The 72089-nt window shown below is 35.3% G+C and overlaps 4 protein-coding genes across 4 annotated transcripts in view; 3 read left to right on the plus strand and 1 right to left on the minus strand.

Annotated features, from left to right (window-relative positions):
- npc1l1 (NPC1-like 1) overlaps positions 1–6701 on the plus strand; it is a 15834-nt gene extending 9133 nt beyond the window's left edge. Inside the window, exons 12-19 of the mRNA XM_042762596.1 lie at positions 757–884; positions 1000–1132; positions 1215–1273; positions 2372–2522; positions 3715–3946; positions 4052–4165; positions 4265–4427; positions 5492–6701. Coding sequence (XP_042618530.1) covers positions 757–884; positions 1000–1132; positions 1215–1273; positions 2372–2522; positions 3715–3946; positions 4052–4165; positions 4265–4427; positions 5492–5706 — 1195 coding nt within the window. The 3' untranslated portion in view covers positions 5707–6701. The remainder of the gene's footprint in view (positions 1–756; positions 885–999; positions 1133–1214; positions 1274–2371; positions 2523–3714; positions 3947–4051; positions 4166–4264; positions 4428–5491) is intronic.
- An 8581-nt stretch (positions 6702–15282) lies between these two features.
- On the minus strand, positions 15283–21083 carry LOC109100786 (hexokinase-4-like). The gene is made up of 10 exons (XM_019114219.2): positions 20926–21083; positions 20578–20740; positions 19774–19928; positions 19569–19688; positions 19286–19381; positions 19062–19161; positions 18685–18868; positions 16883–17038; positions 16134–16367; positions 15283–15971 (listed from the first exon to the last, which is right to left on the minus strand). Exons 1-10 carry the CDS (start codon positions 20998–21000, stop codon positions 15824–15826), a joined length of 1431 nt encoding a protein of 476 aa, XP_018969764.1. The 5' UTR covers positions 21001–21083; the 3' UTR covers positions 15283–15823.
- Positions 21084–30025: 8942 nt separating this feature from the next.
- On the plus strand, positions 30026–34259 carry myl7 (myosin, light chain 7, regulatory). The gene is made up of 7 exons (XM_042762597.1): positions 30026–30166; positions 30455–30556; positions 32756–32831; positions 32930–33034; positions 33128–33206; positions 33291–33339; positions 33560–34259. Exons 1-7 carry the CDS (start codon positions 30164–30166, stop codon positions 33662–33664), a joined length of 519 nt encoding a protein of 172 aa, XP_042618531.1. The 5' UTR covers positions 30026–30163; the 3' UTR covers positions 33665–34259.
- A 1500-nt stretch (positions 34260–35759) lies between these two features.
- On the plus strand, positions 35760–45339 carry tbc1d10aa (TBC1 domain family, member 10Aa). Its single transcript, XM_042762598.1, has 9 exons — positions 35760–36632; positions 40021–40120; positions 41556–41663; positions 41878–41984; positions 42087–42201; positions 42318–42383; positions 42956–43145; positions 43226–43380; positions 43931–45339. Exons 1-9 carry the CDS (start codon positions 36451–36453, stop codon positions 44720–44722), a joined length of 1815 nt encoding a protein of 604 aa, XP_042618532.1. The 5' UTR covers positions 35760–36450; the 3' UTR covers positions 44723–45339.
- The last annotated feature ends 26750 nt before the right edge of the window (positions 45340–72089 follow it).

The following is a 72089-nucleotide window of genomic DNA, read 5'->3' on the forward strand; positions in this document are numbered from 1 at the left end:
GGCCCTGCTGGCATTATGAACGCTTTGATTTATACATGAAGATGGGTCGTCATTGGGTCTTTCAGCACAACTGGTAATATTGGGGCGAGCTAAAGAAGAGAGTGCATAAGAGAGGACCCAGGACACTGGATGATCTAAATTGTGCAAAGAATAATGGTCAAAGATCCCTCTCTCTGTCTATTTTTTCTATTGCCAATAATTGAAATGTAAGTTTTTTTTTTCTAAATATATTGCTGTGATGGCAAATTTTAAATTTTCAGTAGCCTTTAGACTCAGTGTCACATTATTCAGTGTCACATGATTCTTCAGTAATGCTAACTTGGCGCTCAAGAATAATTTCTTATTATTATCAAAGTTGGAAGCAGTTGTGCTGCTTAATATTTTGTGAAAATTGGATACTTTTTTTCAGGATTCTTTGATGAATATAAAGTTCAAAAGAACAGCATACAATTTAAATTAAAAATCTTTAGTGTCACTATCAATCAAATCAATAATTCCACTACCAATCAGTTTAACTGAGTAAAAGAATCAATTGACTTCAAAAAAAAAACTATTAAATACTTTTAGAAAAAAAAAATACTATTGAATGGAAGTGCATGTTTATGTTGTGAGAATACTTTGCTTGAAGATGAGACTTCATTTGATATTTTGTTTAAAAAATAAAATTCATACATTTTTTTTTTTTTTTTTTTTTAAGTGAGACTTACTTTTCTTTTAAGCTGCTTATCAAAACTAAAATCTTGCTGATTGCTCTAGATCTTACTTGGCTATCCCAGCATCCTCCTGGGTGGATGACTATATTGATTGGCTGAACCCTGGATCCAAATGTTGTCGCATCTATACAGCTGGCCCAAACAAAGGTGAATTCTGTCCTGCCAATGAGAGTAAGTATTTCTATATAATTTAGCAGTTAACATAAAGCCTTGTTGTTTATTATGTGTGTGTTTCAATGCAATATTCTTAAAGAACTAAGTAGAATTTTATTTTATTTTTTGACAGCGGGTCTTTTCATGTGTACCAAGAAGTGTATGAGTATACCCCAAAATGGGGTTCTGAGACCTAGTGTTGAAGAATTTAACAGATTTCTGCCAGACTTTCTTAGCAACAGACCTGACCTACAGTGTCCAAAGGGGTAAGAAAAACAACCACCTGAAAGACTGAACAGAATGAATGTTTAGAATAAAACATGTTCATGATTATGGTTTCATTTCCAGTGGTTTGGGAGCTTATGATAAAGCTGTGGTTAGAGACAAGGAAACTGGGGAAATAATAGGTGAGATGCATGAATGAACTGTCTGTGTAACAATTTGCATTCACCTTCTATAGCAGTGGTTCTCAACCAGTAGCCTAATTTTAATTATATGATTTCTACACCTGGAAATGGTCTATGAAAAATTCCTTGGGCATTTTTTATAATGAATATACATTTTTCTAGTTATGCCAAGCATAATTTTTGTTTTTTAAAGATTCCGGTAACACTTTACAATAAGGTTCCGTTAGTTAATGTTAGTTAATGTATTAACTAACATGAACAAACAATGAACAATACATTTATTAATCAATCTTTGTTAATGTTAGTTCATGAAAATACATTTGTTTATTGTTTCTGTTAATTCACTGTGCATTAACTAATGTTAACAAGCACAACTTTTAACTTTAAAAATGCATTAGTAAATGTTGAAATTAACATGAACTAAGATTAATAAATGCTGTAGAAGTATTGTTCATTCTTAGTTCATGTTAACTAAAGTAGTTAATAACTAGTGAGCCTTATTGTAAAGTGTTACCAATATTCCTTATCCTTAATTCTCCAGAAAATTATGAATAGCTGGAAAAGTCTAAAGCCTTTAAATATTGTTGTGAATAACAGGGAAACTTGTAGTCAAAACGATTGAAAATCACTGTTCTATAGAACTGTTTAGTCATGATGTCAATTTGTAAGCTATTTTGCACTGGTTTCCATCATAAATTTAAAAACAGTAGTTTCTGGTTTATGAGTAAAGTATGTTGTTAATATTACTGTATGAAACGTTAATGTTTTGTTCTATAACATCAGTAAAACACTGTCATATCACAACTCTTGAAACTAAAAAATTAGCTATGTTGCTAAAAAGCTGCTAAGCTATAACGACTTGAACAGTTGTTGTCAAGCAAGTAAACTCACATCCTTGTGGTAGTTGTAGTCCTTATTTAATGACTTGTTCACAATGTTTGAGGTATGATTGTAATTTATGTTAAAGAATAAAACATGGCAAAGCCACAGACCCTAGTTTACTCATAAACTTGCTAAAATGCTAACTGTCTTCCAGGTTTTGAGCCCTACACACAGTTTTAAGTGTTTGATTCATTACGGCATCTCTTGGTTTTTCAGCGTCTCGGTTTATGGCCTATCACACTCCTCTGGTCAACTCGCAGGAGTTCACGGCAGCGCTAGAGAAGGCCAGAGAGCTGGCACATAATATCACCATGACCATGAGGAACGTGACAGGCACCTCTCAAGACTTTGAGGTCTTCCCTTACACGTAGGTGTCCACTTCTAAACCTCCCTTATCTAATTATGTACATTTATCATTCTTACCTTTGCTGCTTCTTCTTCCAGGTAAGATAAGAAGCGATAATCAGTTCATGTAATACTATTGAATGATAACGTGTCCTTGAATAAATGCTGAATAAAAGTGTCCTTGAATTCATAAATTGCAAAACAGCATCACGGATCCTAGAGCTACCTCATATTTTTCTTTGAACTACAGGATGGAAAATATTTTTTGTATAGGGATATCACGCACCTATTTTAAAGGTGGCACCAGTGAAAAAGAAGTGTGCTTAATTCAACTGAATGTGCACTTTGTAGTGTACTTAAAATCTAAAAAGTATATTTTTTTAATAAACTTGCAAAAAATATATTAAACAAGTAGTAAGTACTGTTTTGTATTTTTATAAGTACATACATGTTATTGAGAGGTCACTTTCATCACTGTCTGTTAACTACACTTTGTCAGATTCAAAGTTTTACTTTAAAATTTTAAATCATCTGTTTTTGATAATCTAAGTGTTGACTTACATGCTAAGCATTGTTAAGTACCTGATTTAATTTGAAATAGTGTTATTTACTCTTCATTTAAGTAAAATACATTTCAAATGTATTAAATTGCAACGCAATTACAGATGTGTAATTACAAATAATTACAAATAGCAGTAGAAACAAATTATATTTTAGTTTAGTCAGTCCTTTGGGCAGTCGGTTTAACCATACATTTCAAATAGAAATAATTATTGAAATTCCATCAACAGACCTGCACTTAAGTCCTACTTAACGCCGTCAAAAAGCACTCTTAAGTGCAACCATTAGTGTTTAACATGAATTTAAAACTATCATACATTTTTTAACGTTAATTGCAAATACACAGGAATTGGGTGGCTCAAAAAAACATTACACTGAGGCGCCTCACCTAAGTTATCCTTTTGAAGTATATTATATAAGTATCATAAGTATGTTTTGTATTTTTATTTTATACAGTTAATCAAAATTATGCAAAAGTATACTTATTTTTCACTTATTTTTTTCAAGATAATATATATAGCCAAAGAAACACTATAATAATAATTCTTTATACAAGTAAAAGTACATGCGCAATAAATGAATATGTTAGATTAGAAAGAGGACCGAGGGTCAAAAATCTCTGAGTGCTGATTCTACGATCTTTTATTTCGCAGTGTGACGTATGTGTATTACGAACAGTATCTGACCATCGTGAACGAGGGTTTGTTCAACATCGGCGTGTGTCTGCTACCGACATTCGTTGTGTGTTGTATCCTGCTCGGCATGGACTTCAGATCAGGCTTTCTGAACCTGCTCACCATAGTGATGATCACTGTGGATACAGTTGGTGTCATGACGTTGTGGGGCATTGACTTCAACGCTGTGTCGCTTATCAACCTTGTGACGGTGAGTTGATCAGAAAAACACCGAATGGTCTGCATGTTTGCAGCTCATAAAAGTAGTCAGGAACGATCTATAACATTCTCATCTCACTGTGGGTTTGTTTTTCAGGCCGTTGGTATATCAGTAGAGTTTGTGTCTCATTTAACACGCTCATTTGCGCTGAGTATTCGACCCACGAAGGTGGAAAGGGCAAAGGAAGCCACAGCTAACATGGGCAGTGCGGTGAGTACCACAACAAACATGTTGAAACTTCCTCAGTTATGCATTAGTTTGTATGTCCAGTTGTTGTGTTGTTTCATGAATGTGTGTTTTCTTTCCCAGGTGTTTGCTGGCGTTGCGATGACCAATCTACCTGGAATAGTGGTGTTGGCATTAGCTAAAGCACAGCTCATCCAGATCTTCTTCTTCAGACTCAATCTGGTCATCACTCTGCTTGGCATGGCCCACGGCCTCATATTTCTACCCGTGCTGCTCAGTTTCTTCGGTATGTTGCATTATTATTAAGACATGCAGTCTTTATGCACATGGTGCTCAATCCCAAAGAGTTTAAGTTCAAAGAGACTAGTTAAAACTCTAACAAAGTATTGTAATTGCACTGGTTTTGCAGTGTGCAACGTACATTTTGAACAAGTAAGCACATTTGTATCCCTAAATGCAAATACAATATTGTCAGTCAGCCAAAATGTAATAGATTTTTACACAAAAACCACACACACAAACTAAACTAATGACCAAAAATGTGTATTGCATTTCAAATCTGAAAACACAGACAATGAGAAATATATAGGAAACATCCAGTAAGAACAGATAAGGAAGAGGGAGGCATCAGACATGTCAGAACAAGAGTTCCATCCACGAAGGAAGAAAAAAAAACCTGATGCAATTTGTTTTTACAGTCCAATAAACTGAGAAGGAAATGTTATTTTAATTGGCATTACCACAATCCACTTGATGAAATAAATGCAACATAATGAGGCAACAATGTAGCATTCTACCATTTGGATAGTTACACAATTTGAAGTGTTATTTAGAAATACAGTAAGAGAGAGTTGTTTAATATTAGTGCATTGTATTGCCAAATAATCAGTTATTTTAGTATTATTTATATACTATGGTAGTATTTAATTAAAATGTTGAATTAGTGTTTATTTGTATATTTTCATTTTAACTGTAGTTTAAATAATCCAGTAATTTTATGTGATTGCTATTTTTATTATTTTTTTATTTATATTTTATATTATTCATTTATAGTTTTTTGTAATTTTAGTACCTTAACTTCAACTTATTTTATTTTAGTATGTTCAGGTTTTTCATCTAATATTTATATTTTACTCTATTTCAGCTTTATTTCAATTACTTTTATTAATTTTATTCAATTACAACAAACGATTGTTAATTTTAGTTAACAATAAAAGACTACGTGGCAAGCACTAGTATTCCATTCCAAACACTTGAACCACACTTGAACTAACCAAATTAAATCTGGTGTATTTAAAAAAGGGTTTGATTAAAGAAAACTTATAAAAATCATCTGTCTGTGTTGCTCAGGTCCTGGTGTGAACAACGCAGTTCTGCTGCAGATTCAAGAGAAGAAAGCTAAAGAGATGGAACTCACCAGCAAAGCTACATATGACAACATTAGCTTCAAAAGCCATGAAAAGTCAAATGGTGAAATCTCTGTAGAGCCATCACATCCAGTAAAGGCTGACATTGTCTCCAAGACCACCCAAGAACCCAGCGAATTTGAAATTGATGTTTTGTAGCTCTTACAAACTACTCTCCCTCTTTCTTCCAATTCATATACCTCTACTATTACAGCGAATTGATAGTATAAGAGATTCCTCCGAATGAAGGGATCACCTGTTACATACACTACTGCGTGTGAGTCCTTAGGGAAAGAACAACAACAACAACAACAAATTGCAGGCTCAGAATTTTAAGCAGAATCTCATCTTGCTATATCAGCTCTATGCCTTTTTATATGGACACAGTAGTGTTGTGTAACTGCTATAAAACAGTTGATTTCCTTCTGAAGACACTCATACTCAGCTTGTCAGTCCTTCACCATCTTGCTCAGGTCACACCTGAGACAAAGTGATAATGGATACAAATGAGGAGCTCAATTCCACCGTTGTAGAAATAAGGAAATTGGTCCAATAGTTTAGCATTATTGTATGTTTTATTGTGTAATATTTGTAAAGTTATATTTAATTTTGTTATGTTTCATATTGTCATTTTTGCATGCAAGTAATTGTCTTGAAGACAGAAAGCAAACAATGCAACTCAAATAACACTCCAGTATAAAGAGCATCTGCTCTTGTTTTAAGCATTACTGTAATAATATTAAATGCACTGTGTGTATTTCTACATTCTGTATAAATGTTAAATAGTATTATCTCAATAGTTCAATATCTCAACTTTCCATTCAAAGTTTACAGTTTACTGTTAAAGGAACCATAAAGCACTTTTACAACAGTTTATTGGCTGTATGGATGTAGGCAAACTAATACTAATTTCAGAGGCTATCAAGGAACCTTTTTTTTAAAGGATATTTTTACAGGATAAATATTTAAAAATGTAAACACTGTAAAAAAAAATACAGTCAAAATAAACTATACTGAAATGTAATATTGCCTTCTCATATGAATATTCAATTATCTTGCAAGTATTCAAATATTTAAGCCTTTCACTAAAACAGCTTTCAGCGTAATTGTACAAAATCATCTGACAGTAAATAAAGTTCACATTTATTGGCAAATATTGTTCATAGCATTCTATATTAAACATTTGTGCAATGATAAACAGGTTTTATTCAGCCACGCTACAGAGTCTAAATTACACTGCATGGATTAGAAGGAATTTAACACATTCTAATCCAAAATAAAAGGAAAATCAAATCCTAACAATGGAAAGCACTGAAATTAATGACACACAGGAAAAATAAAATATACAACACTACATCGATTGTGCAAACAAAGCACCTGCCATATAAATGTGCAATTCTTACGTTCACACACAAACACGCACGTACCCAAAGACTTTAACCCAGAAATCTGCTGCTCTCTGGCCAATACTGCTGCATAAGGGAAGTCTGTCTCACTCACACATGCACTCATTCACTGGTGCAGAGTTCACAATGGTCAAAGGGGATGTTTGGAGAAAAACAAGGGCCTAGTCTCTTAAAATGTATTATATCTTTCATGAATTAATTGGAATAGCTATCAGCAATAGAATAAACGCCCCAAACACATAAGTCTATAAAGATAAACCTCTAAAGACTGTATATCATGGCTGATTCTGGTTTCATCAAGAAAAAAAAAAAAGAAAAAAAAAAAACATTGAGTCATCTGCCATCTGGTGGACATTTGTTTTGTTGTGACCAAGTAAACTATTCATACACACTTCAAGAGTACATTTGGGCTTGCTATTCCCTATATATACACATAATAATTCTGTTTAATGACTAAATTTACATTTTTAGAACCATTTTCTAAAATGTAACCCTCTGGTCTGACTGAATAACATGTACTGATCTGTCAAAAGGACCAATCCAGAGCCTAATGGGTGACTTTTGAAACACAGCCGATATTAATCTGTTGATGACCATGTAGAACTGAAGCATCCAGTTCCCTCCAGCATGAAATATTGTCTCAAACTGTGTGTTAAGACCTAAACACAGTTCATGAGGGTGCTTCACAGTACTGTAACTCAGAATCTCTGCTAGACAGGCGGACGTCCCGTCCAGAGGTCAGCATGTAAGAGACCTGTGTTCACGAGCCTTCAGTCTTACTCTTTTTTTCCTCCTAACAGAGATAGTGGGGGGGAGGGGTTGAAAAATATGAATGTCTTAAAATCATAGAATTTGATTGTCCCTGATTTTTAATTGGCACAACAGTTTTTGAATGAATATCATATTCTTTGTTTGTTTTAAATATGGTCTGATAATTTTAAACCCCACAACATGCAAAACACAAACAAAACAAAACAAAAAAAACAAAAAGCTAAACACAGCATTGCATTTGCACCTTGTGAAAGGTTTGTTTGGTCCATACATTTGTGATTGTGTAACCATGTATTTCCAAAGAAAATTAATATGCATGCAGATTTTTAAAATATCAATATTAACAACTTGAAAATGTTGAAAATTAAGATTTTCAGAATATTTTTGAATTAGACTTTTTCCCCCTTTTTGAATGAGAGCAGTTTTTGAATAAATATGTATATAATCGTAATTATTGATGTTTATTTGTTTTAAAAGTAGTCTCATTCTTTTGGACCCAATATGAAACAAAACAAACAAATAAACAAAAAATAAATAAATAAATAAATAAAACAAAACCAAAATAAAAAGCACAAAGAAAGACAAAACAAATGAAAACAACACAAAACACAACAAAACAAATAGCACAAAGCAAAAAATAAAACAAAATAAAAAGCGCAAAGTAAAACAAAGAACAAAATGCAAAAAAACAAAACAACATTGTACTCGCACTTTGTGAAAGTCTGGTTTAGTTCATACCTTCTTGGTTGCGTAACCATACATTTCCAAAGAGCAGCATAGAGGGCTAACAGGAAGCCTATGAACACTGCTGCAGCAATCGCACCTGCAAACACACATACGTACACTTGTTACTCTGCTGTTTGTACACATTTGTACACAGAGGCACATAATCTGTATCCTCTACCCAGAGATGAGATCAGTAACACTAGAGCATGACAGGCTGCAGTTTCATTGTCTGCACTTCAAAATCACTGGTATTTCCAGTGAAAACTGCAGCTTAGACACTTTAGTACTGTTAGTAAACATCTCTTATTTAGGAAACATCACAGCTGCTTTATATACTGATCTCAGGCATGTGAAAGGTCAAAGGTCCCACTAAATGGGAAAGAACAGTCAGTTTGTTTTTCATTAGTGTTTTTCATTAAGGAGACCGACGCTGAGAATCAGGACTTATATAGACATAAACAGTGTGTGTTTAAAGAGATATATGGTGTAGTGAAGAAACGGGGAGGTGGAAAATTCCAGTGATGACTTGGAAACCTGTTTGAGCCCGTGAGTGGAGAGGCTGAAACAAGGAAAATCAACCCTGAACTATGATTTAACACTCAACATTTACTTTCTCTTCCACACCCTGGTTTTTACATTAGTTCTTTTAAACAAATAAAATCTGATTTAGAGCATGAACAGGAGAAATTATGCAAACTATATCAGCTAAACTCTAATTACAGATCAAGTATTTATGTACACAATAAATAAATAAAAATATAAAAAACTATGACACTGAAAAGAGTTACTCTGGGTGAGATCTCTTTCTCTCTATATACTATCTACATTTTTGTGCTTAAGGAGGTAATAAAAAAAAACTATATCCTTCTAATATTATATACACATACAGTAGATATAGAATAAATTTAAAAATGTGATATTTCTGAGAAAAGCTCTAGCAGCATTTGTTTGCAGATTAGTTTTTTTTTTTTTTTTTTTTTTTTTTTTTTAATGCAATGAAATGTAGATATTGTAAGATTCCCTTTGTGTGGTCAATAAATTCTCATAAATATTTAGCAATTTAGCAATGATCAGTTTATCTTCTGACAGTTCAACAGCATCCTTTCTCAAAGACACACACACCCTCGAATACTCCTCAGTTCAACCAGATTTTTCTTGAAATGTATATTTTTTGAGAATTCATTGAGTTTGATATTTTTACACAAAATAACCCCTTGATGTTTGCTCCTGGCAAAAGGTCAAACAAGTTGCGAAATCAAATGATTAATTTCACACTTGATTTCAGCTCTTCTCAGAACATGAAGAGAAAAAGACAAACATCATCCACAGGAGAAAGAGCACTAAGAGGGGGGAGGTCACAGATTAATCATGTTTCCAAAGGTTTTGTTTTGACAGGACTGTATGTATATGTATATATATATATATATATATATATATATATATATATATATATATATATATATAAACAGGACTATATAGTATATAATAAAAGAGGAAGGGCTGGTCACATCACGGTATTCAGGGTAGATCTGTATGAGCTGTCCGCAAACAAACATATTTTTCTGTTGTAATGTGTGGTTTATCTCAGAGCTGTCAGATTTGGTTCATGGCATAAAACTCATTAAGTATTTTTGTAAATGCCTAAGGAGAAAATGAACTGAGAAATGTGCACTGCTCAAAAGTTTGGGGTCAGTAAGATTTTTTTAATTTTTTTAATGTTGGCAAAGAAGCTCACCAAGGCTGCATTTTTTTTAAAGTCAAAAATACTGGAAAACGCTAATACTGTGAAATATTATTACAATGCAAAATAACTTTTCTATTTTGATATGTTTTTAAATGTAATAATCTATTGTAAACATCATGTGACCATCAAATGAGAGAGTGAGATTGTACCTGGGATGATTCCACTCTCTCTGTTCATGGCGGTCTCAGCAACAGGGGGTGGACTGGTAGTTGCTGAGCCTTTAGAGACAATGAAGATTATGTTAAAACATTCATGTACAAACTAGCATTAACCTGATGTAATTAAGGCTGTTTGATGTACTACCATTTATATCAGAGTTGGAGGGGAGCCATGAAGACACTGGGGAAACTATCTGGAGAGAGAAAACAACAGGCTATTCAATAAAAAAAAAGAATAGTTCACCCAAAAATGGAAATTACTCTATGATTTAAACACCCACAGTATATGACTTTCTTCTTTCAGATGAATACAATCAGAGTTATATAAAAGCTTTCAAGCTTTATAATGGCAGTGAATAGTGGTTGAGATTCTGAAACCCAAAAAAGTGCATCCATCCATCATACAAAAGTGCTCCACATGGCTCCAGGTGTTAATAAAAGCCTTCTAAAGTGAAGCAATGCATTTTTGTAAGAAAGATATCCATATTTACAATGTTATAAACCATAATCTCTAGCCATGTGGAGCACTTTTTATTATGGATAGACACACTTTTTTTGGGCTTCAAAATCTCAACACCCATTCACTGCCATTATAAAGTTTGGAAGAGGCAAATTTTTTTTATGTAACTCTGATTGTATTCGTCTGAGAGAAGAAAGTCATATACACCACTCTTATGGAACAATGATTGGTGGGGAAGGGTTAAATAAATAAGCACAGGGTGACGTTACATAAAAAAGTAAGTCGTTTCCGAAGCATGGCTACATTTTGATGAAAGAATGCAAAGACAACAATGATTTTTAATCTTTACACTGACACCAATCTGTGTGGATGCAGCATCACATCAGAGCAAGTTTACCTGTCCATAGGTATATTTCTCACCTATGATTAATCTATTATGTAAAAGAAATGTCTGGTTATGGAGATAAAGTGAGTATAGTATTCGTATAGTCATGTGATTCCAACACGGCAGCTCCTATGACGGGCAACCTGCCCCATGTAGAATTAATCAGCTTTGAAGTATTCATCAAATGTAAGTGTATATAATTTTTAATATATCTGTCAAATATAGCATTCAATTCTACAGAGGTAAAACTTTGGAAAAGTTACTTGTACCTCTGTAGAACCTATCCTATCCAAGCACTGATTTGTGACATTTAGAGAGGGGAGCATGTCCCAGGACTGTTGTTTGACAAAGATAAGAAACTATGCCATGACTGAAAGTTTCCAAAACATGATACAAGAAATGAAACCAAAACGAGAAGAAGAAGAAGAAGAGGGTGAGGGGTGGGGGGCAAGCGAGATTTACTGTTTCCCAAAAAGTCTTACTCCTCAAACATTTGATCTTTGCTGTAAATGCAGTCCCAAGTCTCTCAAAATGTAACTTTACTTTACTGAATACTAGGGGGAAAAAACACAAAGTGTAATTCTTACACAACCTAACTTGATTAACCTGATTAACCTAATGTCAACATTTGCAATAAAACTTTTTTCCTCATCTTAAAAAGGTCCTATCTTGTAAACAGGTGGATCATTTATAACAGATGCACTGCAGGAGAGTTCAGTATTGCATTGCATTGTTTCTCGTGTGTTTGCTTTGTACCTGTGTGAGATTATGCTCCTGTGGTTCTTCATGGACAGAGCTGTTGTTGTGTCTCACCTCCGTCCACATGTTTCAGCGCGTGTTTGTGTTTCTTTCCGTGACCATCACAAGCCGCCCAAAGTAAAGAGAGCAGAACTGCGAATGAGGCTCAAACAAAACTGTAAAATCCCCCTTAGTTTGCTTTTAAAGTGGGCGAGGTAAACTTGTGGGCGGGGCAACAATCCGGCATCCGCCTCTACAGAACCATTTAATCAGAGTATAATAATCTTGTTTCTCAGTTGCACAAAAAGTTGTTCATAATTTGTCTTGATAGGCGAGAATAGAACAGGCTAATTAAGTAAACCAAGAAAGAAAGCAAGAAAGAAAGAAAGAAAGAAAGAAAGAAAGAAAGAAAGAAAGCAAGAAAGAAAGAAAGAAACTGATTCCCACTTATTTCGTGGAGGGTAGAATTTTTTTGGAATATCTATTTCAATTTTGGTCTGTATGTCACATATGAAGCTGTTTTATGCTGTTATATATGTGGCACATGAGTCATGTAGATTGCTTTTCCTGTGCAACAACAAACAGCACTGCATTAAGAGACTATAACATAAAAGGAATAAGACAGAAAAAATACAGTAACACCTCAATCAGTAAGAAAAATATCATCATAAGCCTTAAGAAACTTGTTATTCTTATTGTTATCAGTGAGTTTAAAAGATTTAACAATAATCGAAATCTCAGCAAGATATCAAATCTAGGTAGAAAAAAAAATGTTTTTGTGAATAAAAAATTTACAATTCAAAACAAAAAAGGAAAAATTAACAAGATCGATAGCACATGGTCTTTGACAGAAAAATATAGAAATATACCTTTCAGCGAAAAGTTTAAACTATATTTAATGAAAGACGACAAATAAAAACAAACCGACACAATAAATGAAGTAAGTTTCCTCCTCAGCTTTGCAGAATACACATAAGTCAGACATAAACCAAACAAAAAACAAACAAATTAGAGAGATAAATAATAATAATAATAATAATAATAATAATAATAATAATAATAATAATAATAATAATAATAATAATACAAATAATGACAGGCTTCTCATTTTTGCGTGGAATATCCCATTAGCACAATAAATGCAATGTGCTACGTGTGAAACGGTATTTATTGTGCTACACTGCCATCTTGTTGCACGAACACTTCGGTGCATATTAACTGAGTAGTACTGCATTTAAAACTTGCTCTTTAATAACAGAACTTTTTAATATTATTAACATTAAATACTACTGTTATTTACAAAATATTGATATATTTAAATAGGCTAATTTATGATTAATTGCAATGCCAGTAAAATAATCATTATTGATGTACAGAGTTGTATTACATTTTTTTGTTTACTGTAATGCGAGAATGAAACAAGTGCTGAACTTTAACTTAAATTTGTGTATATTATTTTTTCATAGTAATTAGATAGAGATCAAACAATAATTAACCCCCAGTATTATGATTATGGACCTCCTGTTAAAGAATCCTGTCTACGATTTTTTTTTTTTTTTATTCTGCAATTTGATACAAAAACTATTAAGAGAGATATCAAGCAAATGATTATGCCACACTGTCTACCATCATGCAAAGGTTTTTTTTTTTTTTTTTTTTTTTTTTTTTAGTTGCATCAATTTACTTCTTAATAACAGTTCTGTTTTTGATGGTCTGACATCAGAGAAAAGCAGAAATGGAAGAGTGAGAAACGGCTCTTGACCACAGGCTTTCGCTCTCAGTGACGTATATACAGCAATATTATGTAAGGCCAAAATGACTGGTTCTCCCTGCTGAAGACTGTAATTAGCATTGCTAAATGTAGAATAGTCAGCCTCTTCTTGTATGTCTTGGGCAACAAGCATGTAAACATGGAAGCTTTTTTCCCCCAGTCATTTAGAGGTTAAACAATGCATTATAAAAACGGAAGAAGGGGTTAAGCCTCTCAAAATGTACAGAGTAATGTTTGATCAGTATGTTGGTAAGTATATAGACTAGAGAAATATTTCTGAACAAGTGGATAAGATAAAATGTGGAACAACTAGTTTGACCAGTGAAGCTTGACCAGGCGTCCATCAATCACATCAATTGTTTGTGTCCCTTCTCTTGCTAATGAAGTGTAAAGAAATAGTGTTTTTAGCTGATATATGGTCACACTCTCAAAAAAAAATCTGTCACTGGGGCGGAGCCCTAAGTTACAAAAGCTAAAAGGTACATCTTTCTACCTTATTTACCCCTAAAAGCTACATATTAGTACCCTAAAGATACATTATAGTACTTTAAAATTACATATTAGTACCTAAAGTCTACATATGATTACCTGTTGAAATGTACCATCCTAGTGACAGTTTTGTACCTTTTTTCTGAGAGTGTGGCCTATAACACAGTTCTGCCTTTTCAGCAGTGCATGACCACCTAGGATAATAAAAAAATTAAGTTACTTAGCTTCACTTTTAAACCGCTACATAATCTCCACATGTATTCTACAAAAAATAAGTCAATAAATATTTCCAACAACAAAAACTCCCAATGAATAATTAAGATATTCAAACTTCTGTTTGGAACATCCGACATCAGCCTTATGAAGATTTTCGAACTATTGTTTGGTTAGAGCCACATCCGTTATGAGCAACTGCCTACTGTGACCACAAAAACAAACCCACTCTCTTGTACTGTACATGCAGATGACTTGAATATATCCAGAAGTTTGCATACCTCATTATTTCACTGCAGAAACAATAAAACAATTCATAGTTTATCTATATTTTGGCTCATTTGATCTTAGCGTCAGAGAAGCAGCAGCAGGTGGCAGTAACACATCACGTCTCCTGTCATCCACCTGAATGCCGTTATAAAGTTCTGCTCCAAAACAGGATGCAAGACTTCATTGTGTTTAATCATAAACATATATGTATATGTAATAGAATGTTTATGACATTTTGTTTGACATCAGTTTTAATCTAATCATCCAGCAGAATCTATGACTATTGAAATTTAATCAGCTAGTCCACAACAATTTCCATGTAGGAGGATGCAGAAGTACATTTTATTTAATTTCATTTTAAATCTAAGGCTCCTCATCATATTTCTTCTTTTATTTTATCATTTTAATATTTTATTGTGTTTATTTGAAATCAGTGGCTTCTTTATCTTTAGCCTTGTTGTACCGTATAAAGGGCTGGGCCAGAATGGATAATTAAATCCACTGTGATAAATGTTCTTTTCCCACTATTGATCTTAATGTTTGAGTGTAATGTTAATTTAAACTTTTATTATAGCAGACCTCTGAAAACAACATTTCAAGTCACTCAAATAGTACAGCAGCTTTATTTACAACAATGAATCACGTATACAAAGAATATTCAAATCCTGCATTAAATAATTTAACAGTTCTGATTACCACTGAATATAAACATAATTTAAAAGTCAATAAATAAAACAAGCAATAAACAGTGCACAATTACCTTGCTGAACCTGACCTGTTCATATATTTACTCCACATCTCTCCTAACCTCCAAACAGTCATGAAGGTGCAAGTATATGTAACACTACCTGAATGTGCTCAGGACAATAGCTAACAAGAAAAGATGTATGTTGTGTCTAAAAGCATATTTAACTGCAAACATCTGACTTAAATTAATACATATGTTAAATATTTCAGTGGGCTGTATGCATGTGGTTAATAGATGTTGCCAAACAACCCAGTAGCCGGCCACTTCACAAACGCAATGCAATGCTGAAAAGGAGAAAAGCACTTTCACCATATGGAGAGGCTTTGAGAGGCCGCTCGAACATTGCGGGTCAGCTGTGATTCACGAGATCCACCTGACGAAGCCGAATCGTGGTTTATCACGGTGTCAGCATGCAGGCAGCCATCTTGCACGCCACAGCAGAAATGAGAGCCGCGCCCCGACCGCTCCCTTCTTCTGATTGGATGAAGGTGATTTCGCAGTCAGGATTCATTTCCCACACAAGCTTATGGAACCGCTCCTTGAAACTGCATGGGAGAATTTGGAAAACACAATTTAATTGTGTTTATATCACTTTGTGTTATATCCTTTACTCATCTGTCAGCCTCCATCTCTGTTTCCTTTTAATTTCCCCCCTCATTTCTCTTTGTTTGCCTTCCCATAATCCATCTCACTCCTCTTGTACTTACTGAGGGTGTAGTTTGTAGACAGAGCCATCGACTCCCACAGTGATCTTCAGTTGCTCTTGACAGCGGCGTTCTCTCATTAGGTTGATGACGCCAGCGAGGCCGGCCCCGCACATGTGAGCGGCTCTCGTAGACACGCTCTTGCAGACCAGACGCACAATGTCACAGTCCAGCTCCGATGGCAAGATTCCCAGTGTGCTTAGGATGTTGTAGATCTGCTTTCTGTCCCCTGTGTCACTGAAATTAATCAAATAAATTGTGTATTAAGGTACAAGCATACGTTTGTATATCAATTATGATTCTCTTAACCTTGCAGAGATACATAGTAACATCTTTTCATCATCTTTAGCATTTCACTTGTGGAAAAGAAATATACTTTAGCATATTTGTAGTATTTATTACAGATATAATATACTTAGTGTACATTCAATGCAATTAAGTGCATGTCATGTGCATGTCAACAAACCTTTATCACAAAGGTTTTTGAAGCTTTTGATGTTCCTGTCTTGTGCACAATACAAATTTCTAAACATTGTTAAAATAATGACATAAGATGCTTAAAACAAGAACACCATTGGCCGATATTTACTTGTTTTTAATATAAACGCTTAAATTCGATATTCAGAAAGCAAAACGTAATATCTTGTGTCATTTTGCTTCTCAAGCTAATGTATCTTGATTTAAGAATGTTTAAACAAACAAACAAAAACAATCTACAGTAACTTTTCTCTTTTTAAAATCATCAGCCATACCTCTCAATCTGGGAGACAAAGCGAGTTTCAAAAGCTCCTCGTGTTTTCAGTAGGTCTGAGGCGTCGCCGTTAAACAGCAGGTTTTCATTCACTAGTTTCAGCAGCACAAGACGCACAAGCTCCCCCATATACTTCCCACCAATCAGCTTCTCATACCTAGAGTCATGAGAAAAGAATATGTAGATATTAGATCTTTCAAAGCTAAAACTGACACTGAGTCATCAATTTCAGCAGCACAAGGAAAGATTTTAATGCTAGTAAAAGCCTAAGGATAATCATGAAATACAAATGGCCTAAAGTGACGTGGACAGAGGAGCGGCCCATTGAGTATCTTCTAGCATACAGTACATTGTAAATACCCATTAAGCGAGCAGCTTTACTAATGACCTCCTTCCCTGGCCATTAATCCAGCCGTGTGTATTCCAGTACTGACGTGGCTACCGTCAGTATCTGCACATGTACAGAAAAACAACCCTTGTCACCTGGAGACCACATAAGAGCTCCAGGTTGCCATATAAACAAGCTCTTCTTAAACTTAGAAGCATGTATGTAAGGACATCTGCATTTCAGATTCAGACATTGATCACACTGCTGCTCCTAAAGTGTCTAATCTAGTTACATACGAGGAAATTGTGCATGTATCTTCACAGTTTTGTCAGATTTATGGCTAAGTATGTTTGCACTTACAAGGAGTTTGTTTTGGTGACAGAAGCTTCCAGTACAGAAAGACAAAAACAACACAGAGATAATATATATATATATATATATATATATATATATATATATATATATATATATATATATACACAAACAAAAATAGACAGAAATTGTATGTACAAGTGTGCTATCGATGGAATAGAATAGAATAAAATATAGGGATAGACTAAGATGGGTGGTATCAAATATATATAAGTGGTATTGCAAATAATTTTTTGCACAATGGGGAAAGCATTTAACTGTTTATGAGCTAATTGTTGTCATAACCTAGACTGTTGTCTTATATAAATATTATGTGTCAAATACTGTACTTTCATAGATGAGGTTTTAAAATAATGATCCTGCAAATGTTTTAGATCAAAATTATCCTAAAATATCAAAGAAAGATGCATAGCTCCATATTTTTGTGATGTCTTAAAATGTACTTTAAAGTAAAACTTTTAATTTGATATTATTACAAAATTCACTTTTTCAAAGTGAACTTACTGTAAGTCTGTAAGGCCTGAAGTGGCCTTTATTTCATTAATGTATTATCTGCAAGTACATTTTTTATCTTAAATGTACTTTTGAGATTTATAGTACACAGAGTGCATATTCAATACAATTAAGTGCACTGATCATACTACAAAATATCATTTGTCAAATATTTCTTTCATAGATGAGATACTGAAATAATATGTTCCAGTGATTGTTTTAGAAAGAAAATATCCTAAAATATCAAACTAAAATGCATATTTTTGTGAATACTACTTTAAAGTAGGTTTAAATTAAGCAAAATTAAAGTCCGAGATCACTAAAAAATGGTTTATTTTACATTTTAATAATGTAGTAAATGTTTTTTATGACATGTTATGTCATATTATGTTCTAAAGTGCATCTTGTACTTCAATATAAGCAAAAAATTATATATTTAAATATTTTAGAAATATTTCTTATTTTACCTCATAACCTTCCTTCCAAATTTTTTTAAAGCATACAATTTTTTTATTTTCAAATTTGAATATGATTTTGACCCCAGGATTATCAAAGTGTTCTCAGACTTCTAGACCAATTTTATTTATTTATTTATTTTTAAGCTCACTCACAGCTGATGTCCAGGGTTTAGTGATGTCTCATCAATAACTCGATCGTACTCCAGCCGGAAATCCTCCAGTTCACCATTGTCCCCAAACGCTCCCCACTCTGTGTTCACACACATCCTCCCCTCCTCTCCCTCCACCAGCTCCACCTTACGCATCTCCTCCATATAACACGCATTACAGCCGGTGCCTGAGAAACCATGAAAAATGAAAGAGGAAAAGAGAGACAACAAAAACATTAAACTAAAAGCTTCAGGCCTATTGCTTTATTGCCATGCTGTTTTTTCATGAATGGCTGTTAAAATATTCCATCTTCCTGTTATAAAGTTTATGTCCGTGGTCTAATTATATTTACATGGGTCTGTATGCGGTCACCCTCTTACCTACTATCATGCCAACTTCACAGCTGTGGTCTTCATAGTAGCAGGAGATCATGGTGGCTACTGTGTCATTCACCATGGCAACCACATCCATTTCAAAGTCCTAAACAAAGATTCATTCAATCACTTTTATAGGACAGCTGTTTCAACCTTTTATTATTAGTTTTTAATGTGTCTAATGCACTACTGGAAATATTTAGTATGAAAGCTAAGTCATGCATACTAACCCCTCTTCTTTTAATGGCGTCTCTCAGTAGACCCACAACATTATTTCCCTCAGCGCCAGAGGCCTTGAAGCCTTTAGTCCAGTTAAGCAGAATGCCCTGCAACAAATTAAACATAAAACAGTACGTCTGTTAATCTAAAACATTGAAAAAAGCACATCCATATTAAAGTGCATCTCACCTTCACTTTGTAATTAAATGAGTTTAAAATATGGCACACATCTGCCACAGCTTCAGTGTGATTAAACCTTAAGAGGCTCATGTTTATATGCATACGGTCACTGACCTTGTCCAAATCCTCATGACGGACTGGAAAAGAGAAGGTGAATCCCAGTGGAAGCTTCTTATGTTTCAGATTATGTTTGTCCAGGAAGTCAGATATGCAGCCGGCGATATAATCAAACAACTATATGTAGAGAAAATGGGGTACAATGAGTCTAAAATGTCAGAATTTATGTATGTACAGAGTGTTTGACCTTTTAATAGCTTACCATTTCAGCTGTGCCAGTCATGGTGTCTTCAGGAATGGAGTACATGTGATGCTTCGTCTCCACCTTCCAGCCGCGCTCTTCATCCTCACCCACTTTCACCAGCATCACTCGAAAATTTGTCCCTCCAAGATCCAGTGCCAAGAAATCACCAACCTCTGAGATGAGTCACATGAATAAGCATCCGTAATATCATGAGTCATAGGAGTCAACATCTGATTCCAGAAAAGAAAGCCCATTAGGACTTTTTGTCTATGTACTCATCGTTATTTACATAAAAACTATTATTGATTAAACTCTGCAACACACTGAAATATATTTACTTTATGTCATTTAAAGGAGCAGTCCACCATTCCATGTTATTCCAAAACTGTACAACTTTCTTTATTCTTTAGAACACAAAAGATATTTTGAAAAATGCATGCTTTCTGTCCTTACAGTGAAAGTCAATGGGGTCCAATATTGTTTAAGACTCCACTGACTTTCACTGTAATAGTTCAAACATTCTTCAAAGAGTGTATGTTCCACAGAAGAAAGTCAGTTATACAGTTTTGGAATGGCACAAATATATGCTTCTTAAAGAATATGTCTGATACCACATAAAACTGACAACATAAAATACAGTCCCAGACAAAAACATTTTTATTTTAATTATACATTTATTTGAAAAACAAAAGGTTATAAAATACAGCATATAAATTATACTCAACCAACCAAAAATATGAAACACAGGACTTTTGTTTTATGTGACTTCCCTTTATATTAACATGTAGTTTCCCAGCATGAGGATCAGAGCTGAACTCTTACCAGAGCCTTCAGGTGTGGAGCGGACATAAGTGGGCAGCATTTTGATGCTGGCTTCATTGTGTGTCTCCACTCGCAGTCCCCTCTCCATCTCTCTCCGCATTCTCCTCATCACTTCCTCTAGATCTTCTTTACTCAACAGAAATTCGGACAAAATTTGTTCCACCTGTAGAATATGCCAGAAAGATAAATATTCAAAAAAATTAATAATTTTAAAACAACAAAAATTATACATCAAAACACCTCATAACTAAGATCAAATCACACACTAGGTGGCAATTAATAAAAAAATTATTATGATTCATGTCAGTCTAAACATAGATACTCTAGTTTTATTACTTTGGGTCTTACCATGATAATTCTCTCCAGTACTGACTCAAAGTCACTCGGTATCCTCTGCGTACGAGCTAAAGTAAGACACGGCATCTTTGCAAGTCTTTTCACAACAAGTGTATGATTAGCGTTGATTTGCTCAAATTTGAATGTGTGTGAGGTGCATGGAGATGCTCAGCTGTTTTTATGCTCCAGTGAAGGAGGTGTGGAGGTGTGGTCAGAAAGATCATTGCCTTCTGTGTACACACACACACACCCCCACTCTTGATCAAACACACACACATATGCACATTTAATCTCACCCATCGCCTTGGAAACCTAGCTGTCAAGGCCACTCAGCATGATCACGCGCTTCACAGCAAACATGACCTGACCTTTGCCTCCATGGGAAATCCAAAGTGAGATTGAAACAATATAATCTCCATAATATAAATAAATATATATGTGACCCTGGATCACTTTGGATTCGAAACTGAGATTTATACATCATCTGAAAGCTGAATAAATAAGCGTTCCATTGATGTATGGTTTGTTATGATAGGGCCCTATTTGGTCGAGATACAACTATTTGAAAATCTGGAATCTGAGGGGGCAAAAAAATCTAAATATTGAGAAAATCGCCTAAATAGTGAGAAAAGTTGTCCAAATTAAGTTCTTAGCAATGCATATTACTAATCAAAAATTAAGTTTTAATATATTTACAATAAGAAATGTACAGAATATCTTCATTGAACATGATCTTTACTTAATATCCTAATGATTTTTGGCATAAAAGAAAAATCAATAATTTTGACCCATACAATGTATTATGATACATATAATATATCCCAGCGACTTAAGACCAGGGTCACATATGAAACAACAATGAACATATTATTCTGATGCAATACAATACAAAATGTAACCACATTGTACTGGGATCCACCTAAGCTAGCATGTGGCTTTCTTTAAATGTTTGTGCTTGGCACTAAAATTGTGATTGATATTATGTTATATTGTAAATTTTATATTATATTGATTTGTCTTATGTAATGTACTTTCTAGAATTAGAAAAATGGGATTTAGGTTAAATTCAAAAATAGCTACTGAACTTAAACCCTTGCTAAATATAGATGACTTAGTTTGCACAGGGCAAACATTTTTCCAGAAATAGGTCTGCAGGAATGTGATGTGAGGGAAAGTCTAAACATTGAAAGTTTATTGCACTCTGAAGAGTTACCTAAGTGGTCAGACAGGGTAAAAAATAAAATCAATAAATAAAAACCAGTAAGATTATGTTTAAGTCTGTTAAAAAAATAAATAAAAAAGATAAATGTGATTACACAAAGATCCTAAATTGCTCCAGAAGCATAAAAATAATATTTAATAATAATAATAATAATAATAAAGAAATTGACATTTGTCATCAATGGCAAGTTTATCTTGAACTTGATGGAAGTTCAAGAAAGAGAAAGATTTAACATAGTGAAAAGACAGAAATAATTGAATTGCAGTTTAGAAAATCTGAACTCTGCAGGCCTGTTAAATCATGTGCTAAAATGCTGATAACATGAAGGTTGTTGGGTGTTGATTTTGTGTACCAAATGGCCCAAATTTCTGGTTACACTTTTGTTTAGAGACCAATTCTGACTATTAACTATAGTTGCTTATTAGCATGCATATTACTAGCAGTTTGGCTGTTTATTAGTACTTATAAAGCACATGACCATATTTAAGATCCTTTAATTCGATCCCATACCTAAACTTAATAGCTACTATACCTTACTAACTATTAATAGCAACAATAAGCAGAAAATTAGGAGGGTTTTTTAAAGCAAAAGTTGTAGTTAATAGTGAGAATTAGTGTCACCAAATATCCACATGGTTTGGCTTCATATTGCATGGTGCCAATAGATGATATTATCATATTTGGGTTAGTTACATAAGTATTATTACGTAACAAATGTATACATTTAATTTCCTTATGAACACTTTCTATATACTGTATGTATGTATTTGATCATTTGTGTGTGTACAGTACTTGTAAGTAGATTGTATTATGTTTCATAATGCTTATAATCAGATTGCAGTTACTTTTTTATAAATTGCAGGATTATATATTATTCACACGTTTCAATTCTTTCTAATATTTCTTTTTTAATCTTTTAAACTTTCCTTCCTAATAAAGCCTGTCACTTATGTTTGTAAAGTGTTCTAGATTTATGCAATTGCACACACATTGCACAAACAATCAGTGCTAAACAGCATTTAACCCCTGGATTTGCCGAAATAATTTTACTTACAAGGAGTGTTTTCTCAGCAATGTCTTTGGAATTCATGGCTGCATTTCTCAAAAGCATTGTGAGCTAAGTTGATCATAGATCGTAGATTGGTTGCAATGGTTGTGTGATCTACTTAGGCTTACGATTCATTTGGGAAATGCAGCCCATGTCATTTGGTATTTTCATATAATGCAGGGATTCACAAACGTGTAAACCTGTTTGACCTTATATGACCTTATATGTAATCTAATAGTAATCAGAAAGTAGTCAGATTACAGTATATTACAAAAATGTGTAATGTAACACACAAAAGTAATCAGAAAGTAGTCAGATTACAGTATATTACAAAAATGTGTAATGTAACAGATTACGTACCTAACCACAATTTTGATCATGTAATTCAAAATCCCTAACAAAAAATAAAACACACACAGAGAGAGAGATTTTAATAAATGTGTGCTACATATCTAAACAATGCCTTTTTATGCATATGTGTATCAAGACCTTAAAATGTCACGTGTCCTCATGATCAGACATCCATTGAACTCCCACGCCGAGTTACGGTCACAATATACTAACATTGCGAAAGCTGCTTATCAGTGAAAACAGAACTTTATTTTTGGACACATTTATAATTTATTTTTGGATTTAAGTTGTTCAATTTCAGAACTGACTTTTAATCATACTTTCAAACACTGTAGAACTTCCCTACACTAGAATCTTTATCATACAAATAATATGAATTTGAAACATACCATTAAAAAACACTACACTTAAACACATGAAATGCAACTGATTGCAATGTAAGTGATCCATTGTTATTAAACACACATTGCACTAGCCTGCATTATTATAAGACCCATCCTCACTTTGAAGTAATCAAGACAGAAAGCTATCAGTATCATAATATTTTTACAGCTGTGGCTTCTGTATGTTGTATAGGCTTATCCCCAAAAAATGTATGTTACATTTTAATCATTTTATGAGAGGGTGTGATAACTCTAGCTAGAGTTTATCATTTATTATCAGCTTTTATAAACATGAAAACTGTTTATTGGTACAGATTCAATGCACTGTTATATCATAAAAAGGCAGGCCAAAGGACTTGGCAGGCCAACACATAATTGTGTAATCATGCCATCTCTAAATTGAAGATGCAGCCAAAGTGGCACAAATTGCACACATGGAGTTCGTCCAAGGTCATGAGCCGTAGATGACAGTCATAAGAGCAAACTTTCAACAAAGAAATCTGCTGTGGCGTGAGGGGGAGGACCAAAGAAAGCTTGTTCTGCAGATATTTGCAGGACATTGCAGTATGCTTTGATAAACGCTACATTCCTGGCAATGTCTTGGACAGAAACCAGGTGCAATTAAGTAGACAATAAAAAGATATCTGATTTAAGAATGTACTCTTGACAATGTGGACTACTTTGTAAATAATTAAATATCCAATTTATGATATAAAAATCAATAAATCTGTATATTTGAATATAGAAATGGTCTACACTTACTAGAAAAATATGATATACTTTTGATATAAGCAAGTGCATTATAGGTAAAGCTTCATAAACATCAATCACATGTCAATTTAAACAACACATGCTGACTGTACAAAAAAAGAGAGAATAAAAATATTTTTAAAAGATTGTTCTTTACCTTATCCATGATATGAAGGTCCATGATGTGTCTTCTTCATGGGTGCATCATTTTCAAGAAAAATCTGCATAAGGTGCAGTTTTTCCTTTGGTTCTTCCTGAACTACGGCTTAATGCAAATGGCTCAAATGAAATGTAAAAAATATACGTAAATTGTCAATCAACTTATCCAACCTTCTTCATGGTCAGCTGTGGATATTCCAATAGTCAGTCACACTGGATGGTCCTTTGTGTGGTCCATGTTCAATCATCCAAGTGTCCCAAAACCAAAATCCAAATATTTTTGTAGCCGGAATATGTTGTTCAGTATTTTCATTCCAGTTCACTCACAAAGTTACCAATTCCTTGTCCAGCGTAAGAAGTGTACTAACAAATGAAGCTTGACCAGCTTACCTTGCACCACTTAAGCTATCTTTTAAACTCTTAACTTAAATAAACAGGGTACTGTGATCCTTTGAAACGCTAATACTCTGTTGAGGAAAACAGGTTTCTTTCATAATTCTCTCCCTCCCTGACTCCCTGTAACTAAGGCAACAAAATGACTATTTTCTCCTATTTTTGTAGAAAAATACCCACACCTGTCTCCTTCTATACCAAATCGGACTGCTGGCCCTCCTTGTTGCTGTGGCAAACTCGTCACCTTGGATATCTGTGAAGACCACACACTACTGATATGGAAAATACTTTGCTTTCCCTTGGTTAAGTGCCCAAGGGGAAATTGCTAAATGAGGCAAAATTACTTAGGAAAACATTGGAGGAGTACGAGTCTTGTTTGGTGAAAATAAGTGACAGTCTGTATGTGTTCGTTTAACTCTAACCTTCATAGACAATAGGACAGTTCATATTGTAATATGGAATTACAGAGAAATTATTGTTGCTGTCGGTGCTATATCGGCCAGTGATTTTAAAAACAAAAAAAATATGGGATGTCATATTTAAATGTGCTATATGTAAGTTTTTGACTCTACTAAAGCATAAAAATACCATAATATGTTTGCAGATATTTAAGAAACATGCTAAGTTAGCATACTTGTTTATCTGAAAAACAATGCTACAGTCAGTTCTTCTCCTTTGAAAATGTGCGTCCCGGGCCGGAATGTCGATCTCTGTTTTGGTTTGTGAAACCCGCCCACTGCCAGTTTACCCAATTGTATTTCGGCACCCTGGTTAGCTAGTTGGCGGAAAACACAACGTATTTCATTTCATTCATCATCATGTGTGCTCGTTCTTGTTGGTGTCATCAATCTGGCAACCTGAGGAGGAGGGGTCGGGTGAAAAAACCCTTTCCCATATTTTGAATTTGGACTGTGATACCTAGTTCAACCACTCATTGTCAATCCTACATATCGCACACACATACAGCACAGTTATAGCTTAATTATGGGCCAAGTTTAAAAATGCTCATGTGACAATGCAAAGCCTCCTTGAGATCACCTTTTATAGCCATGAACAAATGATTCATAGTTCACTGCAGCAATTTCTTATCAAATCAACTTTTAAAGATTATACAGACACTAAAAGAAAGAATATCTTCCTTATAAAAGGCCTGGGCCCCGTGATGACTGTGCTGGTCCTGCCCTATATGCACCTTATGACAATCACTGCTTTGTACATTTATTTATCATAGCATTAATGCAAAGTTACATTAAGATTGCATTAAATGTGTAAATTAAGACTAAACTGTAAATGACAGTGCCTGTACTCTGACTGTACTGAATTAATACCAAATTCATGTAAACATCTTGTGTTTTAGTAGACCTTCATCTTTTTTGCATTATTGCTTTAATTGGTTGTTGGCAAATACTTTATCCAGAAAGCGAGCAACTATTGAAACAGTGTTAAATCAGTGTTGATGGGTCAATGCTAATTGTATTGAATTAATGTTATAAAGTGATATTAGTTCAATTATCACATTTGCACCCCAAGATAATGTTGAAACAATGTGGAAATCTCAACAATAAAATCAATGGTAATGTCACTGAATCAACATTACAAAATGATGTTGTTTCATCATCACATTTGTGGACTCATTTAATGAGTAATCATTTAAATGATTAAACGCTGAAATTACCGTAACCAATGGTAATGTTAAAGCAATGTTAAAATGTGATTTTAATTCAACATCACGTCTGTACCCTTAGGTAACATGTTAAAAAAAGTCGCTGAATCAACATTACACTGCAATGCTGATTCTAAATCATATTTGTTGTAACGTTGAAAACTAAAATTGCTAGTTAAAACAGCATTAACAATTCAAATAGACTTCAGTGTCAACATATTCCTGACCAAAGTGAAAACCACTTTCCAGTTGAGTCATTTTTATTATTTGAGAACAGTTTAAAATAATCAGTGATAAAATGAACTTTTTTAGTAAAAAAAAAAAAAAATGAAAGAAAGAAAAGAAAAATTAACTAAATAAATAAAGTGGAACAAACACAATTTCAGTAGTCTGATGTCACGACTGCTGCAAGGGGTTCAGTGGTTCAAGCTGTAAAAGGTTCAGCTGTGTACAGTCAGATACAGGAATGGTTAACAAAACGACAGAATTTTTCAGTTTGCTCAACACAAAATTAAAACTATGGATTTATCATCATTAATGAATAATTACCTGATAAAGCAGTAGTCAGGGAACAAGAGATAAGGCACGATTTAGCATCAAATCCCAGGTCATATGATCATGCTGCTGATTACAAATCAATGTATAATCAGACATGGGCTATGTATAAAGTCCTCACTTATGTCACTTGCACTTCTGCCAAATGTTGTTGGAACTTTGTTAATCAAGACATACCTAATACACTTCTGAGTATGCAGTAAGGTTTATTCAAACACTTTAATAACCTTTAAATGCATTTTATTACAGTCACTAATAATACAAATACCAAAACACACACACACATAAATAAAAACTGTAAAACCAAAGAACAGAGAAATAATAAGATAAAGTCGTATGTCAGGCAGTTAAACAAACATGTGTGTTTTTTTACTAATGGGGAAGAATAATTAGACTACTGAGTATACATGCAGAACGACAATTACAAACGAAATCATTTATCACAAAAACTAAAGACTACCTAGACTTGCTAAAATCATGAAGGCATGAAATCATTTAGCACACCAGGGTAGAGCATGAAATTCTCCAGCCATGATTTCCTGTTCCACAGGATTATAAACAGGAGGAATACAAAAGACAAATTCCCTTAATCATCCATCACAAGGAGTAAAACCAAAATATATAGTTCTGATGTGGAGAACAAGATCGTTGAGCTTCACAAAATAGAAAGTGGCTGTAAGAAAACAGCTAAAGCATTGAAAATCCCTGTTTTCACCATCAGGGCAATTATAAAGAAGTTCGATCAAATAAAGATGTTATATTGCCCTAATGCATGGAGAGGAGGAGAGTTTGAGTGGACAAAGACTATACAGTGGCATTCGAAAGTTTGGGCACCCCTTGCAGAATCTGTGAAAATGTGATTAATTTTAACAAAAATAAGTGAGATCATACAAAATTTTACATACAAAAAGTTTTTATTATTATTATTATTATTATTATTATTATCATTATTATTATTATTATTATTATTATTATTTAGTACTGTCCTGAGTAAGATATTTTACATAAAAGATGTTTACATTTAGTCCACAATTAAATTATTAAAATAACCCCATTCAAACGTTTGGGAACCCTTGGTTCTTAATACTGTGTGTGGTTACCTGGATGATCCACTTTTCTTTTTCTTTTTCTTTTTTTTGTTTGTTTGTTTGTTTGTTTGTTTTGTGATGGTTGTTCATTAGTCCCTTGTTTGTTCTGAACAGTTAAACTAAGCTCTGTTCTTCAGAAATATCCTCCAGGTCCTGCAGATTCTTCAGTTTTCCAGCATCTTTTGCATTTTTGAACCCTTTCCAGCAGTGACTGTATGATTTTGAGATCCATCTTTTCACACTGCTCAAACACAACATTTAAAAAGGTTCAAACATTCACTAATGCTCCTGAAGGAAACACAATCCATTAAAAGCTGAGGGTGAAAACTTTTGGGACTGAGCTGAAGAGCTGAAAACTTTTGAACAGGATGAATGTGTCCAAATTTTTTATATTTTGTTGAAATATCTTTTTTTCTTCTTCTTCTTCCATTTAGTACTGCCTTTTGCAAGCAACAGAAGATACTTGCATGTTTTCCGGAAGACAAATTAACTACAATTTACCTTGATCTTTCACCCCTGGGTTCTTAATGCATCGTGTTGCCCTCTGGGCTTTTGGTTTGGTACAAACAGGATAAAAAGTACCCCATGCCCACGGTTAAATATACTGCTGGATCTTTAATGTTGTGGCCCTATTTTTCTGCTGGAGGCCCTGGACATCTTGTTCAGATACATGGCATCATGGATCCTATCAAAAACCAACAGATAAAAAAAAAAAATCTAAACCTGACTGCCTCTGTTAGAAATCTTATAATGGGCTGTGGTTGGATCTTCTATCAGGACAATGATCCAAAACAAACATCAAAATCAACACAAAAATGTGCCACAATTGGGTGCCAATAATTGTGGCTAACATGAACTAGAGAAAAACATTTATTTCATAATAAGATTCCAAGATTCATTGTTGAACGCCGCGCACAAATGACATCGCTGTCGACCGGCTTACATCACGTCCTAGTACACACTCTCGGAGCGAATGCAACCCTTTAAATGGTACTGGGAAACAGTTCACGCAAAATCGTCCCAGTACTTTAGTACTGTACATTTAGTTCTGGAACTGCGAAAGGCCCCAATGACTCCACATGCACAACGCTGTCACACAGTCTATTTTCTTCACACACTCCACCCAATTCAACACAATCCAAGCAAACCCAAAATATAACAGTCACAAGGACTGTTCATGTCCCAGAGGTTTACTCAAGGACACTATGTTGATACGCAAGCTCTGTTATTCTCCAGGTCATGAGCTGCCCTAATTTGGTTTGAACATGTAACATTTGTCCTGCCACCCAGACTTACATAAACTCACATACTACCACTTTCTCAGGCCTTTGTTTGTTTCTTTCACATTCTCCTTTTCATTGCATCCATCCATCATTTTCATCTCTTAAAAGTCCCCCATTTACTCTCCCGTCCCCATCCAACACTTTATCTCGTTTTTCCACCCCACTTGAATCTGAGTACTTGGGCAGTTATCAAGGCTCCTGTATTTAGGAGGCTCTGGGTGCCCATGTAGGGGACTAACAGAAGCACTGCAGACCTTTATAGAGAGACAAGTGATAAGAGTCCTCATACTTAAAGACTCCATTAGCAACACCACTGACCCAGGAGCACAAACACAGAGCAAAGCAGACAGTCAACATGGTGAGTGGACATACTGTAGCTACTTTTTTTCTGGTTTTGAATATAACGACAATTAATTTGAAATGAACATAAACAGGATTTATAATAGTGTACCTAGAAGCACTATACAATCTTTAAACTGTTTTTCTATAAACATTTCTATTTAACGTAAGTGAAGTTAGCCTTATCCTTTGACAAATATCCAAAAAGTCATTTTAATGAACGTTGTTTATTATGTGTTATGTATATTTATTGCTGTGTGCTTCCAGTTATAATTATTATTATTTGTTTTTTTTTTTTAAATCAAAGGCTAGTAAGAAAGCTGCAGCTAAGAGGGGGAAAACTGCTCAAAGGGGCTCCTCCAATGTCTTCTCCATGTTTGAGCAATCACAAATACAGGAGTTTAAAGAGGTCAGTCTTTATATTATATGAAAACCAATACACATTCATATATATATATATATATATATATATATATATATATATATATATATATATATATATATATACACACACACACAGTGGATATACACCCCCCCCCCAAAAAAAAAAAAAACTTTTTCGATGCTTTGCCCCCTGAAATTAAAAATTCAAAGGTTTTTGTTTTATCTAGCTGTATTTACTCATTGCAGCTTATTACATCCAAGTGAAACCAACAACACAAAAAAAAAAAAAAAAAAAAAAAAAGAGATAAAAAAAAAGATCCAAAAAAAAGATAAACTACTAAAAAAGACTCAAAAAACACAAAACACAAAGCCATTTGACTTCAACTGTTTAGCTGTGGTCATTTTTATTAGCTCAGAATGAAAAGAGATTTCCTGGAGAGTTTCAGTCCTTGGTAGAGCAACTGAAGCAAACAATCAACTATAGACACCCCCCAAAAGATCTCCGGGATAAAGTTGTGGACAGGCACAAGTCAGGAGATGGATATGAAAGAAATTCAATGCCTAGAAGCACATTGAAGTCTATTATTAAGAAGTGAAAGGTAGGTGGTAAAACACAGACATTTATATTACATTTACATTTAGTCATTTTGCAGATGCTTTTATCCAAAGTGACTTACAATTGGGGAATACATAAAGAAATTCTTCTTATAGTGGCAAACAGACACAGGAAGTGCTTGTAATACCAAGTTTTAGGCATTGTTCAAATAATTAAAAGCTAGAAAGAGAAGGAATAAATATAGGAAAGACAAAGTTTATATATACAGCATATATATATATATATATATATATATATATATATATATATATATATATATACATACCTGTATATAAACTTTGTTTTCATATACAGTATAAACAAAGTTTCATACTGTATATAAACTTTGGGGTGGGAAGATCATTCCACCAGTCAGGAATGGTGAACGAGAATGTTCTGGAAAGTGATTTTGAGCCTCTCTGTGAGACCCTCCCTGGATCAGGACATCGCTTCAAACTGGATGAAAGACTCAGGAGGAAACTGCTCAGACAGGCGACCTAGAGGCCTACAGCAGCTCTGAAGCAGTTGCAGGAATTTATGAGTGGTCTTTGTGTGCAACAATATCACAAATTCTCCACAAATGTGGCTTGTATGGTAGGGTTGCAAGAATAAAGCCACTCCTCGAGAAAGGCCACATGCAGTCATGGCTGAGCTTTGTTAAATCACACCTTGAAGATTCTGAGGCAGATTAGATGAAAATTTAATTATTTGGCCTCAACTCCAAACGATATGTCTGACAGAAATCCAATACAGCTCACCATCCAAATAACTGCAGTCCTCCAGTAAAGCATGGAGGTGGTGATATACTGTTATGGAGGTGTTTCTCTGCAGCAGGGACTGGAGCACTTGTCAGGATAGAAGGAAAAATGGATGGGGCAAAATACGGTCAAATTCTTGAGGAAAATCTGCTGCCTCCTGTCAGAAAGTTGTCAATGGAAAGAAGGTTTACGTTTTAACATGACAATGACCCAAAGCACACAGCACAACTGAGCACACAGTGGTTGAAGGAGAAAGAGGTGAATGTCCTTGCATGGCCTAGTCAGGGCCCAGACTCAAACCTCACTGAAAATCTGTGGAATGTTCTGTAAAGAAAAGTGGGCAAATATTGCAAAGTTAGTAGAGACAGAGACATATCCCAACAGACTAAAGGCTGCAATCAGTACGTCACAAGGGCTGTGCCAAGTGTGTAACCGCACAGGGCCTCGCGCCTCTAGAGGGCCTCACTCCTGGCCTGCATTTTATGTTGTTTATGTCTAATTTGTATTTCTGTTTTTCCACCTATTCTGTCCTTTGAAAGACTAAAATAGTCATAGCTGATAGACAGTATAAGACCCTTTGTATAAGAATGAGTAAAGATGTTTGTTGTTAGGATGACAAAAAGTTTTAAAAGTTAAACTTTTAGGCTGGTCTGCCTCAGTGGTCCAACAGCGCTCGTCAATGTCAAAATTATCGAGATGGCCAATCAAATCAAAGAAGGCGGGTCACACTGTCACAACCTTTTTTGTAAAGCTGTTTGAAACAATGTGTATTTTGAAAAGCTACATAGGAAAGGAAGATTTATTAAATATAATATATAATCTATAATAAATCATGTAACATACATCATATCCTTTTTTTTTTTTTTTACAGGCATTTGGCTGCATAGATCAGAACCGGGATGGAATTATTAACAAATCTGATCTGAAGGAAACTTATGCACAGCTAGGTAAATAAAATGCATTTGCTGGAGAGTTTCAGTATACTTCCATTATATATCTGAAACATCAGCAGACAGCTTTTTATAAGCATACCATGTTTGTGCAGGAAAGCTGAATGTGAGTGATGAAGAGCTGGAGTCTATGTTAGCAGAGGGAAAAGGGCCCATCAACTTTACTGTCTTCCTCACTCTCTTCGGAGAAAAGCTTAGTGGTATGACAAATAAACTTTCAAGATCTTAAGGCCTATAAGGGACTTAAATGGAGGATTTATTATAATTTGTGTAATATTCCTACCTCCAAACAGGCACAGACCCAGAAGAAACCATTCTTGCTGCTTTTAAACTGTTTGACCCAAATGCTACAGGAGTTGTCAATAAGGATGAGTAAGTGTATAAAACAGATTACGAAAACATTACTGTATTTTTTAAGAACAATTGATTGATTTTGTGTCATTTTTTTTTTTTCAGGTTCAGGAGGCTGCTAATGAACCAAGCTGATAAATTCACAGCAGAAGAGGTTAATATTTGTATTTATAAATTTGCATTTAAAATATGTATGTATTTAGTCGCATAAAATGCATAAGTCAATAGATACAGATAATGTTCCCCATCTTTCTACTGCTATCACAAACAATGGGCTTTTGATAGCATATATTATCAGGTGCTGTGATAAGAATGTGTACTTTTTACAGAATCATTGTTCTAATGATGTTCTAATCTACTCGATTCTCTTTCAGGTTGACCAGGCTTTTGCAGTGGCTCCAATAGATGTGGCTGGGAATATTGACTATAAATCACTTTGCTACATTATCACGCATGGTGATGAAAAGGAGGAGTCTTGAATAAAGACAAATCCTCCATTTCATTTGAACTTCCTCAGTTTAGTTCTGTCTGCAATTCTGTTCGTCAACCCTCAGGCATGTCAAGAGCTTTCATTATTACACTGCATTTCACAACAAGATTCCTTGTTCTGGTAGATCTAGATATAATAAAGGCAAGGAGTAATGCAACTCTATTGCTTGCTGTAACATGTATTGTACTGTTAGGAGCAGTGCACTACAAGACAACATGGTTTCATAACACAAACAGCATTCTTGTATGTTTTTAACAGAAAAATATATAATATGCATTTATAAGATAAAACTGAATTATATATATGATTTGATACCTATATATGATATGAAGTCCAGCTCATTGACTTCAGTTTTATCTTTTACATACATATTATTGGACTAATAACAATTATAACTAAAAGAACTGTAGAAAAGGCCATAATGTTAGGATATTTGCTCACTTTTAAATTCTGTCTGTAAGTGCTGCCCCCCACAGACAGTTTGTTGAACTGCAATTAGTAACTGGAACTTTTGAGGCCTTTGAATTCTTGGAGTACGAGTGGCACATTTTCTCAAACCTCTAATAAACTTCATACTCAGTTGCTATGCTTGGTTTAATTATTTTTCATATAGTGGAAATAATAGGTTATGTGTGTGTGTGTGTGTGGGGGGGGGGGGGGGGGTGATGGTTTAAATATGATAAACTCAAGAGAACCCAACCTTTTCAGAGATGGTCAAGACAAGAGATACCCGTGTGACTTTCTTACTTCTGTGGAAAATATCTCTTTAAAAATGTCTGTTTTTTTTTTCTGTATGTTCTTCAAAATATTGACTTTTGTGTTCAGAAAGAAATGCATATAAGCCTGGGATGACTTTAGTGTGAGTTAAATGTTTTGTTTGGAATTTTGCTTTATAGATCCCTAAAGATTAATTGTTCAAAAAAGTGAACACAGTGTAAAAAAAAATATTTGCTGGTCACACTATATTTTAAGGTCCAGTTCTCACTATTGACTATTAATGATGGCTTTTGTCTCAATAAACTCCTAACTGCTTGTTAATAGTTAGTAAGGCAGTTGTTAAATTTAGGTATTGAGTAGAATTAAATGATGTAGAATATGGTCATGCAGAATAAGTGTTTTATAAGTACTAATAGCAGCCAATATGCTAAAATGCATGCTAATAAGCAACTAGTTAATAGTGATAATTGGTGCCTATACTAAAGTGTTACCAATTTTTCAAAGTTGTAAATGAAACAAATATTATGGTTACACTTTATTTTAAGGACCAATTCTCACTATTATCTAGTTGCTTATTAGCATGCATATTACTAGCATATTGGCTGTTTATTACTACTTTAGGCCTTATTATTTATGACCATATTCTGCATCCCTTAACCCAACCCAATAGCAAAACTTAACTATTAATAAGCAGCAAATTAGAAGTTTATTGAGTAGTATGTTATTGTAGTACATTTCACAGGATAATACCTGTTCAGTCTTTCTACTTTATACAAATTTTCATGTTTAATTCATTGTTACTTGCCGTTTCTTTGTAATTAATTGTGAAATTTGCTAGCGATTTCTCAGTGAAATTTGTTTCTACAACTTTTTTTCGGAGCATTTGTAAAAACAGCCTGCTAGACTGTATTACTGCCAGTATTAGATTCACATGTCCACTATTTCTACTCCTACCATGGCATTATTAATATATAAAAGCCATTTTTATACAATTAAAGTGAATGCTTACCATATTCATAGTTTTTTTTGGCTATTATCATATTGGGAATAAATAAAGAGTTTTTTACTTCTACTGAACACAAAAGAAGATATTTTGAAAAATGTTGATAAAAAAAAATCTAATGGAAGAAACAGAAGAAAATCATACAGGTTTGGAATAACTGAAATTTCATCCATTTAATAATTGGACACGCCTCCTTTTTTCTTTTCTAATGCTCGTCTTTCACATAAAGATTAAAATAATTCAAATTAAACCTGGACACAGCCCAGATCCATTCCACAGAACTATGATGTGCAAATAACCTGTGGATTCCGGAAGCAACACACAACCGAACTTTCAGAAACTTCAATAACCTCGTACTAAACTCAGCGCTAATGTCATCATCATCACCACCACCCTAACACTAAAAACAAGACTCGACTGACCTGTCAGTTACTTTATTATTTGCGTTTCAACCATGCGACCTCGACTTAAATTACGAAAACATCACTGCTGCTGCATCTCGACTGGGAATATAACCTGTTTTCCTCCGCGAAGCTCTGCGTACTGAATGAAAACAATCCGCTGAAGTCTCCGAGCGCGAAACCTGACAATCCCTGGACTGGAAAAATGTGATTCAGGAAATTCAGGCGTAGTTTCGCTCGTCCGGTTTTCTTCACACTTTTTCGGACGACGTTTCTGCTTGTGTAAAGTACATTTTCAGTGGTCGCTGTTGTTTTGGGATCATACTAATTGTGGGTTATGTAGTGACACGTTGCGCGCTAAGCTAATTTAGCATTTAACTCGGGTGATTTAGACGCACAGTAATCCGTTTAGAAGACGTTGCAGCTTTAAAAGACGCACAAATCTACATACAAAACTCGGGAAATACAGTTAAAGTCGACCTGAATGATTTCAGTCTTGGTGGGGGACTGTGTACTTTCGGCTGGCTTGATTCGGGATCAATTAGAGCTGAAGCATCGCGTTAATTTCTCGTTTTCTCTTGGGATGTTTACTGACGGGTGCAGGTGATGACCTGTAAGTGAACTTATCAGCCTGCCGTGTGTTAGTAGAGGATCATGATGGCTCAGCAGGAGAACGGAAGTCTGTTTGAGGACACTATGAGTGTGAGGACTCTGGGCAGTCAGTTTGATGAGGAGAGCTCTTTGGGATCCGACTCTGAGATCAACGGCTTCACCAACTCGAGACAAACTGACAAGTATGGATTCATCGGAGGAGGCCAGCAGTATTCATCCGAAACGTAAGTGCATCCCATCAGATCCTGTTTATGTTGCCTGGTTTTCGGTGATCGAGGTCACGTGGAAGCGTGGAACAGAAAATACTGCGTGTTTGGACTTTGATGGGTGTGTGAGTAGTAGAAAAACATGTGAAAGTAACATAGTTTAGATTCTTGACACACTTAAACAGAAGCATTCGATACAAAACAACAATCAGTGTCAGTGAATTACTGTTGCTTAACCTATTTAATGCCATATTATGTATGCATTTATTATATATGTATGAAGGCTATATATTATTGATTATATAGTCCAATGCAAAAAAAAAAACGAAAAAAACGGCATCTCCCCAAAAAGTTAGTTAAAGAATACTTTATTCCTGGTGGCAGACGTAGCATTTTAATTAAACCCTTTAAATGTCTTAATAAGAATAGTAGTAGTAATATTCACAGGTACACTACTAGTCAAAAGTTTGAAATCACTGAAGATTGTTTGTTTGTTTGTTTTAAGTCTATGTTTTTAAAGCCACTTATGCTTACTAAGGCTGCATTTATTTGATCCAAAAATGCAGTAAAAAGTAATATTTTGATACAGTTTTTAAAAAATTATATATTTAACATCTATTGTTTGTGTGTATAGAATGAATTAATTTTATAATTATTACTACAATTGTTTACTATTTTAATATATATGTTCTAATTTGTTTGTGAAAAAATAATAATTGATAAAAAAATTATAATATATAAATGATTGCATTTTAAAATATATAAAATTATTATAATTTTATTGTAAATGAACATATACAGTAAAAACAGAAATATTGTGAATTACAAAATTATTACAAAAGAACCTTGTAAAAGAACTGTTTTCAGTTTTAATATGTTTTCTGGTATATGTGCATGTATACATTCATATAATTATATGTACTGTATACAGTTCATATACAGTTTGCACCAGCCATGGAAAATGTTTGCATGAAATTAGTAATTGAACTGTAATTTTGCCTACTACAAAAGCACCACAATCCCTCCCTTAAAAAAATAAATAAATAATAAATTAAATGGGAAGTTGGCTGGTCAAGCTACAGTAAACAAAATCAAAACATAGCATGCAGCCAAGTATCGTAAACTTGCCAAGATTAACCAATCTACTTTCAGAGTTCCTGAATCTGTTTTTGTGTAACTCGTTGAACCCGTTTTGACGGATGTATGAAACTGACAGTTTTCTTTTCATTGAAAATGGGCTTAAAAAGGTCTGTTAGTTTTCATTGATGTGGTTTGAATGGAGTGTCAGGGCGTTTCATCCTCATTTGCTTTGCAGCCAGTTGCAGTCCTGTTAAAGCTTCCTGTCTTTTATCAGCGAGGCATCTGCCCCAGGTTGGCATCTTTAATAAACACACTGTAGTCTACAGAAAAGAACACATTCATATTGTTTACCGATACGCCTGGATTTAGGATTGTCCCCACTCTATTGTGAAGAATTAACGGTTTTAAACAGTAGCCTGAGACGGCAGCAGCTCTGGCCATTCGTTGTGAATTGTTAAAGAGCATGGAATAGATGAGTAAGTGATAGTTGTCCCTCTGTACTGAGTGTACAGCCGCTTTCCGTTTCCTGTGGTTTATGGCAGTGCTGGTGCCCTGAGGTTACACCGTCTCTGCCAACTACTCTGCCAACTACCGCCCCCAAACCGAACTCTCATGAAAACGGTTTTAGTTTCCTCCGGTTTTGGTCAAAATTGCTCTAGAAAATGAAAAGGAAGTAAAACCTGCAAGTTGTAGCTTAATAGGAAAAATATTTAAAGAAACAGTGCTTTCAGATCAAATTTCTAGTGGTTAGGATCGGTATCTAAGTAAAGGGGAAGCTAGCTGGTGGTTGGTGTGCTGGCAAACTGATATTTAAATGTCTCGGCCTCAAGCTAAATGGTTCAAATTTGAATAAGAGAAACATAAAAGGGAAAGATAGCAGGCCTTTTCATCATCGCTGCAGTACAGCCTCAGGCAAAGTAGTTCACCACAGGTCGAACCCAGGGAGATTCTCCATGATTCTCCATGAAAAAGCATCTAGTCATCTACTGAATTGCTATTTACATTAGTCATGAAATTGTTTCAGATTATTCTGCCCTATTTTTTATTTTTCAATCTCTAATTGTTCTCCTTCATAAGTTTTATGTCAGTAAGATTACAGCTTTTATGCTCACCAAGGCTGCATTTATTTGATTGAAATACATTAAATCCAGCAATGCTGTGAAATATTATTCCAATTTCAAATAAATATTTTTATGTTTTAGTGTATCGTAAGTTGTAATTTATTTGTGTGATGAAAAGCTGAATTTTCAGCATCAGTGTCACGTGATTCTTCAGAAATCATTCTAATATGATGATTTGATGCTTAAGAAACAGTTCTTATTATTATCAATGTTGAAAACAGTTGTGCTGCTTAATGGTTTTGTGGAAACTGTGATAAATGTTTTTCATGGTTCTTCAGTGAAAAGAAAGGTTTAACTAACAGCTTTTGTTTGAAACAGTAATCTTTTGTAACAATATAAATGTCAATACTCTCACTTTTGATCAGTTGAATGCATCATTGCTTAACAATAATATTACTTTCTTTTAAAAAAGTAAATTAAAAAAAAAAAAAAAAGATAATTAAATAAATTTGAATGCATGAATAAATAATCTTACTGACACCAAACATTTCACCAGTAGAGTATGAAAAACATTTCACGGTTTGTTATGCCTCTCTTATTATGATTTAACAAATGCAGAAGGTGTGATTGGGGAACTCGTATTAAAGCTCATATAATATGATATATGTGAATTGTTTATGGTGTGCATATATAAGTTACTTTTAAGTTACAGTTAAGTACATCATATAAAATATATGGAAACTTTAATAAAACTTGCTGTCCGTACACTTGGTTTGTAATAATCTTATTTGAGAAATGTTTTTAGCTACTATAGCTGTATGTCGAATAAATGTCCCAATATCTTTCTTTCTTTCTTTCTTTTATTGTTGTTGTGATATTTAAGTATCTATATGAAGGACTTAAATGTGACTAGTGACATGTTCATGACATTGTTCACGAAGCTATTTTAGTTGTTAGTTTAGTGGCTGTAGTTCTTTTTGACGTACTGTAGGATGTTTTCATTGTTTTATAGTTGACCCAAAAATAAAAATTTTTCATCATTTACTCCCCCTCATATCCAAACCCTTATGACTTAATTTCTTTCTTTTGTGGAACACAAAAGCTGAAGTAAAGTAGAATGTTTACCCAGCTATTTTCTACACAGCAATAGTGTAAAGATTAGAGAAGTAATCGGTTGTGAGAATTGTGAGAACTAATAACATTTGGCATCTCCTTTGATAATCAAAATTTAGAGATCTTAAACTCTTTTCTTCTCTCTTACACAGGGCTCAAGAAGTGTCTCTGGAAGTGTTAAGGCACAGGGAAGCCAAATGGTTGGATATGCTGAACCACTGGGACAGATGGATCAGTAAAAGGTTCAAGAAGGTAGGAGCCACCATCGCCGTTCACTAGATTCTTCAGTCAGTTGCACTCTTTTCCACTGCATGTTCCCAGGAACTGATCAGTTATGTCTTGCATGCAAGCACTAGAACTGAGAAAGGGGGCATAGGTACAGCAAAGGGTTGAAAATATGAGGAAATCATCTCCATATGTCAAGTTTTGGGGCTTTAAATTATGAGTGTATATATTATCTTCTTGCCATTCTCGTTTTTCCTCTCGTTGACTTGCTCAGACAGTCCCACTGCTGCTTGAATTGATTAAAAACCTCAGCAGAATGACACCAATATGCAATCGTTCCAACGCAGCCCTGTCTGGACAAGCCTAATATCACATCAGCTCTCCTTATATGGTCTTCAGTGATGTGTGTATCTATTAGTCTGAGTGTTCACCTCTGTTTTTCTCTTAAGCTTTATAAAGCTTTCACTGGGAGTGAGGCGTCTTCAGGTAAAGACAACAGAAGAGTTTTGCCAAAGGATTTCTTAACAGTCTTTGATGGCCTTTATGTTTGCATGCCTGTGTAACTGTGTGTGCTCGTCTTTGTGTCACACAGAGTTTGAAAGCAATGGCCCGCAATTGTAGGCTTGGCAATTGAGAACCGGTTCTTACTGAAACCAGATGAATTTCACGACATTTTCATGGCGAATCCAGAATAGCGTTACCTTTCTGGTAAAAGATTTTGGAGAAATAGACATTACTATATTATTGAATATCTATATATCTATTTATTACTATTACTGAATATGAGATCCCATACAAAAAAATTAATGAATGCAAGATATAAATCTACTGTTATGGTTATTGGCTGATATTAGAGATTAAAAAAAAATGATTCATATTAACACATTAGATATTTAACTGCATGCTCATTTTTACATTTACCTTTACTGTCAATTTTATGTTTGCTTAAAGCCACACAAAAATGAAAATTGCCCCATGATTTAGTCGCCCTCATCATGGGATAATTTTCATTTTTGGGTGAACTACTATTAACCTTTAAAGTTAAAAAACTGATTTAATAACACTTTTAAATCTAATCTTTAGCTTACATTTAAAATGAATGTCTTTTTTTCATAATGTACATCCTATTTATATATCCTTAGAAGTAATACAAAGGCAATAAACAGAAAATGCATCTTTCTGTTGTTCTTGCCTTTATTGGTCACATGTAACAACCAATCCAGTGCAGCCAGTGTTGTGTGACAAGAATCTTTAGGGAACCCAAATCATCACGTAGAATCAGAACCAGCATAGTTCAAATGTTAAATCATAAAGTGGCTTTTATGTTAAAGGGAAACCATAACCATTTGAAAATGATGTCTGGATTACCTGTTTTGTGTAATCACTGTGAAAGCATGCTGGTCCCTGCTTATCTGAAGATTTCCACATCAGTGTGTGACGTTCAGACCTCTGTCACCTACAGGTGCGACTGAGATGTCAGAAAGGAATCCCACCTTCATTGCGAGGCAGAGCCTGGCTCTACCTGTCTGGCGGAAAAGTGAAAAGAGAACAAAACTGCGGGAAGTTCAACGTGAGTCAGGCATACTCATGACTATAGCTGATTTGAGGAGGTCACACACTAGAGGTTGTTGTATCATTATGCATTTCTTACTGTAAAGCTTCTCAAACTTAGTTGCAGCCTCACTATTTTTCTAAACGTGTTTATACAAGCGTTAAACCTGTGCTTAAACTATTGCATGTCTATGACTGTGAGATGAACCTGTGCTTGTGTCGTTGTTAAATAGGAGCTGGACAGCATGGATGGAGACCCTAAGTGGGTTGATGTGATAGAGAGAGATCTACACAGACAGTTCCCCTTCCATGAGATGTTTGTGTCCCGAGGAGGTCATGGGTTAGTCAACACAATTTCATATACATATATTTGTACATGTATTTTTGATCTATTTTATTTCTGTCTGACTGATCTATTTTATTTGTCTGTCTGCTTGAGCAGGCAGAAGGACCTGTTCCGGGTGTTGAAGGCTTACACCCTGTACAGACCGGATGAGGGTTACTGCCAGGCTCAGGCTCCTATAGCAGCAGTGCTTCTGATGCACATGCCTGCTGAGGTACAGTGCATTATAAAATTGTTTGCAATGCTTATTCTAGTGCACATTCTCATTAGAAACAGCTGTAATGCTTACTTGATTGATTGTGTTTGTTTTATTGGTGTATGTGTACTCAGGATGCATTTTGGGGGCTGGTTCAGATTTGTGAGAGGTACCTCCCTGGATATTACAGTGCAGGCCTGGTAAGACCTCTATATGTTACTTGATATATGAGAAATAAATGTTACTACTTAACAAATCTAATCCAAAAAGGGGAAACAGCAAGTGCTTGTGAGATCTAGGTGACATTGTTTAAAAGTTCATTATCTATTACCTGGTGACATTATGAAGGTCTCTCATATTGCAACCATGTAATAAAACATTTGAACGATGAGCATCATGAACGAAGATCAACTTTTATGAACTTCATAGTTTTAGGTAATTAAAAGCTTATCTGGGTTCCCCACACACATTCTCGGGTTCATAGTTTGCATTCTATTCATAGCATTCATATCTGAAGTTCCCGTTTTCAATCTGCAATCATCGAGTCATGTTTCCTGAGACAAAAAAAAAAAAATGCTGTAGGTGCCAGTAAAATTGAAACAAAACTCCTTTTGTTTTTGCTTAAAGGTGATGTATATGTCATGAATGTTGGGTAGTAATTTAAATAGCTTTTGGCAAAATTAATTTAGATTTAATCTATGATCCTTCAATGCCTTTCTAATGTGAATGTGGAATTGTTGCTGTCCTTATGCCATTGTTGTTTGTGTTGTAGGAGGCCATACAGTTGGATGGAGAGATCTTAAATGCGTTATTAAAGCGTGTGAGCCCTCCGGCATATCGCCACCTTGAGAAACACAAGATAGAGCCCATCCTCTACATGACGGAGTGGTTCATGTGTGCATTTTCCAGAACTCTACCCTGGTCATCTGTTCTCAGAGTGTGGGACATGTTCTTGTGTGACGGTGAGATTCCCTTATACACATATTACCACACATGCAGGTTTCCCTTTTTCTTTCTGACTGTATGTTTGCTGTTACTATAGGTGTGAAGATAATGTTCCGTGTTGGACTGGTGTTGCTGAAATGCATGCTGGGATCTCGTGAGAAACTGAAGGCTTGTCCTGGTCAGTATGAGACTATGGCGCTTCTCAAGGCCCTGGAGCCACGATACATGCAGGAGGGGTTTCTCATACATCAGGTATCACACACTCTCATTCTGTTGTACTGCATTTAGGTTTTGAGTAGATTTGATAAACATAGACTGTTTTTTTGTTTGTTTTTAAAATGAAGTAGATAATTATTTTTTAGATTTGTGTGTAATAGCTGATAAGTAGAATCAAACTTTTCAGCAAAAGTGTATATAAAAATAGTTTATTGGAACATACCTGAATAGCCAGGTTTATGGAACTCTTATTACAAATAGGCAGAATGTTTTTAAAATAAAAAAAAAAATGCAAATCAAACCAAATCTAACTTTAGCATAAATGTCTGAATTTCGTCATTTTATTAACATGAACAATGACTTAAATGTGCTGCTTAACCTGTAAACACTGCTATTAACAGTTTTTGGGGTGCTATTCTTCAAAGGCCCAACAGGTTTTATTGTCATGTGGGAACTTTCACTCATTGATGCATTTTATTTGCATCATGTAGAAACATTTATGAGCATGACATTGCTGTTGAGTGTAGTAGTCAAAATAACAAAGATAGACACTGATGAGTATGAAGCTTATCTTTTGCACATGCAGGTATTAGAGCTGCCCATATCTGCTCGGGACGTCGAGAGAGAACATCGCGTGCAGCTCAAGCGCTGGCGGAAAACCCACGGCGAGCTCAGCTACAAGTCCCCTCCCAGAATGCACGGCGCTCGGGCCATCATGTCTGCTGAGCCACACAGCCGCCAAGACCTCCATCAGAAGCCCACCATCGTCGTCCAGTATCCCGTCCCCTCAGACACTAAATCCGAATTCGCTCGCGTCAAGAAGAGAAGCACTATCCGAAAAGCCTCCAAACTGACATTGGACGTCCCAAACCCATATCCCCTGCCAACAGACCCCAAACCACCCTCTCCTAATAATCAAACACAAGAGACAACCTCAAACAATCAGTCCAACCATCCTCCTCCATCACTACAGCAGTCCCACCTCACTACACCTGAAAAGACACCCTCCTCTAATCCACCAGCTTCTATCGTCCCACCCCCACCCCCACACCCACCTCCACCACCCCAAACCCAACCATCTCCAAATCTCTCTCGCACACCACCACCTCCCCAACCCTCACCAAAACCCAAACCCGCACATCTGACTGAAATCCCTCACTCCTCCAACCCTGCAGTCCCTGTCCCACCACTTACTCTGAATAAAGACTCAAGCAACACCAACAACTCAGCCCAGCTGAAAGAGCCTCCACCCACTACAGACTCCACTCCGCTTCCTCCAGACGACACACCTGTGAATGGCAACTCAGTCGCTGTTCCCAGAGTTCCTGGTTTACGTAAATCATGTGAGAGTGTGGGTTCAGAGGACACGTACATGTAGCTCTCCAGGTCAGCATTCAGGGAGAAAACCAGCATCAGCAGTATTGGGAACCAGCATTATGCATGAGAACAAGATGGGAGGAAAAACTATGAATGTATTTAGATTTTCTTTGGGGGAGAGTTTTGGAGGTGACAAGGATGCTTGCTGTCAGTATCTTGCACCCATCAGTGTGAAGAATTCAGGAATATAAAAATGACTAAATGACTTAAAGTCCTCCACGACTTCATTTTGGTGTTCATGCACGCAAATCTCCTTATTTCTCTGAGCTGGTCCATTATTGACTCCACAATCTTTGTGTTACAATGTTAAAAAATAATCTGACTATTAGATCTTCCATTATTCCTCAATCATAAGCAGAAAAGACTTTATAATCAAATATGTTTGACTAGTAATTGTGTTATTCGCTGCTTACCAATATTAGGTCACTTTGCAAGAGAGTTAATATATGACTCTCCAGTCCTAACAGTCTTACATTTACTTACAACTGTCACTATTGTAAAAGTTTTTTTTTCTTCCACTAAATCATTTATTGTATAACTGTCATAATAAGCGCAAACGAGCATTTCTTGTTTCAACATCATGTCTGTTACCAGCTACACTCAAATGTGAGTGAAATGGAAAAAAAAAAAGTTTTATTTTTAAATATAATCTTTCTTAGAAGCAATTTAAGTGGAAGCATCCTTAAACTTTACTCTTCAGAAAGAAAAAAAATACCTTTAGGTGTATAAAAGCTTGACACTGGGGTTAGTACCTTTTATATTACAACTTTGTACCTTTAAAATGTGCATATTAGTACCTTTGAGAGCCATTTAGGTGTGAAAAAGGTACAAATGTATGCAATTTCTCCTGTGACAAATTTCTTTTTCCTATTTCTTGTGTTAACATTGGAATCACTAACGTAGATGTGATGTTGAAATGATGTCGGAGTGTCTCTTTAACACACCTGATGTATTTATTTTGTTGCTAATATGAGAAACTGAAGATTGTAAACCTATTTAATCTCCAGCCACCAGGTGGCGCACGTTCCATTGAAATGATTCAGTTAGTCTGCTCAGATGTCAGAGATGTTAACCTGTTACATTGGGAATTTAGTTACTTGTACAGTCATCATCTGTGAAGAGAGGTTTGTTACAAAACAGCTAAAAGTGCTGTTTTTGGTCATAGACGTGATTGCTTGTTATTGAGGGAGTCATTTTTATTTGCGTTACATTTTAAGAAAATCTGAGATATTCTAATCTGTTCGATTTTATAATTTGAGATTATGGGAGCACTGTTTGATTTTTTTTTTTTTTTTTTTTTTTTATATAAATGCTTACAAATTACTTTGGCTAAAACTTTGATTTCTATGTCTAATGTATAATCAATCCTCAAAAACTGACTTGTCACCTTTATGTAGATTTTTGTACAAATAAAAGCACTTATAATAAGACTATGTGAATGTGTTCTTGTATTTTACGCACAGGACGAAGGCACCGTTTCCCACTGGGTCACAGGATGTGTCTGTTTTCTGTCACTGCTGTGCTTCAATTACCGTAAGGAAAGCCATCAAAGAGGCTGTAAACTGAAACCTTAATGCTCTGGGTCATCTGCGATGGCCTGTGCGAAGTAGCAAATTAGAGATTGCCTTACTTTTTTTTCTGTCGGAGGTCTAAACCCATGTCTCTGGTCACAAATTACTAGTGACAACTCCTTGCCTGAGGTCAAAAAGCTTTACACAAACTGCTGCTTTAATGCTGATGATCAGTTTAATGCATACTCTCAAATTAGTCATTTATTCCTTTGATGCAAAACTGCATTTTCAGCATCAGTACTCCAGGCTCATTATTAAAAGAAACTAAACGCTCCCTGGAGAGGGTAATTTTATTTTATAATTTACATTAGTAACCTACTCTATTCCATTTTATGCTTCAACTGATTTGGTGCTCTATAATATTAATTTAATATTTGACAGCTTAGCTTGCGTGCTGGTGAGAAAGACATTTTTAATCTATCATGGTGTGACACTTCTTTCTTCACCCTAAGGTGCTACAGGTTCCTACCTGTGAAAAAAGACAGACAAGCCTCAGGATAATACCACATATTTTAGTGGTCTGACATTATCAATTGGTCCTCATTTGCACAGGCGCCTAACAGCTCCATTCTTCATACTGGTCTCTTTGGCCCGCAGACAGAGAGCAGAGCCCAGCAGCTGTACGGCACTGGGGGAGCAGATTAAAAATAACAGAAATAAGATTTCTGTGAGAATCTTTGCATGTACATTTCACACGTCATGAAAGGATTTCATGTATCAACATGACTGACCATGACGAATACACTGAAGAGAATTTGTCTCGAAAACATCACTCTCAACATTACAATTTTAAACAATGAACAGTTCAGAAACATCAGTTTTCAGCATTAGATGAATCTTCAGGAGGACGAACTGTACAATAAACTTTGGGGAATCACTGTAAAGTACCATGAAAATGAAGTTGTTCTTTTATCTCCGATTCACTGTGCCTATAAAAATCTGAAAAAGAAGCAGTATCATTCACTCGGGCCATATAAAACACTCAGCTCTCCTAATAAATTCCATCAGGTGTCTGTCAGTCAAAACAACAGGACTTAGTGGACAGAGACAAAAACTTTATTTGGTGTTGTAATGGGTGGGCTTATAGTCTGAGATCACGAAAATCAGTCTAGTATTGAGATAGTCTGAGATCACAAGAATAATGTAATAACCAAGATACAGTCAGGATTTGTTGTAATGGGTGGGCTTATAGTCTGAGATCACAAGAATAATGTAATAACCAAGATACAGTCAGGATATAAAGTTATTATATTTATCTCTGAAAGAAGGGGTGGTCTGCCCTCCGCAGGGGGGTTTGGGGGGCTGCAGGTTTTGGCTTTATCCCCACACAAACACACCTGATCCAACTAATCAAACTCCTGCAGAGAGCAGGATAAGCACAATCAGATGCAAGAAAGCAGCTAGAGAACTAAACCACTGAGTCTCCAGGAATCTGTGGAATTTCTTGATTGTATTTTCAAACTATTTGCTCTCTGATAGTTTACATATGAATGCCTGACTGATTTTATCAGTTTTATGAAAGTTAATATAAATTACAGAGATTCTGTAATATTAATAATATAATTGGAACACTTGGTAGTGAGGTTCAGATTGTTAAGAAATTAATTTAGGTGTCATGAACTAAGAATGAGCGTTTTTTTTTTTTTTTTTTTAGGAATTATTAATATAGGTTATTATTATTTAAATTATATACATAATACAATATGTTACATGTATGTTATACATGAATTAACTCATGTTAATGTATGCAACTTTTATTATTATTATTAAAGTTAACAAATTAACAGTAGTTAATGTATTAAATATATATATATATACATATATTAATCATAAAATAATCATTGTGTGTTCATTTTAGTTCAGAGTGCAATAACTAATTAAAAGAAATACAAATTTTGATTAAAAAATTGTTTAAGTAAATGTTAAAATTAAATGCTATGGAAGTATTGTTCATTGATGTCTTACCAATAATTCTGTGTAGCAGACAGTATTCATGAATAACTGATTAATTAGCAATAAACTGAAAACCAGGTCATTGTATCACAGAACTGTAAAAATAATAATAATAATAATAATTGTTGCTTCATGAAAATCTTTGAGTATGTGTTAGTATTGCACCTCTGTTTCACAAGAATGTTGTTTTTAGTAGAACATCCAAAGTCTACAAGATAGGAGTGTTAGTATTGCACCTCTGTTTCACAAGAATGTTGTTTTTAGTAGAACATCCAAAGTCTACAAGATAGGATGTTAAGAGCTGAGACTGTCCTTTCAGCTGTATGCAATGTATCTGACTTACTTTGAACTGAATATGGATCCCCATAATGAAGCACAACTCAAACGCTTTTTCTAAAAGCATGACTGTCTCAATCTTTAGTATGACACTGGATGCTTGAGTTGTCACAGCATGGCAGCTCGTGGACTCTGACATCATGTCTGTCTGTGCCAGATAAGAGAACTGATAAACAGAGGAAGACTCCTGAATAAAGCAATTCATCAGCACCAAAGGCTTCCAAAAACCTGTACTGACATCTTCACACCAAAGATTAGGCCTTAGGCTAGTTATTTAAAGTTATGAGTCACAATATTTCCAAGTATGCATGTGTGGGTGCATGCTTGTGTGTATTCTATAAGGTGATGAGTAACACACATATTTTAGATATCAGTGTGTGTATGAGAGTGTGTGTGTGTGGTGTGTGTGGTGTGTGCAAGTAGGAAAGGTACACCCAACATATGGTTTAGATCCATCAGATAGGATGTTAAGAGCTGAGACGTGTCCCTTTCCAGCCTGAGTGCAGTGGGTATCTCTGACTTACTTTGAACTAATATGGATCCCCATAATGAAGCACAACTCAAAACGCTTTTTCTTCAAAGCATGAATGTCTCAATCTTTAGTATGACCCTGGATGCTTGAGTTTGTCACAGCATGGCAGCTCGTGGACTCTGACACAATGTCTGTCTGTGCCAGATAAGAGAACTGATAACACAGAAAGACCTCCTGAAATAAAAGCATTCATCAGCACCAAAGGCTTCCAAAAACCTGTACTGACATCTTCACACCAAAGATTAGGCCTTAGGCTAGTTATTTAAAGTTATGAGTCAAAATATTGCCTGGAAATTAATTGATTTTAGATTTGTGCTGGAGAGCTTCACATCCAGCAACTTTTCTGTGTGTGTGTGTGTGTGTGTGTCTTTGTGTGTGTGCAAGTATGCATGTGTGGGTGCATGCTTGTGTGTATTCTATAAGGTGATGAGTAACACACATATGGTAGATATCAGTGACACGAGGAGGAGCAGACACCCCGATGTGTGCTCACACACCCTGTCTCCCCGTCCTGTCTCCACACTCCCTAAGGGACTCCATGCAGTAACTCTATCCTGTACATGTTAGTACTCAGAGATGCTGTGCTGGTGGGGGTGTTCGTGTGTATTTTTGTGCACAGTATGTGTTTTCTTGTGTCATATACAGTACTTTAACCAGCATTGACATTTATGGGGTCACATCCTGCCAATACAATATTACGCAATATTACAAAATATTGTTCAAAAGTGTGGGGTTAGAAAGAGTTTTTTATATATATATATATAGATATACTTTATATATTATATATATATAATATTATATATATATATATTATATAAAACTAATAAAGATGCGCTACCTTTTTCAGATGCTATATTATCGCACTATATATTACATTATATATATATTTATATTATCATGTTTTTTTGCGGTGCCACAAAACATGATATTTATGAGTAAATAATAAAAACAAATTCAACAAACAAGAAAAAAATATTAAATACGTACACACTCCTGTGTGTGTGTGGTGTGTGTGTGTGTGTGTGGTGTGTGTGTGGGTGTGTGGGTGTGTGAAAACAATAATAATAATAGAATATAATATATATATAATTTACAAATAATATAATATAATATAATATAATATCATATAATATAGTCAATAGATATAAGATAATATAATATGTAATATAATATAATATAATATTAGTTTAATGTTGAAGTTTTATGCAATTATTTTGATTATAGTTCTACATTTTCATTAATTTAAAGCATTATTATTTAATGTTAAAGGGATTTTCCCAGGCTTACATTGATTCTTTTTCCATTCGCCATTTTCCTTTTGTCTTCCAAAAAAAAAAAAACTTTCTTTTTTTCTGAATTTTTTTGATTCAGAGTGAATATCCGTCATATGGGATGGGATGTTTGTCAGGGTGCAGTGAAAGTGTAGAAGTTCTATACCCAAAAAAGCTGTATCCTGTATCCTTTTCCCTTTTTTTGTTTTAGTTTTAGTTACTTTTACCAGTATGGCACAAATTGTGCCCCTTTATCCGGTGCATTTGGTTGTTTGTGTGTGTGTGTGTGTGTGTGTGTGTGTGTGTGTGTGTGTGTGTGTGTGTGTGTGTGTGTGTGGTGTGTGTGTGTGTGTGTGGTGTGTTTGAAGAGTAGGAAGCTCCTACTATTCTCCTGTGTGAAAAACAAGCTGGCAGAGAGATGTCCTCCGGTCACATCAAAGTAAACACACACACAACAGAGGAAGTAAACTCAGACCCACTGGGGTCAAAGGTCACTGCAGTGCCATTGTTGGGAAGGCAGAGCGGATACTGAGTGTGCTGTGACACGTATGGAGAAGCTCTTGAGTGTGTCTGCAAATGTATAAATACAGTGGCCTGTGAGAATAGGAAATAAGCTGTGCACTAAATGCAGATGCACTAAATTTGATTGCTGTTATTGACATGCAGCCAAAGTGTCTCATCCAAACTGGCTCCTCTTTTTAAAGATGTTTTTTTTTAATAAATGGCCCATGAATCAATGAAACATCCTGTGATTGTGTGTTTTGGGGAAGGTGCGTTGTGCATTCGATATGGGTTGGTTTACAGTAAGGGATATTAGCATCTAAATTAACAGGTGAGATTCCCAAAGACAGTCGTGATACATTGTTCACAGTTCCTGTTTGTTGCAAAGTATCAAGAGTTTTCATTTAAACTGAATATCAATGCACATGTACAGTATGTGTCACTCAACTATGTTTTATAGATTCTGTGATGAGGACTTTACAGTATATATATGTATATATACAGTCGTGGCCAAAAGTTTTGAGAATTACATAAATATTGGAAATTGGAAAAGTTGCTGCTTAAGTTTTTATAATAGCAATTTGCATATATTCCAGAATGTTATGAAGAGTGATCAGATGAATTGCATAGTCCTTCTTTGCCATGAAAATTAAACTTAATCAAAAAAAAACCTTTCCACTGCATTTCATTGCTGTCATTAAAGGACCTGCTGAGATACATTCAGTAATCATCTTGTTAACTCAGGTGAGAATGTTGACGAGCACAAGGCTGGAGATCATTATGTCAGGCTGATTGGGGTTTCTAGAATGGCAAGGCTTTGACATGTTAAAAGGAGGGTGATGCTTGAAATCATTGTTCTTCCATTGTTAACCATGGTGACCTGCAAAGAAACGCGTGCAGCCATCATTGCGTTGCATAAAAATTTTCCGATTGTTTGGGGCATCTGGAAAAAGGCTTGTCCGGAGAAGAAAAGCGCTACCATCAGTCCTGTGTCATGCCAACAGTAAAGCATCCTGACACCATTCATGTGTGGGGTTGCTTCTCCTGCAAGGGAGTGGGCTCACTCACAATTCTGCCCAAAAACACAGCCATGAATAAAGAATGGTACCAAAACACCCTCCAACAGCAACTTCTTCCAACAACCCAACAACAGTTTGGTGAAGAACAATGCATTTTCCAGCACGATGGAGCACCCGTGCCATAAGGCAAAAGTGATAACTAAGTGGCTCGGGGACCAGAATGTTGAAATTTTGGGTCCATGGCCTGGAAAACTCCCCAGATCTTAATCCCATTGAGAACTTGTGGTCAATCCTCAAGAGGCGGGTGGAAAAACCCACTAATTCTGACAAACTCCAAGAAGTTATTATGAAAGAATGGGTTGCTATCAGTCAGGATTTGGCCGAAGAAGTTGATTGAGAGCATGCCCAGTCGAATTGCAGAGGTCCTGAAAAAGAAGGGCCAACACTGCAAATACTGACTCTTTGCATAAAAGCCATTTAAATTGTCGATAAAAGCCTTTGAAAACGTATGAAGTGCTTGTAATTATATTTCAGTACATCACAGAAACAACTGAACAAACAGATCTAAAAGCAGTTTAGCCCGCAAACTTTTTTGAAAACTAATATTTATGTAATTCTCAAAACTTTTGGCCACGACTGTATGTAATGTGTATATATATATATATAATATATATATATATATATATATATGTATATATATATATATAGTATTTTTCTATATACATATTTATGCTTATTGGTGTTTTGTGTTATTACCTTTGCATTGTCTGTATTTAGTGAATCCAGAGTGCTATATTTTAAAGTCAAATCATATTTATAAAGCACATTTAAGTACAACAGAGGCTGAATGGTAGTTATATATATATATATATATATATATTTATATATATACACATATATACATATATATATATTAATAGCTATATATATATATATATACACATATATACATGCACACACATAATTCATACATTAAATAATTATATTTCTTGGAGAGTGTTCCAAATCAGTCATGATAGACATTGAAGCTGCTCGCTATCTAGAACAGCTATGAGCTGCTGAAGTCAATGGGAAGTTTCCACTATAATATAAAAACAAATGAGCACTTTAAAGCAAAGCAAGGTTTAATGGTGAAAAGGTGTTTCCTGCTAGCATCCTTCCCATATTCTCATAATAATATTTTTTTGGCAGATGTGCTGATCCGGTCAGTCACTTAATTCATAATTTTATGGTGATTCAAGATGTGTCCACAGGTGCTCTCTGCCTATCGTACACTCTTTCCTTCCGTTATAATCAGATTGTCTATAAAACCTGATACTCTTTTTTCCCACTAATTATAGGTAAATGCCACTGAAAACCTTGATTGAGCATGTGGGTCCAGAGTGTGCATATTTGACTGTTTTGAGGTCAATTGCGCATAAGATTTCATCACACACACAGATTGTCTAATCACATGACCATATTGAGACACATACCACACAATGCCCTAATTGCAATCAGCAGAAAAATTGTCTTTGATGTCAATCAGTAAAGTGCCATTAGAGGTTAACAAAATGAATTGTACTACATGCAAACACACAAGCACACACTTACACAAATACACACTCACACAGTTGTGTGTTATGTGATACTGGAGGGTTTCATCTCTGTCAGTTGGAGGTTTCCCCAATGCAGCTCTTTTCCCCAGAGGAAAAATCCCATCACACACTTCAGCCTGCAGCCTAAACTATGAGCAGGGCAAAACCGTGGCAAGATCATTTACACAACCGTGTGTGTGTGTGTGTGTGTAAAAACGAGTTAGATGTCAGGTTTCATGCAGTTCAGGTTTGCACAGATGTTGCCATGGCAGTGGGCCAGTTCTGTGATGTCATCAGGGAGGCCCACACGTCATCTACAGAGATAAAACACACAGATTAGAAAGGAAATGGAGGATAAGGACAAAAAAGAAAAAAAAAACAAAAATAAAAATATAAAAACACTGTATACATTATCATGCACAAAATATTACGTTTCCCTGTTAGCATGTATATACTGTATACCTTTTCATGTACAAAATTTTGCAATGGCTAAAGTCTTCTGATAATGTTAAGGTCTGATGAGGTCTTTAATGTGTTGCAGGGTGTTCTTGGTAGTTTTTAGTGTTATGATGTTTTTTTGCTTAGGGTTAGGGTCTGTTGCTATGCAGTTGCTAGGGTGTTTTTTGTGTTGTGGGTGGTTTCTAGTGTATTGCTATGCAGTTTATACTGTGTTGCTTTTCAGTTGTTAGGATGATTGTAGTGGTTGTACTGTTGTGGATGTTTTTAAGTGCATTTCTGTTGTTGCTAGGGGTGCTGTAGTTTTTTTATAGTTTTTTGTCTTTGCAATTGTAATACTATGCAGTTGCTAGAGTGTTCTGGGTGGATTTTAGTGCTGTGGGAGGTTTAGTGTGTTGTTATGCAATTGCTAGGGTGTTCTGAGTGGTCTTAAGAGTTGTGGGTGGTTTCTAGAGTGTTGCTATGCAGTTTCTAGGGTGTTAAGAGTCGATGTTAGTGCTGTGGGAGGTTTAGTGTGTTACTATGCAGCTGCTAGGATGTTCTGAGTGGTCTTAAGTGTTGTAAGTGGTTGCTAGTGTGTTGCTATGCAGTTGCAAAGGTGTTAAGGGTGTTTTTAGTGTAGTGGGTTGTTTAGTGTGTTGCTAGGATGTTCTGAGTGTTTTTAGTGTTGTAGGAGGTTTATGGTCCATTGCTATGCAGCTGCTAGGGTGTTCTGAGTGGATTTTAGTGTTGTGGGAGGTTTATAGTGCATTGCTATGCAGTTGCATATTGCTGGGCTGTTCTGGGTATTTTTTATTTTGGTTGCTGGCATGTTCTGGCTGGTTTTAAGTACATTATTATGCAGTTGCTAGGGTGTTCTGAGTGGTTTTAGTGCATGCAGTTGCTTTGTATATTAAGTTTTTAAAAATATTCTTGGAAAATGTCTTACATTATATTCTCACTTATGTATCTTAAAGGTTGTGTATATTTATTTAAAGGCATTTCTTAGCGTAAAAGGAAGTTAATATTGATCAGGATTATACTAGAGCCTTTGTAGTGTTTTCATAATCTCAAACATGCCTGCAGGGCTCAAATGGGCACTTTAAGACTTCCAGGAGTAATTTGTAATGGAATTGTAATACGAGTATGCAGTTAGTGTGCTTTTGAGTGTGTATTTCCTATAATTAGGGTATGAACTGCGTAATAGGAGAGTATTGGAGCGTATGGGTGTGTACATTGAGTGTAACCTCCTAAAGTCAAGGGTTCTTCCCATTCCCAATATATGGTTTACAAATGGTGCAATAAGAGTTTGACTGGAAGCTATTAACATTAAAGTACACTGAGTCTCTGCCATGGTAGACTTGATTTATTGTGTAACCTTTACATCTTTTACATCATTTTACATTATTTTATTCCAGTTGATGACTTTAATTTAGACTTTTTATTTACTTATTATACACTGTGAATGGATTTTTGTTATATTTCTTTCATTATTTGTATTTTAAGAGTTCTTTTTAGTTCTTTTCATATGAACACTCAATCTACTTATTTATGTCACTTCTGTAAATCACTCTAAGTGTGTATTAAATGTGATTGTGTGATATATATATAGATCTGCACAGGAAATATTGAGGCAAAAGAGGATGTAATTTGGAAATTGACTATTTAACATCAATTAAGTATCTCAATTCTCTTCCGTTCATTACAACTCTGCTTCTTTCTCTCTCACATTCTCACTATTTTTTGTGTTCTTTTTGGACTTGTGCCAAACCTAAATTGGTCCCTTATGCATAGGATAGGGGGCAGACGTGAAAGAAGTGGTAGCTCATGTAATGTGTGCATGTGTGTGTGGAGTAACAGACACACATGGTGTTGTGTGTTGACAGGCCTGTTCATTTTTGACTCTGGCTCTGTGTGTGGTCATACAGCAACTGCAGAGGCCTGTCTATGCACTGATTTTTATTTTCCTAATCATAATCTTTATCATGTTTTCCAGTAAAAGCATCTAAACATTCCTAAAATAAGGCCACTTTCCTTGAGAAGCTATACTGCAAAAAATAAGTGTTTTTTGGTTTGCTTTTCATTATTTCTTGAGAGAACATTAACACATCATCAGCACCATCATTGTAACCATTTAGTCTAATAAGTCACTTGTGTCAGGCAATTTCTACACACACACCCAAAGGTTAAGTCAGTCAGAAGGAGAGCAACAGAGAGTTAGCAGGTGTGTTGGGGCTTGTCTTTGGGGCCACATTTTCTGACCTCCTGTTACAAATTACCATACAGGTGAGGGGTCAAATAAAACAGAAAAGAATTCAGATCTGTGTGTGTGTGTTGGGGATGTTGTGATGACCCCATAAGCTGCAGGCATTGTGCCATACACCAAACTGGACACTGTGACAAAGTTGAGGCCAATCTGCCCTCCAGCTCTCCGTCTCACTGAAAACTTTCTTTAACCTCCATCAAAAAGAGAAGTAGGGGGAGAATACACGTCATAACATGTCTTTCAAGTAACCTATTATGGATTCAGTTCTCACTCTGAGATTGGTGTCAGTGAAGAAAAAAACAGTGTCTTATTATCATTTAGGAAGATGTTTCTTTCTTCAGTTGACCTCTGTTTGTCTCTTAGAAAAATAGCTTTAGACCAAGTGGAAAACATAAGCTGCTTGTTTGCAACTTCACGGGAGGACAGAGAGGAAATGAGAGCAGAGCAGTGATAAATTGCAATAAGTGAAAGTATTTTACCATGAGAGTGATTTATTGAATTAGGGTGAACTGTGACATGCTTTCCCACACTCTCGCGCTTATCTACTGTCATTTACAACCTGCAAAAAAAGGCACAGCGTACACACACAGACAGAGTTGCGAAAAAAAGTATGTATCCTCAACATAGTACATTTATTTTATTGACATTTTAACAACTTTAATAGATAAGAAGGCAATATAATTGAATAATTTCACATGCCCTATTTTCACAGCGGTGTTTGAACATCAAAATACTGTGTGAACATCAAACACACATAAACACGTATAACAGAGTCACGTACACAAATGTATCACTGTGTACTCCAATCACCGCTCTAGACGAAACAAAACTCTCTCTTCCTCTCTGTCACATACACACACTGTAACTCTCTCATGCTCTTACTTCAGTTAGTTATCTCATCCTGCTATTGTTCCCACAAAGACTAGAGGTGGGGTTCTGTCCTGTTTTCAGCACTGACCCCTAAACTCTATTTCATGGTGACCAATGGGTATAAAGAATGTGTACAAGTGACAAACTGTGTCATTTGTTGTGTGTGTAGGAGAGGTGTATGAGTTTATGGGCTTCTTCAAATCTGGCCTTGTCTGGCCGGGTGGACTTTTGGGAAATAAATTAATAAATAAATGATGGTGGAAATTTTCCACATTTCGCTGAGGCTCATAAATCTACCGTTTATGCAGCCTAAATAGAATTAAATAATAATTTCTTGCCATTACATAATTTTTACTTCATAAGATGTACAATAAAAATACTATTACTAAATATTTACAAAATATTTTTAAATGAATGTTTAATGAGTGATATTTTCATTGGGTTACACTTTATTTCAATAATCATCTTTAGACATTTTACTAACTATAATTAACTTTGTACTACATGTCAAGTAACTCTTTCAGCGTTAACTTTATGAATAGTAGAAAAAGTTGACATATTTACTAAATAAATTATAGTCAGTAGAATGTCTGTTGAGTGACCACCAAAATGAAGTGTCCTTATTATGCTATTCGGAAGGTCACAAAATTCTGGACTTTCAGTACTACCTATATCTAAGTCCACTAAAGGAGGGAGATCATTTTCCCATCTGTCTCCCAAACTCTGGAATAGTTCTCCTGATAATGTCCGGGGCTCAGACACACTTGCTCTGTTTAAATCTAGATTAAAGATTTTCTTCTCATCTCTCATCAAGATTCTCATTATTCTTCATTAGCCAAGCATTCGCATAATGAATCTCAATCTCACCCTTGTTCCCATTTGGATCAGATAAAAGTCACAACATTCTTATTGTTTCGAAACATTATGAACAAAACAACTGCAATGATAATTCTTTTCTATCGCTTTAAGTTTGCCATGTTTCTACCCCGTCACTGAAATGATGAACCAGCAAAAGTCTTGAGGTTAACTGCTGTGGTATCATGGTACACCTGCTCCTAAGCTCCAGCTTGGGTTACAGCCTCACAGCAGAACACTTCATGATGACCCGACTAACACCTGTGACTACTAGATGATTGCCTCTAGCTCAATAAACACCTTTTCAAAATGCAAGATTTTACCGGGTCAAAATATGGGATGTCCATTGTATTCGTCTACAGAACCTATTTAAGTAGGCAGACCTATTAAATGGTTTAGCTCCTGCAAATGATCTTCTGTAAATTGTGATGACTTTCAGTAGTACCTATTAAGTCCACAAAGAAGGGAGATCATTTTTCCCCATCTGTAAACTCTGGAATAGTTCTCCTGGCATAATGAATCTCAAACACACTCGCTCTGTTTAAATCTAGATTAAAGATTTTCTTCTCATCTCTCATCAAGATTCTCATCTCTTCAGCCAAGCATTCACATAATGAATCTCAATCTCACCCTTGTTCCCATTTGGATCAGATAAAAGTCACAAACATATTTTTTGTTTGAAACATTATGAACAGCAGCAATGATAATATTTTCTATCTGCCTTTCTGTTTCTACCCCGGGATGCCCATCTGGAGGTAACTAGAGATTACACCTGCTCCAGCTCCAGTGTGGATCCAGCCTCATAGAAACACTTCAGATGACCCAACACCTGTGAAGAGATGATGCTGTTTTCATCAAGATTTTATGGGATGTCCATGCAGAATGTAGGCAGGAATTACGCAAATGTGGTAACTTGTGACAAGTGAACTTCACAGAAATGGGATTCGAATTTTAAATGACTCAAGTGATCCAGATTCGACTCATTCTTTTGAGAGACAATAACTTTATTTATGTTGCACTTTCAGCTTTACAACTTTTACAGACTGTTTATATTCACATACAGCCACATTACACACATGAAAGGTAATTTTCAAAAATCCATGTTAGGGGCGCTTAGTAGTCCATGAATACTTTAATGACTGCTAGTTGACGTACTTGTCAACAGAATGTCTAAAGTGAAATATCAAAATAAAGTATTACCTTACATGGATTTTACATCGCGTCTAATATTTCATATTTCAAAAGTTTCTACAATATTATTTTTTTTACAAAACCAGTTTATTTAAAGGGATAGTTCACTCAAAAAAAAAATTAATATTTTACTTACCTTTGTGTTGTTTCAAACATTTATGACTTTCTTTTTTCTGTAAAACACAAAAAGAAGAATCTTGGTAACCAAACAGTTTTGGTTACATTCATTGTGTGGACACAAAACACTAAGATTTTTCTCAAAACATTTTCTTTAATGTTCCACAGAAAAAAGAAAGTCATACAGGTTTGGAACAATATGATCATCGACTTCGATTCAAAGAGGGCTTCTTGTTGACTCTTCCAAGATGTAAGAGTGTGTGTGTTTGCTTTGAGTACACATTTATGAACAATAGTTGTGTTAGTAAGGATACTATTAGTAAGAGTGAGATTACTTTGGGTGATAAATTTAGCTAACAACTCATGGACAGATATAAACAATTCACCATTGTGCTGGTTTAAATATTTCAGTCTCTTATTGTTTATTGTCCAATATCTTGTCTCAAATGAGCCCTAAAACCACTAGATCTTCTGAGTGATGGGGACTAATGGGTGTGTGTGTGTGTGTGTGTGTGTGTGTGTGTGTGTGTGTGTGTGTGTGTGTGTGTGTGTGTGTGTGTGTGTGTGTGTGTGTGTTTGTGTTTCTGTGGTTACGCTATGAATGGAAAGGCATCGTGGTCGGGGAGAGGAGTGGTTGCGGGGCTTGACCTTGTCCAGCAGACTCCCCCTCCCTGTCTGACTCTCTCCTGCTCTTTAGCCTTTCTTTCAGATGGGAGATGTATGCTGCCTAATCAGCAACAGACAGAACTACCACAGGAAACACCTTCCATCTTAAGATCCAGGAAAATAACATCTCAGGGGTGGGGGGGGTATCCTGTAATCATCTGGACATCTGCCTATCTTCTGAGATCTAATATAAACCCTTCATGAATGTCTGAGTGCAGTCAGAACACAAGCGAAGACCAAATAACCAAATGTGAGCATAACAATGTAAAGAAGCGCATACATTTAAAGGGATAGTTCACCCAAAAATTAAAAAGTTGCTGCAGTTTACTGACCACTCAGGCCAACCGAGATGTAGACGAGTTTGTTTCTTCATCTGAACAGATTTGGAGAAATGTAGCATTGCATCACTTGCTCACCAATGAAAAAATTAAAGTTTAAACAGCTGTTAAAAAAATCAGAATAATCCACAAGTAAATCACACAACTCCAGTCCATCAATTAACATCTTGTGTGTTTGTATGTTTTTCCATAATTTTGTTTTCTTCAGTGAAATGTCATCTTGTCTGTATCAGGAGAGAAATATGCAAAATTAGTTCTAAACATATATGTCTGTTGATTCTAATGTAAGAGGACAAGGACGAAGTGTTATTATGAAATATGGACTCATATATTGGCCAGAAGTGATGGTTTAAAGTTAAAATGCCTTTTTTATTTTTTTTATTTTTTTATTTTTTTCAAACATGCAGCTTTTCACTTCAAAAGATGTAAATTGATAGACTGGAGTCGTGTGGATTACTTGTGGATTATTGTGATGTTTTTACATTTTTAAAACACATTTTCATTCATTGGTGAACTATTCCTTTAAGGAAAAGGTTCTTGGTTCTCAGCAAAAATGTCTTCTTGAGCTGATCTGTGACTCTTTGAAGATCGAAAATGCTCTTGATGATATATTCTATATTCTTAAGATCAGAACATATTTTAATAATGATAATAAACACACAAATAAGATATCAATTATTTCTCCTAAGCAGCAATGACGTTAAATAGAGTGCAACTGGAGATTTTTTTTACTTAAGTCTCTTGCTTTTCTTACAATTTTTTTCCTAAGACCTCAGTAATCTCATATATCATCTGCAGATCTCGCTGTCACACACTGTGCTCAGACCTGTGCAGACTCTGCAATCAAACATCAGATATTTCAGTTTGAACTCAAATTTCTGTTTTTAATCACCTGGACTACACTTGATGCATTGGTTTCAGCTGAGTATTTTTATCGAATGTTAACAATCATCTCATATGTTGCTGTTTTTATTTCTAATAAGCAGAAAAATACTATACAAAGTTGATGTGTCAATGAAAGGGCAACCTCTGAGCAAGGTGTAGAGCAAGGTGAAGCAGAAGCAGAGGCTGCGAGTTTCAGCAAGTCTGTTCTTGTTGTTTGCTGAGAGCTTCTTTAAGAGCTTGAGTCAGTTCTTCTTTCACTCACCTGTCACAGGGAATCTTTTACATCCATCAGTAAAGTCTTTTTATCACATTCTTTGTCTCCTTCCCTCTGTCTTTTGATTTTTTGAGACCACCAGGCCTTGTCATGGACCATTAAATGCTTACTTGGATTACAGGACATAAAGCACAGAGCAGGACACAGATCCACGCAGAAACTAATGCATGAAGGATGGTCAGTGAGAAATGATGCTGTTTGCTGACCCTTTGTTAGAAGCCATGCTTGGGGCCTACCTTGGTTATTTTTTCAATCCCCTACAACTACATCTAAGCCTAACAGAAAACCTTCTGTATGTCTTCGTTAACACATAATAGTATGTTTATTAAGCCTTTTTCACATACACATTTCACTTTTACACATACAGTGGCATTCAAAAGTTTGGGGTCAGTAAGATTTTTTAAAGAAATTCTTTTATTGAGCACGAACACAATAAATTGATTAAAAGTGACAGTTAAGACAATGTACAAAAGATTTCTGTTTCAAGTAACAATCGTTCTTTTCTATTATTCGAACAAGTCAAAAAAAAGAATGTATCACTGGTTTCCCCAAATATATATATATTTATATATATAGCATAACTGTATATATAATATATATATATTATATATATATGTTTATTGAGCAGCAAATCAGCATATTAAAATAATTAATTCAGTCTTGCCATCACAGGAATAAATTACATTAAAAAGAGAAAACATTTATTTCACATATTAGTAATATTTCACATCATTACTCTTTTTGATCAAATGAAAAATGCAACCTTGGTGAGAATATAATAAGAGAATTTTGTGAAAGCATTAACAAATCTTACTAACTGCAAACTCATGAATGGTAGTGTACAGCAGATCTCAAAAGATTTCAGAAGCTTAAACACACTTAGAAAGTGTGTGTTTTGTGATTATATGATAAAATAGAATGTTTTCAACCAAAGCGTATCACAAAAAGTGGTTTGTTTGGTTTTTAAGTATCCCAAAGTGCCCAAGTTTGGACACTGTACACATTATTTAGTGAAACTCCTCACACTCCCAGTTAAGAAATAATATGTTTTTAATCAAACAAAAAAGCCTTACAGAGGTCTGTGTGTGTGTTGATGGGTGTACTGCAGCTGCCAGCGTTTAGAAGATGGAGGTCAGCTGCTTGGCTATTAATGTGTGTGTGTGTGTGTGTGTGTGTGTGTGTGTGTGTGTGTGTGTGTGTGTGTGTGTGTGTGTGTGTGTGTGTGTGTGTGTGTGTGTTTAAAGAGACCTTTCCTTTTTCCTTCCCTGACTCCAAATCGGGATTTCTGGGGACGTTTCTTCAGTTTGTTAACTCCAGCTTCTAGTGACCCCAAGCTCTAATGCTAATACTGACTGGTGGTCTGCGAGTTAGTGTGATATGTGTGAAGAAAGGAGCCAGTGCAAATATTTTCCCACAGCAACCAGGCTGCTTGTTATTTGTGTGCATTATGAGAGACACACATGGCTTTGACATTGGCTTTGAGCCCATGTGCCATCATTAAAGGGCAGTTTGTCAGTGCACACTAGCAGCAGGCAGACGTAAACATGACAGTGTGTCTAAAGTGCTCCAAAAGAGTAACCTCTGCCTGTTTTAGAGTGCCAAAGAGTCCAGTAATAGCCTGTTACAGACCATAACTGGGCCTTCTGGAGTGTATATGTGTCAGTGGCCTCAAAAAGTATTTGGTTAATTTAGACACTCTTAAAATATATGAATGTCATTGCTTTAAATAATAGCATATTAAAGCAAGTATTTATTTGCACTTTAAGTAAAACAGTGTCACATGAAATCGCACGTGAGATAAAACGTGACATTGTGATGAAAAAAGTCACAGTTTTAACCCAGCTGTATGAATCACAGGTAAATCAGCATCATGGATCAAGATTGAAACTGTCGAATTCTGTTTCAGTTTTGCAATTCGAATCAGCGATGATATTGCAATGTTGTTTTAACATGCTTGAATGAGTTTCAGTAGTTATTTATATGATTTTTTAAATATATTTATATGACATTTTTTCTACCAAATTTAAATGTTGAAGGTCATCAGGCACCAACTAGATAGAGGATATTAAGTCACTTTCTGACATAGTAACAACTATGAGTAAAAAAAAGAGAGTTGCAATTATGAGAAATAAAGTAGCATTTGTGAGATAAAGTCGCAATTTTGGAATTAAGATTTCATACATGCATACATTTTTAAGTGAGCATTTGAATATTTTTTGGGCCTACTATCATGTGTGTTTTTCCCTTTTCCACATTGCGTTCACACATACACTCAACAGAACATCTTTGTGTGTGTGTGTGTGTGTGTGTGTGTGTGTGTGTGTGTGTGTGTGTGTGTGTGTGTGTGTGTGTGTGTGTGTGTGTGTGTGTGCAATAATCATTTTTAAATAATGAAGGTAATATTAGAATCAGCTGTTGAGACAGAAATGCTGAAGAACTCTATCGTACCTTGTTAAAAAAAGAAGTAGTGCACTTAATGTGCACTTGTAGTCTTCAAGTCTTTAAAAATATACTTGCCGATAATATAATAATAATGAAATAAAAGGCCACTTAAGCATACTAAAAGAGAGTGAATGTGTTTCTTAAGACACTTTGGTGCACTTTGCAATAATGTCAAATTTAAAGTTTTACCTTAAACTATATGCTTGTCAGCATATTCGAGAGTACACTTCAACCATATTTTGAAGACAATAAAAGTAATTACGAAATTAAATATAAAGATGTACTTAGGTCTTACTTAAGTGGGTCAAAAAAGCACTCTAATATTCAGATAACTGCATTTAATATATACATTTAAACAATAACACATTTTCATTTAATTGCAAATAACAGTGCACACTTAAGTATATTCTTTTAAAGTAAATTATTTCTGTAATAAGCACTCTTTTTAAAAGTATGCTAAAGTGTGCTTCAGTTTCCCAGAGGATGTTATGGCCTTCAACTGCTAAAGAAGGAAAGAGCAAGACAAGAAAGAGAAAGAAAGAGAGGGATTGAGAAGACTGGCAATTTTCTAAGAAGGGAAAGACCAGAGTGGAAAAGTGATTTGTGCCAGTTCTTGATTGGTTCTGGCTACAGCGCTTGATTAAAAGACTGACATGAAGATAAGGAAGTTTAGAGTGAACATACACAAGCACGCGAGCACATATACACATAAACACAGCTACCGGCTGTCAATGTCTCCATGGTCTTACAGATTGTTTGTTGTGTTTTACTGACTGCCCACAGAGTGCTATGAACTCCAGGACACACACACACACGTGCAAAGAGACGACATACTGCCAATAATTCACATGCTAGCACGCGTCTGTTAACGATAAGAGCAGAAGCCATTGTACTCGACAACAGGATGACGATTGTGCCTCTTACGGGAGAAAAACAGACGGCCATCAGAACTACAACAATGCAGCCCTTAACAAAACATGCTCATTCATCATATGACAGACAAGCCTATGAAAAAAAAAACATCAGAACTGCAAAATATAAACCCACAATTCTGACTTTTTTTCTGCCATGAAATAAAAAATTTGATTTTTTCTTAATTGTGAGATATAAAAGCAGAATTGCTAGAATAAAAGTGAGAACTTTGAGATAAAAAGTTACGATAACACCCTTTTATACCCCTTTGTAAAAACATTCCACACACTTTCTCTCTCTTTTATCTCCTTATACACACACACCTTACCAATCAATTAGTCTATTTGGAGTTGCAAGAGTTTGTCTATAACATTCAGTGTGGTTTACAGCTACAGTAAAATCTCTGGAATAGAAACACGGCTATCTAGTGAAACAGTATGCAATGTTTAAAATCCACCTGTCACTCAAACTGACACCTCTGCCTCTCAGCGGGACGCCACTATGGGGGTCTGACAAAGCACATACACACAAGGACAGAATTAGTTTAAAAGTGGCTGCTCAATAACAGCCACATTTGGGTCACTGTAAACCATATGGCAAAAGAGGTTTTGACAGAGTGTAAAAACAATCTCAGTCCTTCGGGGGCTCATGAATAGCACACACATACATATTTAGAAAATTTTGGTGGGAACAGTCCGAAGTTACAAAGCACCTCTCTCTCTAGGGAAAACTTGTCTGGCAAGTCAGAAATCTAGTCTACAAATACAAGGGAATGTCCTTGTTATTCTGTTTGAATAAGGGCCACAGTATATTTCTGCTTATATTCTGATGAATGTCTTATTAGAATTTATTTTTTATTTATTTTTATTTTTTATGTGGTATTTGCATATTTGTACATATTAGGCTGAAATAATTGCTCAAGTATCCTGACATTTTATTGAAAATGCTACCCATACCTGACTAGCCTACTTGTGATCAGATGAACAAAATGCATTTTGATAATTTTTTGTAGATAAAACACACAGTACAGCACATGAATACTTAATGTAAAAAAATAAAATAAAAAAATTTGTTCTTTGCTATAGTTAGGTCATTGTTAGCCATTTTGGACCCTTTGACCTGCAGAATTCAGCCTATACATTCTTAATGTGTCGGGTTTGACTCGCAGAAATGTTTTGGGAGAAGAATGTCATGGGTTATTAATATTTTTTCAATGATTTTAGTTTGTGATTTTTTTCTTGGCACACAAAATTATAAGCATATGACTTCTAAACTTGCTGTGACAAGGTTGAAGTACTGTACAGCGCAAAACCCATATTTGCTCACCGCTAATCTGAATCCTAGGGATACATATGGTGAGAGATTTTGGGTCTGAGGTAGAAAATATGATTTCATATAAGTTTAGCAAAAAAACATTTAAATGGAATGATTAAAATCCATTATAATAAATTATCCCTAAATTTGGCCATTTCCTGAGAACGACATATTTGTGATATATTTTATAACATTATAACAAGCAATAACTTTAACTTAACAGGATTACTAGCTCTTTTTGCTTGTGAAAACAGGTCTAAATTAGTTTACTCTTGTACTGTGCTCTGTCTTTCTTTTCACATCTGTCTAGTGGGTAAAACCAATTTTTTCTTTTTTCTTTTTTTTTGCAGGATTTGGGTCCAAATTCCACTCAGGCCCTCAGGAAAGAGGTAACCAGATAGGCAGTAAGCTTTATCCCCATGTTTTAAATGTGCAGTGGTGTAGATGCACATTTTGTGTGTGTGTGTGTGTGTGTGTGTGTGTGTGTGTGTGTGTGTGTGTGTGTGTGTGTGTGTGTGTGTGTGTGTGTGTGTGTGTGTGTGTGTGTGTGTGTGTGTCTGAGTATTTATGTGTTTCTTTCTTCTCTAATCCTGCTTATTACCCATTCCTGCCTCTCATCACCTTTATCTTCTACCTCTGTTTTTCCTTCTCTCCTTGTTTTTCCTTCCCATGTTTTCCCGCCCTTTTCCTCCCTCTATCCCTCCTTCCCACCATCACCTCCTCATCCTGATCCACAGCCCAAGGGCTCTACATAAATGCTGGTTATACAAATAATGATTAAAGAAGGCACTTCCTGTTAATTCAGAAATGGGTTGCTTGCAACATCCGAAGAGTGAAAAACAGCAGCACCAGCTTGTCTTTTTGTTCTCAAGATCTTTAACAGTCATAGTCTGTTTGGGGTCTGAGAGACCTCAAGGCAGTTTTAATCGCTTGTAAATTGTACTTAAAGCGGCATTTCGTAACTTTTTTTTGTTAAAAATGATCCAAAATTGTTCAAATCAGTCTCCTAACCATAGCACAGTTATGCAATTCATAATGCATTATAACCATAGCGATTCCTGGTGCACTGGAGGGATTGTACATTTTACATCCTAGTGAATGAAAAGTGGCATTATAATGCATTAAAAATAAACCAACCAACCAATAACGCACTACACAAAGACTGTAAGATTGTACATTTTACATCCAAGTGATTACTGACTTTGCAATAATTCTACAAATTAATTTAAGAATTGCACTAATATAATTATTGAGATATCATTGACTTCCATTATGTATTATTTAAGCTAATATCTGGATAACATGATTTTTTAGAATGATTCCCTTTGATTTTAATGATTAATTTCAAAATTACTATACTAATATTATTCATACAATTTTATTACTAGAGATATTTTTTACAAAGACAAAAAAAGTAAAGTCAATCTGTGTGTGTCCCAGGCCTGGGCAGTGTGTGTGTGTGTGTGTGTGTGTGTGTGTGTGTGTGTGTGTGTGTGTGTGTGTGTGTGTGTGTGTCTGCACAATGGGATACATGTGGGCGTTTGTGATTTTAACCTTGCAGTGCACATGTAAGTTTGGACTAAAGACAACATTATTTTCTATTCAACCCTTCAAAGTCCTATATTTGGGCCTAATTTATCAGCAAAACCTTCCATAACAACAACTGTAAATGTTATTTATGTTGAAGGAGACCCCACACAAGCACACATACACAGCATCTTCCATTATCATGAGTCCAGAGCACTTCCTGCTTTGCTTGCCTGCTTGCTTTATCCATTCAGGGGACGAAGGACAAGGGAGATAGGCAGGGTCAGAGGTCACTAAGCCCTCAGTGCAAGTAGGGAAACACCTTGCAAACCCTCTTTGTTCCTGAATCAGATTTAGAGAGAGTAAGGAAGAGAGAGCCCATGTTTATGATGTATAGAATGTTTTATAGATTATTCAGTTAAAAAGATGAGATATAAGACAGAAAGACATTTCCAGATGACAATTTTATTGCTGTTTCATAACTCAAGAGACTCAATTTAGTTATTGGTTATGCTTAATTTAACTTAATTTTTTACATGTATGATTTTGTGGGTGTAAAAGGGTCAGAAATTAATGGGGGCTTGGGAATGAATGATTTTGTTTTTTGAACAAATTGGTTGAGTGAATGATTCTGTGAAATACTCATAAAGACAGCCATTTGCTTTGCTCCAGAATGAATCAGCTGTTTTGAATGAATCGTTTGAGTGAATGACTAAATGACTCACTAATTAACAGTCACGTGCTACCACCTACTGGCAGTTTCAGTTTCATGTTTAAAAGTACAGTATCATGACATTATTTCCATCTTTTCATATTTCTGTGTTCAAAGTGTTATATTTAAAATAGTCTCATAACATTATTAATGCAATTGTAATTGCAGAGTAAATGTATTCATGCCACCTCTCAGCTGCATTAAACAGTCTGTTTAAATACATCTAAATGTAAGTTCAGATGCAGCTTTATGCCACCTCTGCAGAATTGAATGGGATAATGCACACATTTAATAAAATTTGCCCTTACACAGGTAAAAAAATAAAAAAAAATGCCATAAGGGGGCAAATATCTCCCCTTAATGGAAAAGTTAATTTGTGTCACTAGTGTGTATTTGAATGTATTTTTGTATGTGTCCTATCCAGCCTCTCACAGAAAATTTCCAGTACCACCCTGCTGCACCCTGCTATAACTGTACAATGCCAAATACAGTAGAAACAGGAACCTGCAATCATTGATTGCCTGATGCAATAGCTTCCTCCATAACAATGGTTGTATTTGATCCAGTGCTCCACATTCACACAGGTTTGTCTGTACTGTGTGCTGCCACTTGATGACTGTCAGCTCTGTGTATGTGTTCATGCACCAGCATGTGTGTCCATTTGAGCTATTTATGAGCCACATAATTTATGGATGATTCTCAGGAAATAGTGCCATTTGTGTCTTGTGTCCCTATTTCCTACTACTGATATATTTATCTGGACACTAAACTCAGTCAGGTTATTTGAACTCATTTTTGTGTGTAAAAATAAACATTTTGAGATGTCCTTGTTACAGTGTAATTACACCAATAAGTACAGAGTAATATTAACAACATTCACTTAGGGTTAAGGTTTGGTTACCATTACTTGCTTGTAATCATGAATAATTTACTGTTACGAATATAGTAAGTACATTTATAACAAGGACACTATAAAATAAAAGTGGTGTCATTTTTTGTGTTTTATTTTTTAAAGATGGATATCAGTAAATTTGTCCCCAGTGTCCCCTTTTTTTTCCTTTTTCTTTTTACAGAAAAAAATATGGTGGTCAAAGAATGACTGTGGTATAATGGAATAAACTGTGTGGTGCATAGCATTACATTCTGTAACATACTGAATGTAACTGTTGGCACAAAACATTTTGAAGACAGCAGAACTGATTACATTTACTCAGTTATTGTTACTTTTTTAGACTGTAACCATCTTTTTGGAAATTGGATAATGGAACTGGCCACTGAATAAACTATATTCAGTAATATTTGTTGAGAATATTATATACAAACCAGTATTTTTTACATGCAAAAAAAAAATTAAAAATGATTGTAACTAAATATACATTAAAAAAAATAGCCCATAAGGAGAGTCCCATATGGCATTTTCATTATTCCCTGAGATTCAAGGGCAAGAAGCCACTAAAATAAACACAGTTTTAAAAGTCCCTTGGCTATGTCCAGGTGAGCATGTGGGTTATCAGACTCACCAGCCAGGGTAAAGAGTCAAAGAGTCACGCGGCTGCCCACAGGCGCCATATTTCAAACATGCCTTCATTAATGAGCTGGGCTGGACCGACCCAGAGCTACAGAATGGCAACTCACTTAAGAGGAGGTGAAAAAACACAATAATTGACAGAACAAGTTGTTGGTATCCTCCACTATGTAATTACTGAGTACACATGGGGGAGAGCAAGGGGTTAAACAGACACGTTTTGAGGGATTTCAAAGACTCACAGGACTGTCTACTTCAAATCAGAAGTGAATGCTAACCTGCTAAGCTAAAAGACCAACAAACACACATGATTGCCTTTTAAATCTCAATGAATTAGCTCTCAGGCCTAAATCAACAGAAAGTTTGTGATCTAAGTGTGTGTTTGTGTGTGTGTGTATAAGGACAGAAGTGAGGTGTTGAGTGGCACATGGGTGTGATATCGTCTGAGGAGCTTTCTTGGTGTTTAGCATACTCATATGAACACTTGGGACATTGCCTTTACAAGAGAGAGATCCAAACAACCAATACACAACATATTATCCACTATATATAGGGGACAGCCTCTTGAAACTCACTCACCTTCCTCTTCATTGCCTGAAGCACATCTGGTGACACACAAAAGCACAGAAACACACACACACCTCATGTGATTTGTGGGGTTTGAAGTTCCACAAATCAAGCTGTGAGATCAAATCTGACGTGTTAGGAGCCTGACAGCTGTATACTTCAAACAATACCCAAATAACAGCTCACACCCCTCTTGTAGCTTCACCTCTGCTGGCTTCAGCCAAGCCAGACTGCTTGGACTGTATAGCCCCTTTCACACTGCACGTTCGACCCGGAAAATTACCGGAACATTGCCAGATCACCTTCTGTGTGAACACAAACACGTCCCAGGATTGATTCCGGGATTGATCCTGGGTTGGGGACCTAATAACATTGCTGGGTTCAGTCCCGGAACGAGCTCTGTGTGAACAAAAGCCAGGACCAATGCCGTCTCGTAGTGATGACACACGTTATCGTGCGACTCTTTTACCTGGTGTTTTGAAAAAATGCAAACTGTAATGAAGCAAATATCAGTTAGTTCCTCACTATCCGCGCTGAAGCTGAGATCGTTCACCAGCTTAAGTGAAAGTTAACGTGCCTAGCGTTTTCGACTTGTGCATTACACATCACACCCTGATGTCATGTGTCTTTACGGGTCCTTTACGAGTTGTGTGTGAACACACGCACATATTCCGGGTAATCACTGGCAGTGTGAAAGGGGCAAAATCTAGCGACCCGGGAAAGATTGCCGGGAAACATTACCCGTGTATTTTCCGGAATCGCAGTGTAAAAGGGGCTCAAGTGAATTTAAGTGTGTGGTTCAGGTATTCCCTACATTATGGGGACAAAATCCTTCTCCTTGTGGGGACATTTTTGGTCAAGCTTATTAATTATACAGAATTAAGGTTTTTGAAAATCTACTAAATGCTGAAAGTTTTGTTGTGTGAGGGGTAGGTTTAAGGGTAGGGTTAGGGGAAGGGGATAGAAAATACAGTTTGTACAGTATAAAAACCATTACTTCTATGGAATGTCCCCATAAAACATAGAAACCTAACATGAACCTAAGCAAGGATGCATTACCTTTTCTATTCATCAAAATATCCTGAAAAAAATGTAACAGGGTTTCACCAAAATATTTAGCAACACAACTGTTTTCAACATTGATAATAAAGAAATGTTTCTTAAGCACCAAATCATAATATTATAATAATTTCTTAAGTATCATATGGCACTGAAGACTAATGATACTGAAACTTCCGCTTTGCATCACATGAATAAATGCATCACATTTTTATTATTAAAACAGATAATATTTATTAATTTATTTATTATATATTATATTACCCTAACCCTAACTGTAATAAAATTTCAAAATATTATTGTTTTTACTGCATTTTTAAACAAACACAAAAATGCAGTCTTGGTTAACATATTGAACTTATTTCAAAAACATTACAAAATTTTACAGACCCCAAACATTTGAACTGTATCTTATGGAAGCTTGTTTCCACCATGGGATAATAAAAGGTAATTGCAACTTGTTATCTCACGATCCTGGCTTTCATTCTTGCAATTCTGAGAAAAAAAAAATGAATTGTGAGACAGAATTATAAGGTCTGAGAAAAAAAGTAAGAATAGTGAGATATAAAGTGAAAATTGAGATACATAATCTGTCAATTGTGAGAAAAAAGTCAGAAATGGCAGAATAAAAATCAGAATTGTAAGATAAAAAA

Source organism: Cyprinus carpio, chromosome A8 (assembly GCF_018340385.1).
Source record: "Cyprinus carpio isolate SPL01 chromosome A8, ASM1834038v1, whole genome shotgun sequence".
NCBI classification, from domain to species: Eukaryota; Metazoa; Chordata; class Actinopteri; order Cypriniformes; family Cyprinidae; genus Cyprinus; species Cyprinus carpio.

Excerpts from the sequence above, each read along its gene's own strand:
- myl7 (XM_042762597.1), top strand. Across the intron at positions 33,207-33,290 it reads GGAGTTGTCAATAAGGATGA|GTTCAGGAGGCTGCTAATGA; the intron begins GTAAGTGTATAA and ends TTTTTTTTTCAG. Across the intron at positions 33,340-33,559 it reads ATAAATTCACAGCAGAAGAG|GTTGACCAGGCTTTTGCAGT; the intron begins GTTAATATTTGT and ends ATTCTCTTTCAG.
- LOC109100786 (XM_019114219.2), bottom strand. The coding sequence starts at position 21,000 with ATGCCGTGTCTTACTTTAGCTCGTACGCAGAGGATACCGAGTGACTTT. Across the intron at positions 20,741-20,925 it reads TACTGGAGAGAATTATCATG|GTGGAACAAATTTTGTCCGA; the intron begins GTAAGACCCAAA and ends CATATTCTACAG. Across the intron at positions 16,368-16,882 it reads TTTGTCTCCCAGATTGAGAG|TGACACAGGGGACAGAAAGC; the intron begins GTATGGCTGATG and ends GATTAATTTCAG.
- tbc1d10aa (XM_042762598.1), top strand. The coding sequence starts at position 36,451 with ATGATGGCTCAGCAGGAGAACGGAAGTCTGTTTGAGGACACTATGAGT. Across the intron at positions 41,985-42,086 it reads GTGTCCCGAGGAGGTCATGG|GCAGAAGGACCTGTTCCGGG; the intron begins GTTAGTCAACAC and ends CTGCTTGAGCAG. Across the intron at positions 42,384-42,955 it reads GATATTACAGTGCAGGCCTG|GAGGCCATACAGTTGGATGG; the intron begins GTAAGACCTCTA and ends TTTGTGTTGTAG.